We start from the raw sequence: 60,948 nt of genomic DNA on the forward strand, positions 1-60,948 counted from the left end.
GAGGTGGGAGTTCTGGTTTCTCACTGGGTTTCTAGTGATGCAGCAGTAGAGATGGCCTTGTTATCACTGAGAGATGGTGAAAATCTAGCTCTCTGCAATTTAAGTGCTTCCAACAAAGAAACTCCTGACCCTATGTCTTCACCTATGAAATCTTTTTTTAAATAAGAGATAATACCATTTTACTGAAACGTTTTCAGAGAACAGACTACTGGGGAACAATTATCAAACCATTATGTGTAGGCGGTGAAAACATAATACCCAAATCTGAGAAGGACTTTTCAAGACATAGAAACTAAAATAAAATCTCTCTCATGTATTTAGATGCAGAAATTTTAAGGAAATGATTAGTAAGTTAAATTCAGCAATATATCAGAATCATACATATTGCATCCAAGCTAATTTTGATAAAATTTGTTATAAATCTACAAGGGTTTTAAAAGATATTTAATCTGAAAAAAATATATGTACAAAAACATCAACAGCAAGCCTCATTTTTAATGGTTAGATATTGAAAGTTTTCTCTCAAGATCAGGAATGAAATAAGAATATTCACTATCACCACCTCTATTCAACATTAACTCCTAAGTACTAGTCAGTGCAATTAGATGAGTAAAATATATAATATGTGTAAAGATTGGGCAGGATAGGGACAAATAACCCTATCATTTATAGTCAACTTCTTACTGACTCAGCAGCAATCGATTCCAAGCCAGGCTGTCCATAACATACATTAGCAAATTTTTCTTCCTCCAGTCTTCCTAAGAGGGTTAGAGTTGCCTCATTGTCTTTGTGACCCAGTTTGACTAAAATCCAACTCAGCATTCTTCGTGAGGGACACAAGGAAGATTGAAACTCAGGGAACTAGTGCTATGAAATAGTATTTCTAGTTTCACAGTAAAAATGTCTTCTATGAGACTAGAGCTTAAAGCAACCAGTAATCTTAACAAAGTTCCTTAACAGTGCTTCTGCAGGCTTTCTTTCAGACTCAGACAACGTGTACACATTGCTCACTTTGAAAACATACACTTTTAAAGAAACAAAACTGTCTTCAAAAACAATATGTGCTAAACAAATTTTATATAAACATATTTAGAATATTACTTAAGAACACAATGTTCCGGTTTGAAGAATGATATGAAACAGTGTCAAAACCATTTCACTTTTTTGAAGAAGAGAGTTTAAGGAATTCTTTATAAGTTCTTAAACAAATTAACACCACAATTCTGTTTACAATAGCATCCATTAGCATCAAATATCTAGAAAAAAGTCTAATGAAAATGTGTAAAACCTTTTCAGGAAGATGTTAAAAATCTGTGGCCTCAAGAACATGCTTTTAATGCCTTCCTGAAGTTTCCAGGCTTAGGAATTCAGACTCAAGACTTCAGTATTACTTTTACCTGAATTTCCAGTCTACACCTGGTTCTACAAACTTTGAACTTGCCAGTCCCGTAATTGTATGTTAGCCAATTATATATATATATATATATATATATGCATATATAATATATACACATATATTATATATATATAATTAAGAGAAAAAATGTAGTTAACAGATAAGTATGTGTGTATTTATATATATCCTCCTGTTGGTTCTGTTTCTCTGAAGAACAATGCTACAAATTAAAGAAGACAAATGGGAAGGCTACTGCCTCTTCATGAGCTGGTAAAGTCAATGTGATAAATCTGTTAATTCTTCCAAAATTGATCAAGATATAAATGTAATCATACTCAAAGTCCTATAAGGACTTTTGATAAAAATTTTCAACCTAATATTAAACAAAAGTAGCCAAGAAAATATCGAGTAATATAGTTGGAGGAATTAATACCCAATATGAAGATGTATTATAAGACAACAATTATTAAATCAGAGTGTCATTGGTAGAAGAGTAGACAAATAAACCAACAGATCAAAGTAGAGAATTGAGAAATAAATCAACACATTTTTTATCATTTCTTTTATTAAAAAAAAATACTGCATTTCAGTGCTAGAGAGTAAGCACTTGTACTAAGTGGTGCCAAACAACATAATGGAATGCATATTTATGGGAACAAGAAACCTAAGAGAATAGTTATGGAAGTATTACTTGCAATCTCCCCAAACTGGAACCCACCAAAATGTTCACCAAGAGTGGGATGGATCAATCAATTGTGGAATAGTCTAATAATAAAGTAATCTGCAAAATGAATATGGGTGACTCTCATGACATAATACCAAAAAAAAAGAGTGATCATAAAGTATATCCTGTGTGGGTTTGAAAGTATTATGTAGCCATAAAAACCATATTTTAATCCTAATTCAATCTTGCAGAGGCAGACACTTCTCCTAATCATAATTCAATATTGCAGGGTGGAGATTTGATTAGATTTTCTCCACAGAGATGTGACGTGCTCAGTTGTGGGTGTGATCTTTTGAGTACATGGAGATGTGACTCTACACAATCCAGATGGGTCTTGATTAGATTACTAGAGTCTTTCAAAGGGGAAGCATTTTGGAGAAATGACAGAAGCCTCAGAGTTGGCAGAGAGATGTAGACACCTGGAGCACAGTTACTTCAGAGAACAGAGACATGTATATTTGGAGATGCTTGGAGCCCAGCAGACATTACCATGAGATGTTAAACAAGCCAGAACCTGGAGAGAGCCAAAGGAAGCCAAGAGATGAAAGTCAGCCCTGGAGAAGCAAAGTAAGGAACCCCCATTGGAACAGAAGTTGAAAGCAACATAGCCCAGAAGCAAGGGACCAGCAGATTCCAGCCATGTGCCTTCCCAGCTGACAGAGGTGTTCCTGACCCATTAGCCTTTCTTGAGTGAAGGTAACCTCTCTTATTAGTCCCTTAATTTGGACACTTCCACTTCCTTAGAACTGTAAACTTGTAACTTATTAAATTCCCTGTTTTAAAAATTGTTCCATTACTGATATATAGCCTTCCAGCAACTTGCAAACTAACACAACATTCTATATAATCCCATTTATATGTAAAGTTCAAAAACAGATAAAATGAATCCGTGGTTATCAAAGTCCTATAGAAGTTGTTTACATTGGAGGAGCAGTAATGTCTGACGGAGGACAAGAAGAAAGTTTCTGGGGTTCTGATGACATTCTACTTTCTGGGCAAGAACAGTGGCCACAAGGATTTCACTTTAGGAACATATTCTGCTGCATACTTACGATTTGTTCACTAATCTGCAGTTTGCAATCTTTTCAGTTGATTATACTTCAATTAAGAAAACATTTATTTAAAAGAACAACATCAAAAAGTAAAAGGGAAGTCAAAGTGTGGTCTACCTAAGCTGAATCATGATGCAAATATGGTGCGTAGATTACAATAACACTTCAACATATTGTCATCTGTGGACATTATTTGCATCATGATTTAGCTGTAAAATGTATTTAGGAAACTAAGGAGAAAATTTGATCAATGACAGTTTATTGAAGCAATTAAAAATAATTATTATGGTAATGTTTAAAATAAATGAATCTTTACCTTTAGAGACATACTTAGATTTACTTCAAAAATTGACTTGGAAGGACAGACCAATGTTTGATCATTGTTGAAACTGGGTCATGATACATGAGGGTTCTCTATATTATTCTGACTACATTATATATGCTTGAAATTTTCCATACTAAAATTTAAAGCTATAAATAAAGAGGAACAGCTACATTAAAAATATATTTTGTTGATCAGAGCCTGACATGCTCTCTGGATACTCAGTGAATAATGACTTTTTATATTTATAATAAAATGTTTAGCCCCAAACCTAGGACTGAAAAATATAAAATCCTAGCCAAGAGAACCAAACTCTTGATTTCCCCATAAAATTTATCTTGTTCTTTGTTTAATTTACTTCATCATCATTTCTTATGAGTGGTCAATGTCAGCATGACAACACAGCTAAGATGCATTTAATGCCGAATGGATTGTATACTTTTGATTATCTTCTCTTTATTAATGGTCTGTCACCTTAAAATACATGCTTTAAAATGTAACATTGCAGTCTTGAACTTTGGATAAACTCATATAGCAGGGCATTATATTATTTATGTATAGTTACTACTGCCCTTCCAAAGTAACAAACTTCCTATGGGCATTTATAGGTGCTTTAAAAGAATAATGTGTTAGTAACTAGAAGGCATTTTAACAATTATATAATTCCAAGGCTTCATTTTACAGATAAAATCATTTAGTCCCCTGGGAAGTGCATTTCAGCCATTTCATACACATAATTTCTACTTCCATATTCTTAAATTACTTCATTTCGCCCCTGGCTAAGTGACTAATAAAAAAGATATTCAGGGGACTGGCTAATTACAAATGAACTAAAGAGGAAATACCTACAAGACATTGGCAACCTGTCCATGTACTAGAATTATCAAATTGTACACCAAATCCAAAACTAAACGTGAGCTATTTATATACGGCAAGCAGGTTCAGTCAGGGTCTGAGAATTTGCTTACCCTAAAAACTGTTGTGCTATTCTTTCTAAAATTGTGTTTGTGAAATAATCCTATATCTGGTGGTAACTTCAGGCAAGAAGATTGTTTTTAATAGTTTCGTTTTTTCTTTACACTTGTGAAGGTGACTCTGCCTTTAGCAAACTTTTACTCTTACTTTAAAAAAAGGCACTCTCACCTGGTGGCTTCTGTAGATTAGATACTTGTTACGAAATTACTGTTTTCATGCAAAAATGAAATACTATAATTATAACTATAGCTATAGAACTGTATCTATACATAGAGTAAAAATAAGCTGAAATGTTTTTCATGGGAAAATACAGTGTGTGATACTACGTTACTCAGTTTTGATTTTAACTTTGATCATAAAAAATGAATTTTTTAGTAAAGTTCTATGGCTCTGCCTTCTTTCCAAAATACCAACTCAGAACTTTCCATCTCTTTCCACAAGTAACAGTAATTACTAGCCTGATAACTAATGCACAAAAATTGATTGCCACACCCTAATAAGGATATCTAGTTAAATGGAATCAATTGTTTTTATTAACTAAGGAAATAAAAAGTCAAAAGTAGAAGTCTTATGGCCCCAAATATATCTGTCTGATTATTTTTTCCGACGAGTTTTAGATTGGATTAGGATATCTAAATTCAATCAAAGGTGGATATTTGGAGACAGGTAGAGGTCAGACCTTGATGGAGAAAAGAAAAAAGAACTACAAAAATTAATAGCCAACAGTCAACTCTAATTACGAATCCTTCTCTTTAAAAGTTTTTCTTTTGAGATCCAAATTCTTTAATGTAGCACAAAGTATTCTCAAAACATTTTAAGACTCTTAAAAGTTCACAGCAAAAGAGAACGACACATTAAGAGTTTCATATTTAAAGCAGCAGTGCCACCTTGTGGCTAAGACATTTCAATATAATTCTCCATACTTCTTTGTTTTAACCAAAGACTCAGAAGATAGTCTAAGACTCAGTCTTTAGACTGAGAAGATAGTGTGAGAAAAATATATACTTTGATTTCTTCAGAACATTTTTAATGACTTATTTTTTTTAATGTCAGATTTTGTTATTTATTAAATTTTAACCAACAATCATCAACATTTTTAAGCAGACACATTTTCCTAGGCTTTATAGAAATTTATGAAAAAAATAATTATAGGTGCTGGCCACTGCCCTTGGGAAGCACATAATCAAACAGAAGCAGGTTCAAGAAAAAAAATTTGATAAATACAGCACAGAGTGGCATTTTTCAGGATAATTCAATTAAGAAGAGATGTTGAAAAAGAGAAAAGTTCTATTTTCTCACAATTTCTTTGCTCCAGTCACGTTCCATTCATTTTAGCAAGGGCTAGTTGAAGAGGACATTTTCTTTATCTTATTTAATGCTTTTGTTTTTTGCTTGATATCCCACTTCTTTTCTCCAGAAATTAAAGATGCATATTTTTTGAAAGATGTAAATTTAGAATAAAGGACAGATACAGTGGGATCCTTTTTTTTGTGCTGGGGCCTATACCTATAGGTACTTTTTAAATGTTTTAATGTTTTCAAAGTGTCCCGCCTCCTCCACATCTCCAGCATATAGTGCTATGTTTAGGAGGAAATTTTTTAATCTACTGAATAACTGAATTGGTGTATTATATACCCTATAATGATTTGAAAACTATAATGAAGTTTAGTGCACATGATTTATTCCAAATCAACAACTATACTGAGTGCCTACCTGACAATGCATGGAATAGTGAGTATATTTATCTTCCTGATGTTTGAGTTACTTCGACAAACTCTGGTTATTGGCAAGAGAAATTACCCATTCCCCCTTCCTAAAACACAACTGAAACATTCCTGTCTGCGGGGCCAGGCTAGATTAGTGGCTGGACTACAAAACCCTAATTTTGTAACCCTAAAGAGCGAGGAAAAAGAAAGAATAGCAATAAAAACTATAGCTTTTTCTTTTTTTCTTCTTCCTCAGTCCTTGTAACTTTGTCCTTTCCTTCATATCTAATTTGGCAATCAAGTCATTGTCATAAAGCAACTGACGAGAGTAAAAGGGTAGGAAATGTAGCAAAGAGCTATTTCTTTTATTTCTTTCTTCAAATTTGAAGCTCCTGGAAAACTGAGTGTCTTCTTGTTGTCGGTGCCCTGTCTAGGTCTAACAAAGTACGTATAGAAATATTTATTGAATTTAAAAATTTAATTACTTCATCAATGTTCTTAAGTCCAGTATATTTTGAAATCTTTTAGTCCTTTTATAACACTGAATATAGGACGTACAGTTATCATCAACCCTCAATTCAGTTGATTCTCACTCTCTAAATGATTCTTTTAAAGCAAATAGGTAAATCTCAAAAGACATCACATGGAGATATCTTGTAGTCCATCCTTGCAGAAATTTTTTAAATGATAGAATAGGACATTTCCCCCTAAATACTGCTAAATATGGACCAATGCACTAAATCCACTGGCATTTTCACCCAGAAAATTAAAGTCTGTTTTTCCTCTAGGCTAGATTAAGTGGAAATGGGAAAGATTTATGAAGAAATTCCTCATCTCAGAGATTTATTACATAGGTTGACAGTAAGCTTGAACTTGGAGTGGGAAGAATGGACTTGAATTTTTCCATAATTTGCATTGTTTTGGGGGGGTTATTTGCAAATATTCATCGTAAAACAAACACAGCTATTACTAGATGAACACAGTCTTATCAAAGAAATGATATGAACAATAATAAACCCTCAAAAACATAAGAAAGTTAAATAATGGCCATTTCAAATATAGTTAAAAACAGAATTTCAATACAATGCGGAAGTACCAGACAGCTGAAATAAAGTCTAAGCACTAAACTGTGTTCACTTTTGTAAAACCAAAGAAACATGTAGTTCCTTGTTTCTTCTTTCTCTGATTAGAAAATGTTTTCAAACTTTTCAGAGAAAAAAAGCCTTAAAGGAGATTAAATTCAGAAAGTTAATTTTCCTGAATACAATCCAACAACATAAAAGCGTGCTAAAAGAACATTTCATAATATTGCAAAAAAATCAAACTTCAAGGCCATTTATAATCTATAGCAGATAAACTGTACCTTGTAGAAACTTGTAAATGATGGACATTTTTCTTCATGCCAAAAAAAAAGTTAGAAATAATTGTTTTTCTCTTGCATGTAGCTTATCATCCTGCACACAGGCTTCAAATGTCAATGAGGAAATAATGACAATCCCAGGCCAATCTCAAAATGTCTTAATTATATCATCTGCCTTTGTCTCATTTAGTGTTATATATTCACAATTCAGAATCTGTTCTTTAGACTCCTCAGGTTTTGATTTTTTTTAAGCATGAACTCTGCTGTGAGAGAGATGAGCAATATTTGAGAGGCTGCAATGCCATCAATTGTCCATTTGTCTTCAGGAAAGGCAAGCTGTTCTAGTGTCAGTGGCTCTTGTTTGGTTTGGGTCAGCGCCAATACATTGGCACAGGAATATATTTCTTTACCAATATCACTGACCAAGCTTCTGATATAACAGTGTCCTCCACATCCAATATCTAATGTGAAAAATGGCAGCTGGGATTTTTGAAGGGAGAGTCTGTATGTAGTAACTGGTCTGGCAGGTTTTACTTCTACTACTTCACCTCTCTTCATCAAAGCGGAAAATCTCTATCTTTTTAAAATGTGGAGGAGAGACTGGGAATATACATTATATTCCAAGTAAATTTCTGTAGAAAGCTTTCAATATCTTCTTGTGTTATTTTATCAGTCAAAAATGAATGAAAAAAGTGACATCCACACAACTGAAACATAATATGCTATTTCCACTGAACCAATAGCTCTGAAAATTCATTTTTTAAAAAAATTTATTAAAGTCTGTACTATTATTATAAAGATAAAATTTCCTTTGCTTCAAATTTTCCCCAATAAAAATGAACCTGCCATCGGGGGCACAAGTGGTTCAGTGGTAGAATGCTCGCCTTCCATGAGGGAGACCCGGGTTCGATTCCTGGACCATGCACCCGTCCCCCCCACCCAAAAAAAACCAAGAACTAGCCATCTTATATGCATCTAGTTGGTTCCTACAAGACCTTTAAAATACCCGAGAAGAAATGTCACATTAACTATTGCAAGTCACCAGTAGGTCTGACAGTTACCAATAATGAGTGATCAGAAAGGAAGAAGAAAAGTAACACTCATAAGGTCTTTTCGAAATTTCTCCAGACATCACATATTGTAAATAACCTAATATTAATGTAGCATTGAAGGTTGTCAAGTGTTATCTATGCTTTAATTTATATCTGAAAACAAAATCATAAAACTATACTCTGATATTTCAAAGTTATTCTATGTTGTGGTATAAATCTCATACACTCACATTCAACTTTATGTCCAAATGAAATTGTATTTACCTGTTCCACCTGCACCCAAACTTCCCTGCTTTTAGAATTTCTGTGCTATTAAATGGATACTTTCAATCAGGAATCGGACTTTTGCCTCAAAAATGAGTCAGTGCAAAACAAAAAAAGAATTTATCTATATAGCAAGGGTTTTAGCATGATTGCAAAGCACTTTGTTTCAGAGCACAGTTCTATAATTTTAAAGAATCAGAATTATAACACTAAAATTCAATTATTTGGGATTTCCATACCTAGTTCATATGAGTCCTTACACATATTCCATATTCAATAGTAAAATCATAGAAAGTTTCTATAACTTGTTCAGATCACAGACAAGGAAAGAAATGACTGCTTCTTTTTCACTCTGTGGGAAATTTATTTAAACTGTTTTTGTTTGGGGATGTACATGTTACATCTGTATAGTCAATATTAAACAAGAACTAAATAATGTCTTTTGAAGTACTGTACTAATACCAGAATAAAAATTTAAATGCCAGCAAGGAATACTGTGCCCTGATTTGAACAGTATTACACTAAGACAGGCTTAACCTTAACGTGACCTTGAGCCTTACAAGCTAAATCTGAACAAAACACCAGACTAGACTCAAACAGACAGAGACAGGCTATAGCATGTAAAAGAATTTCTCCAACACTTAGCAGATTCATTAAGGCAGCTCTCACTTAGATGGCTATTATATTCAAATTGTTTCTCACTTACAGCAGAATATACCACATTTTTAATACCTTGCTTTATTTCAGTCAAATTAAAAATCCAATAGAAAAAGGCAATAGATAAAATTCAGAAATTTACACTTAAAGCAGAAATACAGCTTTATTTTTAGTGTTTTAAGAAGAAACAAGGAGAAATAATTATTTAGCAATTTCAAAATTAACGAAGATTTGAGGTTTCTATTGCAAAATTTAGCCATGAGCAGTCAAATGTGCCATTTGTAACCCCTACATTTTAGGGTGAAAATCATACCAATTGCAGCAACTGATGTGAAAGACAGAAATAAAAAATTGAACAGAAACAATACAAAATAGTTATTTAGTTTGCCATCTTTTACTTTTCTATGGCTACTTACAAACATAAAATAATATTTGTTAAATATTATTACATATGATTGAATTATACAAAAATGTCAGGTAAAATATAACTTAAAATAAATTAAAATAGGGTGGACCACGGTGGCTCAGCAGGCAGAGTTCTTGCCTGCCATGCTGGAGACCTGGGTTTCATTCCCGGTGCCCGCCATGTAAAAATAATTAATCATTTGTTTAATTAATTTAATTAATTGATTGATTGATCAATCAATTAATTAAAATAATGCCAGCTTATTTATACTACCAAAATAAGAGTAACATAAAAAAAGCAATATGTAAGTATGGCCATAGCATAAAATCAATTTTGAGGTGTAAATTAGTTATTTTTCCATGAAAAATTTATTATGCAACATGTTATGGTATGCATCAGAATCGGCAGAGCTAAATGATGAAATTGAGGTTTACATATGTCTGAGCTATAGACACATGCTGGAATCTATCTGATTATTTCAGTGCTTTGTTGATATTGCTGATCATCCACTCTTAGACTTAAAAAGATACTATTTTTAAAATGTTATCAAAAGACAGTTCCTCATTTATTCATTTATTCCTTCAATTTGATGAACAGTTACAAAGCACTTATTTACAAGACAAAGTGTCTAGGTTTGAACGGTGCTTCCAGTTTACTAGGAAGCCAGAACGAAACAATTAGTTATACAGGTGTGACCGTTTGAAGCGGTGTGTACTACGGGAAAGACATGTTCTTCTAATCCGAAGTCTTCAAGGCAAAAGTGGGGCATGGGGCTCACCTAAGTTCCGAATTTCTTCCTCGCTTAATTCTCCCTTCTGCAATTGCCGTGTTACACCTTAGAGTTCTCTTTTACCCCTTTCAGTAGTTAACCATCTTTTAACTGGTTAACAATTCTTTATATTAAATGTACCCTCTTGAAATTACTTGAGCGGTTACTGTCTCCTGATGGGGGTCTGACTGATAAAGCACAAAGCGTGATAAAAGAAATAACAGTCTTTGTTTAAAGGAGTTTGAGAAATCAGAAAATACAAAGGAAAAAAAAAGTCAATATTAATATGTGGAATCATTACATGTTAAAATTAACTTTTAATTTTTTTCTGTAACACCTTATACACCCCCCCACATATGTGTGTAAGCATGTGTGCATTTATAAAAACATATATGCATGCATATGCATATATATGTGTATGAGTGTGAATAACATATGCAAATACAAGGTATATAAATAAAGCAGGAAGCAGATTATATATAGAGAGAGAGATATATAAAGTTACAAAATTATCTTTTTGCAGAGTCATCATACATTCTTTGAATCATGCATTTTCATGACTGCATAATGGGCCACCATAAAGATAGGTCGCAATTCATTTAACCCCTTTTCTTTTGTTCTTTGATAGTTTGTTTCCACTTCCCTTAACCTTTAACGGATACTTCAAAAAAATAACCTTGTAAATTTTTATACTAATTTGTTCTTGTATAATCATTCCCATTATCTCTCTCTCTTGTTTTTAAATTTGGCGACAAGTGTTTCAGTGATAAAAGTGCACTTTTATATGGGGTAAATGAATGCCATGAGCTCTGATAGCTATTTTTAATTAGACGATGGCTTCCTGGGATAGCATCAAAAATATTTTTCTTAATTTCACAACCTGAAATATTTCAGCTATTCTAAAATCTGATGACACTAGAATAGGAACTGGCACGGTCAACAAAGTGCCTAAAATGTTACCGTAGCTAATGAAGTTGCTTCTCTTACAGCTTTGCAAATTTTTAATGGTATTTAACCTTTGCGTTTGCCTTTAGTTTATATTCCATCTCTCCCTATGACTCATCACCCACATCCCATGGTCATGTTGTGTTGAGAAGCTAACATCTATTTGTTCCAAGTCCTCTTTTGTGGCACTCCACTTAGATGCACCTTCTTAGGCTCTTTTGTTTCCTTTCAACTTTTTCAAGCTATAATTTCTTTACCTGAAAAGGAGGGGTTTGAACTACTAAAATGCTATACAACATAACTTCTTGCACTAATGTTTTTTGAGTCTAGATTTTGCCCTCTCACTATAAATAATTTCTTACCAATTTTCAACCTAAAATTCAATAGATAATATTGAGTACTCTAAGTGACCTCTCTTTCACATAATAAAAATATCTGGCTTTGAAATTTTTTTTAAATAATCAGCCCTGAAAACATGACTCTACTTTCTTTTTAATTAAGTTTTATCTGTAATAAATAGCTACTGCAATTTTCCCTTTTCTCTGCAGAGGGTTATTTGAATATATCAATGTCCAGATCTATATTAGCATGCTATATCTAGGCAAACCACTTCCTGCTATACCAACTTGTCCAGGTAATAGCAAAAAGTAATTTTGAAAGTTATATTTAGTTTAATTGGAAGTATTCATAGCACAGCTGCAAATCTCTTAAAGTTGTTATAAACCATGCAAAACTACTTCCTTGTAACAGTTTGTTGAGCATTTAAATGGAAATCAGAGAGCCTAAGTTATCTATTTCAATTCAGCATGCAATTCCACAAAGCTTAAAAATCTAAAACGTCTTAGTACTGTGAAAACAAACTACCAAAAATGTATGCAATTGAAGTAAAATCTATAATAATCGTATTGTTTTCAAACATATATTTCTTTTATGAAATCATTTAAGCTCTATAAAACCCATACTAAGTGTACTGTCTTCAAATTACTCTTGTGTTTCAATTGTCTTTAAGATGATTTCTAAACATGGCTATTTGATATTATTTATCTTCCTTATATGAATCATAAGTAGGAGGTTCCCAGTCCTACCACTCCATTGAAATTGCAAGGTCACCAATGACCTGTTAGTTGACAAATTCCGAGGACCATTTCAGTTGTTCTATTTGAACTTTCTGCCTCCCATGACCCTTTTGTTTTATTCTATCTCCTTTATTTTTTTTTTACACTGATAATTTATGGATTTAACCTCCCTAGCTGTTCCTTATGTTCTCTACTCACTTTTTTCCCCCAAACATTCAGGTTTCCATTATCATCTTTTCTTTTTCCTTTTCTTCTCTTCCTTCCTTGTTTTGTTCTTTTACTACTCTACAAATATAAGCAAAGATTCATTTAAGTCTTTAACTATCACCTATATATTGAAAATTCACAAATCTATGCACACAGCAAAGATATTTCTTATGAAGCCTGAATCTGTAGATCTGTCTACTGAACACCACTACCTGGAAACTCATGTGTTCCATCTGAATTTATCATCATGACCTTTTTTGCTCCCATTTCTTCTCCTCTTGTATTCACCCTGTTCTCTAATTTAAGTGATGGCGGCAACTATCTTCTAATCTAAGTCAGAAACTTAGTCATTCTTAAATTCTTCTACTTCAATCTCTTTAGTCCATTAGTCATAAAAAATATCTCAGTTCCAATTCCGAGATACTTTTATGATTATTCTCTTAATTTCTATACTCCCAGCACTGTCTATGTTCAGAATCTCCCCATCTTTTATTAACAACATCCTCGCTAGTCTCCCAATATTGACATCATCCTCATCAACTTGTTTTCCTAATCAAAAACACAAATGAAATTGACAAATGTAATTGACAAATATTTGACAGTAAGCCTTCACTTTGCCCAATCAGATGTTCTCAGGCAATTCATGACAGAAAATAAAATACAGGCTTTTAGGGGGATTATGTCTGATTTCTAATGCTGGGCCCTGTGAATTTTCTATATTTATTCATCACTTTTATGACCATAAACCTTCCACTCCTAACACCATTTTAATGTCTGTTTAGGAAATATCCTTAATTACAGGATGAATTTAATCTCTCCTGGAGTTCCAACATTTGCCTATATTTTAACCACACAATATGGATGGAATATGATAAGGAATATAGCTTATCTAAGCAAATCTGGGCATGGGCCACCATTGAGCAAAAATCCAACTTTTAAAAAAGCATGTGTTAATCAGAACTAGGTTAAACACCAGCTTCTGAGTGATGCTCTCTTGCCTATAATGTTGCATACACCAAGACTAAACAGCTTCAATGATGATCACATGACTTTCGAATGTTGCTTAGGCATTAATTCAAGTCTACTGTATCCTACAGGTTCAACGGTTTGTTGATGGTAATATAATTCAAGACGCAGTGGGATCTAATGCCTTAGTTCACCAGGTCATGGCTAGGCCCCCAAAATGTAATCCAGATATCATCTAGGGCTTGCCTGCCTCTTGAGAGCTAGAAAAGACTTCTCCAATTCCACTTACTTTGGAAAAGCAAAGATGTCCTCAGCATTTCTGTTAATAAATCGTAGGGAAGAAATGGGCTCATCTCACAACATTTTGCTGGTCTTACTCTTTATCCTTCTTCCCATCTCAGTCCCTAATTTTATTTCCTTTCCTGGAAATAATCCTCTCTCTCGTACAGATCTAGATAAACCATTGTAACTCTTGGTATCTTGTCTCAGTCTCACTATCTCCCAGGTATCCCAGAAGACATCTTTTTAAGATATCTTCTCAAACAGGTGCATTTAATTTCTGAGACAATTCAGACACCAGCTGCTAAAATAATATATTTTCTTCTTCTCTTACTGTTTGTCTTATTACTCAACTTCAATGTTTAAAGATTTGTTTCTTAGCTGTAATGTAGGCCCTGCTGAAGGGAGGCTCTATATGGCACCTTAAAGAACATTTTGTCCAGCATCCCATGATCTGCAGAAAGAAATTAACCACACTGGTAGTTAATATCAGAACCAGAATTGCAATTTGGAATTGCCTCCAAATTCACGTTCTACTGTCCGCTCACATGTCTCAATGATATAACAAATAAATGCAATCAATATTTAGGCAACTTACTAAAAGAATTGTCTTCATTTAATTAAATGATGAAGTTTCCAAATATTCAATAATTTATTATTCATATTTTTTTTTAATATTTAAATTGATAGCTACCATTCATCGACCAGCTGCTTTTGTTAGTTTACCTTAAAAAGAAAAATATTACATGTAACTGCAATTATTTACTCTCAAATTATAGTTCTAAGTACCACATAATAATACAATTGCTAAATTAAATTTATCAATGCTGGTGAGGTCAGTTTTTATAAATTTATATATTTTAATGGTATATATATATTCAATTTTATAAAATAAAAACTTGGAGATATTTAAGTAAAAATAATTCTTTGAAGTAATGTAATTAAACTGGTTTATATCTCCATTGATTTATACAATTCCATTTTTTTAATTTCTATTCAAGATAAAATGTTTTTATTAGAATAACTAATCTTTTGCACACTCATTATGAAACACACTGTGTTCTATGTATTATCCCATTTATTTAACTTCTCCATAAGTTAGGTATTACTTGCCATTACTAGCTGAGAACACTAAGGTTTCAGCAATGTTGAGTAAATTGCTCATGGCTATACAACAAAGTAGCAAAGATTGCATTCAAGCCCAAGTCAAGCTCACCATAAAAAAGCACACTTTTACCACTGTGAAAAATTGATTCCCTCTATGCAATTTTCAATACTCTTGTATCATATATCTATACATAGCTATTTGCATGTAGGTTGTTTTTCAGAAGTTGCATATAAGTATCTAGAGAAGAACCACATTTTCTTTCATTTACTCATCCAATCATTCAGCAAATATTTATTAAGGTCTATTTTGTATCAGACAATGTGCCAGGTGCTAAGAATACAGAACTCGATAAAAATTAGGTATTCGAATAATCATTAAGATTTGTCTTTCCGAATAACTTTTTCTTTATAAGTGTCTCAAATTAATGATATTTATTAAAATACATCACTTAAAATTTTATTGATGCATTAAAACATTTCTAATTCTTTTTTCTAAACAACGGAAATATTTTCCTCCTTGAAAAGCTTTCCAGATCCTCACTTAAAGTTTTTCCTCCAAAATCTCTGGAAATATTAGGATGTGTCCTTGCCTGACCTGTACCTGGACTCACTGCTTCAATTATATTGAATATATTCTTAGCTTTTTTATTCTTTCTAGCAGATTGGAGGAGCCTATGCATTTGTTCATACTTGCACAGTCTTCATCTTTAAGCTATAAAATCTAGGACAGGGGTGACAGGAAAACTCACCCTAATTGGCAATATGTCAGCAATTTTCTGAGTAACGATGGACTTAGGAGGAATAAGAGTATGGGCATATCTGACCTAGCAGCATGTGGAGAATTCACATTACATAGATAATTTAACTCTATGAACAATCAATACTTGCAAAATATTTTTACTCAAAATAATCCTGCCACTTATTTTTTAAGTTCAAAACTTCTGTATTGAAATATAGAGATTTTAAAAAGGAAAAATAAAATATATAGATTTGATTTTAATAACCATCAAGGATGAGGTCAATAGTATAAGCATTATAAACCTAATCCCAAGTCTATTATGATTCAACCTAATTTGATAGGAGCCCAAAGATCAAGAGCAACAGATACCCTTTTGGGCATGCTCTGATTTGTGCCTAAATTTCTATGAGGGATCAGAGAAGATATTGGGTTCAGTAAATGTACTAAAGCCCTGTTCAGGCCCCTATATTGGCCTGTGGGCCCCCTTCTACATAAACAACAAAGTTATGTAAGGTATTGTAATAGTTAGGGTTCTCTAGAGAGACAGAATCAACAGGGAACACTCGCTAATATAAAATTTATGTAAGTGTCTCACGTGACCATGGGTACGCTTCCAAAATCCTCAGGGCAGGCTGTGAAGCCCCCGATTCCGATGGAGGGTCTGGATGAACTCCACAGGAGAGGCTCACCAGCCGAAGCAGAAAGAGAGCCTGTCTCTTCTGAATCCTCCCTTCTAGTGATTAGATTAAGCATCACTCATTGCAGAGGACACTCCCCTTTGGCTGATTACAAATGGAATCAGCTGTGGATGCAGCTGACGTGATCATGATCTAATTCTATGAAATGTCCTCTTCGCAACAGACAGGCCAGCACTTGCCCAACCAGACAAACAGACATCACCACTTGGCCAAGTTGACACATGAACCTGACCATGACAGGTACTACCTAAGGTATACGAGAGGAAAAAGGGGTGTCTAGTCTTCATAGGAAAAATTCTTATTCACCTTCAAAGATCAGAGTCACCATCTCCTGACATTTAAGGAAAGAGAACACTTGTCCAACATCTACCCCTGGATGTCCCACCATTTACATACTCAGTGTCACTGCTTTCAGTTCTGCATAAGGGCACTGCTCATTTTATTCCTTGTCCAAGCTTGCGGAATTCCTTAGAAGGATGATGCTCCTCCCATCATATGAAAGGAGATGGGGGTAGGTACACTTAACTTTTACTGTCTTGAACATTCATCCTCCCTATGGAGATTTTAACCATTATTGAAGGTTCTGGGAAATTGGAATGAAAACTAGGAGAGGGAAAATTCAAGATGGTAACTTTAATCTTCCTCATAGTCCAAGGAAAAAACACTGAACAAATAAATATTTAAGACATGGTTTCTTCCTGGACATATGCCATTCTTAGTAGTTAAACTCATCCTTTGTTCTGCCCTTCTCTAAGAGTGGCTGTTTCCTCAAAGTACCAAAGTGCAGGTCTCTAACCATCTAGTGAAATCTAACCCTCTGACCACAATGTTGATTTTGCACAAGTAAACATGTTTTTCTAAATCCCCCACGTGCACGTGGCACAGATCCTCAATATTTTCCAAAGGCTAGAATTTAATACTTGAGAAAACCACAGCAGGAGCGCCTAGGATTTGACCCGAGATGGATTACCCAATAGGCAAATTAATCACAGGCTGTGGCTACATTTTGGAAAAATATTATATTCATATTTCAAGAAAAACATTGAAATGGCATAACACGAAACTCAAAGCTCTTGTTGCAACTCCTTACAGTTGAATGAAATTTAATATTTTTGTTATTCTGTTTTTGTTTTTTAAATTAAAGAAGAAGGTGGGTTTCAAAATGGTTTCAATACTTCGTGACTGAAAGTTTGAATCTATTGCTAGGTTTGGTGCTACAATGCAGGTGGCCTTTGATATCTAGAAATATATGTATAGTACAGTATAAGGATTCTTTTGTTTTTTTTAGAAGATATCTATTATGCAAATTTCTCTTTCTCCTTTTCTCTGTTATAGATATTATGTAATGACTTCCAAATTTAGAAGATTATGATTTTTAGCTCTCTCATACCATTCCTCACATGTACATTTTCTGTTTCCCACCCTCCCAATATGGTTTCATTGGTTAAATCCATATGTATAGTTGTTTCAGCTGCTGGAATGCAATATATCAGAAATAGGTTGGCTTTTACTATGGGGATTTATTAGCTTACAATTTACAGTCTTAGGCTGTGACAATGTCCAACTCAAGGCACCAACAAGATAGTACCTGGACTCTGAAAACAGGCTTCTGGCATCTGGGACACCCGATACATGGCCGGTGTCTGCTGGTCCTTTGCTCCTGGATTTCATTGCTTTCAGCCTCCCATTTCAATGGCTTCCTCTCTTTGCTTCTGTGGGTTCCTCTCTTAGCTTCTCTGGTACTTTTCTCTAAGCATCTCTTAATTTCATATCTTAGCTTCTGGAGGTGTTTTATCCTCTTATAAGGGTGTCCAGCAAGAGAATTAAGATCCACCCTGCCTAAGACAGGTCACATCTCAGTTGAAATCACCTTAACCAAAAGGTCCCACCCTCAATAGGTCTGCACCAACAGGAATAAATTAAAAGAACATGGCCTTTTCTGGGGCACATAACAGCTTCAACCCACCACAATTACGCTCAATATTATGACTAAGCAAACATTTTTCATTCTTAGCCAAGTATTACAACAACTATGCTTTCTTGGACATTTTTTGCTTTCTCTAAAGTTAAATTGTATTTTTATTTGCTTGGCATTTTTCAAATACCTGCTTAAGTTCTCTCACAACTTCTAACAACTCTGTAAAATACTTTTTCATCAAATTTTTCAGATGGTCATACCTGTCATAAAATGTATCAATTATATTTCATTTTTCCCCTAAAGTCCTCTACCTTCCTGATTTAATATGTGCTAGTTTATCTCTAGCTTGCTGGAAACTTATTGTCCCAAGACTTTGCTTGCCATTACACTGAAAATTCCCTTAGCCTCTTTTGTATTGGATTCTCTCTATCCCAGCAACCTTATCTTCCTCTCTCTAGGTTTACTTTCTCATTTTGATTAAAATGGTATGTGGTATGTTTGGTGAAAAAAGAAAAAGAATATAAAAGTTATACTTTTTGTGTGTTTTTGAGCATGTAAAAATGCCTATTCTTCCCCACAATCATAACTGAGAGTGGCTACAGAATATTAAGTTGGAAATCTTTTTCCTCAGGATTTTGAAGACATTGTTCAACTCTGTGTGGGCTTCCAATGTTGGTCAGAGGCTTTATAATAATTTGGAACTGCTTATATACCAATTATCAATTAATCTGCTTACTCCTCATTACAAACTTATGAAAAAGTACCGTAATCTCTAATGACTGATGAGGAAATTGAGGTGCAAAGAAATTAAGTAGCTTGCCTCAATTTACTTAGCAAATAACAGGAATAGCTGAGATTCGATGCCAGATTCCATCCTATTATACTGGCACTCTGATTCTAATCTTATTTTGATCCACTATATATGAACTATGTATTTTTTCTCTTTGGTAGCTTTTAACGTTGTCTTGTTTTCTTCAGTTTGCTGAAACATCACGGTATATAATGCTCTGAACACTTAAATTTTCAATCTATAAACTCACATCCTTGAGTTCAAAATTTCATCTTACCTGTTTTCTCTATAACCTTTTCAAGAATCATTTTAATTAGATGTTAAAATTCCTGTAATAATCCTCTAATTTCCTCGCCTGTCCTACTTCCCATTTCTTGTCTTTTTGTTCTTTTCTCTGGGAGGTTTCTCTAATTTAAGATTCCAACTTTTCCACTGAATTTTTATTTTTCTTATGGTAATTTTAATTTCAAGAATTCTATTTATGCACGTAAATATATTTACATTTCTTTGGTTTTTGTAAGTCTTTCAAAAATCCTAACTTTTTCTCTATAGTATCATTCTACATCTTTTGTTGGGTCTATTGCTAGGAACTTTAGAGCTTTGTTGTTATTGTAAATTATATCTTTCTAAAAGTGCATTTATCGTTTGCTTTTACTGATTTATAGGAATGCCATTGATTTCTTACTGTTACAGATTTTTACCTATTTTTCATTATCTCCCTTTACTTCTTTTATATTACTTATCATGGACTGTATACAGTTTCCTTTTTTATTATAACTCATTTGAAATATGAACAGATCTCTTAATCCAGCCAAAGCTTGATGTATTTGGGTGGGGTGGGCCTGTGAGCTGTGACAGCTTCATTCTCTCTGTATTGTCTCAGAACACTTTTTCATCAAAGCTGATATGTCTGCAACAAGGTAATTTCTCTTCTATATAGTTCTTTTGACTATCTATCAACATCTTTGTAAAATGAGCAGAAAACCTTTATGGTTCATCATGAACTTTTGTATATAGCAGGTTTTCTTTGTGGTAATAGAAAGTGCTCAAGCTAACACACAGAATTGGATTGTCAAATCAGATTTACATGAGCAGAGATCTTAATCCAATCCCAAGCTTTGCTAATTTCAAAGATACAGTCAGGATGCCCAGAACTAATTTCAAGGATACAGTCAAGATGCCCAGACAAAGCGGAAAGAACTGTCAGGTTCCAGCCTCCTCTACTGGACATGCATCTCTGGTTCAGAATAATGGATGAGGTTTCTAACTTAGGTTCATAGGTTAACTCCCATGATAAGAGCATTTAAGTAATAAAATATCTCCATTTTATATCTCAGAGAGATGTATAATTTACAAACATTCCTCATGATTTATAGATTGTGGGTTCTATTCACTATAGATAATCCTTAGCCAGAGACATTTCACCCAGGCATTTCAGAGATAAAATCTTTTCCTCTTAGAAAATATTAGTAGTGCATTTCCCCAGAAATCCAATTGACAAGAGAATTAGATCAGGTCCCCTGCCTTCTATTTTTTCACCCAAGTCATTCTTCAGTGAAGGGGTGAACAGATTGCAGAATAACTGCTTAAATTACTTCTTCACAACTCCAAGTTTACCCAACACTATCAAAATGATCATTAAGTGTATTCCTTGCTATTATTACTTATAAGTCTTACTGACTTCTTCTGGAAAAAATGGGTTTTCTTTGTGAATTTTCCTGCTCTCAAGTATCGAACAGGGTTTGTGTATCATTTCAAGGCTGACCACATTCCAGCAACTCATTGTTCAAAGTAAGACATCTTTGCATAGGGCAGAGACCCACCCGATTTCAGAAGTTTGTGCCAAGCACAAAATCTGTTGGTGTTACTTCCTCTATAGATTAGACCAAATTTCATTGCTGGGTGTTTTTATGCCAGTCCTTTCAGTCTGGTAGTATAGGTTGGAAATGTCATTGTTTTATTAGAGAGGAAGAGTTGTTTTTTCCTCTACAGTTTTTGTTCTTCTTGTTATTTTCTATTGTCATTAAGGAAGGGGTTGGAGTGGAAACACCTTTACTCTACCATCTTCAAACATGAGAAAACAAATTGTTTTTAAAGTCTACGGCTGTAATTGAAATCTCTGTGAATTGAAGAAGCTTATGAAAGAGACTTGTTTCAAAGTCCTTTGACTTTCTGTGGTCAGTTAAAAAAACATTTTGAAATTAACTAAGACATTATATAAACTGTGAAATGAATTATTCAAGAAACTTTTGACAAGGAAATGATTAAGTGCCGTGGTATTGTTTTGGATTCTGACCAGAAGTATATGAATGATATGAATGATAGAGGCAAGTATCATGGTGAATATGAGAAAAGCAGAACTAATCTTAAGATCCACTTTCAATTATTTTGAATTACTATCTACAATGTCAAATTTTATCTGCAATAATAAGTAACTTAGTTCATTTAAAGAAGAAGGTAGAAGATAGTGTATTATATTATATGGGACTTTTTTTTTTATATATTTGGATTAGTTGACAAGAGAATAAAATGCAAAATGTTTTTGAGAGTATAGGGAACTATTGGCCGGCTGCCGCTATATGATGAGATCTCCAAAGCAAGGATCCCACTTCATTCACCTTTTTTTACCTCTCATCTCACGTGACATCTTGTTGATGGTAGGTAATCTTCAAGTGTGTGTGAATTGTACTGCAATCAATACTGTGATCAAATATTTTGAGTAACCTTTTCATTATAATTCTCCTAATTAATTAATATATCTCAATTAAAATACTGGCATCTATTTTATTTGTATCATGGCATTTATCTCTAAGGTCTCTAAATATGTTTTTTCAATCAGTTAAAAGAGACAAACTATTCTATATTGAAAAAGGAACAGCAAAACTTCAGCAAAATAACACTTGTCAAGCAAAAAAAGAGAAAAAAATCCTAAGCAGATTAAATCACAGAGAGGCCTGACATTGACACAAAATTTGTGCCTAAGATAGAATTGTTCATAATTCCTAAAGTAACACCCAGTTCCTATAAAGCATACCACTAGGAAACAGGTTTAATTTTACATCTCACTTCAGTTGAAAGAGCAGTCTTCCTTTGCAAAGTCCCAACATCCCTCTTCAATTCCAATATGACATTTTATTCTAAAGTTAATATATATATATATATATAAATAATATGCACAACCATAGAAAATCAGCTACAACATGACACTAAATATGGAGTAGGTAATTCTGTGGATTCTATTGCATTAAGAGACTATCTGAGGGCGGGCCGCGGTGGCTCAGCGGGCAAAGTGCTTGCCTGCTATGCCGGAGGACCTCGGTTCGATTCCCGGCCCCAGCCCATGTAACGAAAACGGAGAAACAAAATACAATAAAACAAGAAAATGTTTAAAAGATGTTTCCCTTTCTTCCTCTCTTCCTTCCTTCTATCCTTCCTTCCTTCTCTCTGTCTTTCCTTTAAAAAAAAAAAAAAAAAAAAAAGAGACTATCTGAGGGCTCAATCCTGCCAAGATGTAAGATCTTCATGCTTTAATTCACTCAGTCCACTGTTGTGAACATCTGAGAAGGCCCCTAAATGACTGTTTAACCTGAGCATCTTTTCTGACTTAGGTTCTACTTGCATCAGATCTGTTAGTGATGAAATTTTGGAAACAATTATCATAGATTTTGCCATCTAAAATTTATCAATCTGAAAGACTTTGGGTTACAGATAAGATGAGGCAAGACATGAAAAGCTAGTAATAATCACAGTACTGAGTTAAAATACATTTCAAAAAATAATCATTGACACATTTAAGCATTGCAACCAGTATCTGTACTTGTACCTTTTGCTAACCTAGTAATATACATGGGCAACTGAGTGAAAAAATTAATACACTGTAGAATTATTTATGTGTGTGTGCTGGAGGGTAGGGAATCTAGAGCAAGTTTCGGTGCTAAAGTGAATTCAAAGTGAAAATCCCAGTCAAAAATGGAAGCAAAAAATACTAAAATTATCATTGAAATAATTTTCATAGCTTTTTTACTCTTAGCAGTTAGTGATGGGTTCATTAAGAATTCTAACTGCTTCTCCTCACCTATACAATATACTCCATTCCACATTAGTGTTCAGCTTCTATGATATAAATCTGCAGTGGTAAATTTTTTATTCTGAAAATAAAATGAGTTAATGAAGTTGCATCTTAGAAGCCAGCATGTAAGTTTAATGGTGTAAAAATCCACGAAAGCCAATATATCTGACTGGAAATGTTTTTGCTTTTTTGTGTAATGGGATCTTCCACCTGAGTAGAAGCTGTATTGATGATAGAATTCAAACAATGAAGAAGAACTATTAGGGTCAAGACCTGTCTCCTTCCCAAGAGATCAGGAGAAAACTTTTTCCTGAAGCAAGAAAGGCCAGACTTGATCAAAACTGTTAAGAAAAAGGAGTGATTATGTGCTCTAAAATATTGTTTCTATCTCTCTCCCTTCTTTCTTTTTATCTTTTTTTTTTTTTTCTTACCAATTCCCATAGCTTGATGATTAAGTCCTGGAGAAGAAACCTGTCCATATAGTTAATATGTTAATATAGTTAATTTTCAGTTGAAAATTTTTGTGATACATTTGGATTAAAATGCAGCACTTTGACAGGCAAAGGGGACATTGCAGTGGCAGCGGGGAGGGGGTGGACGGAAGGAATGCCGATTTGAGACATGCAGCACCATTGTTGGAAGAAAAAGATTCTTTCTAAACAAAAAATGGCTTTAACTTATCAAACATATCCTTCCCATCAGAACATATATAAATTTGAGCTCTATTATTGGCTTTGGGAAGGAAGTGTGCTTTCAATACAGCACAACCTTTTATACAAGGAGGATTAGTATCAGCAGGAAAGAGCAGATGTTATATAAATCAAATGGCATTTTTACATGGTGACTTGACAAGCGTGGGGAAAGCCATAGTGACAGGTGGAAAGTGGCAGGTGCCACATGGTTCTGAGGAATAAGTTCCTGCATAAGACATGGGAACAAGTATTTCAGATACATTGGAGAATTATAAAACTTTGAGGGCAAGCTGCCACTGCTGTAGTGGTAGGTGTAGTCAGAGTCTGATTCATATAATGAAACATGTGACACGTAGAGCACAATGAATACCTAACTGAAGAAACTGAGATTTGCAGATGTCGATTGAAGACCCCATTTTATTCAGTAAGACTGTACTTTCAGTAAGAATGACGAATTAATTTTGAGTCCAGGCATAGGAGAGTAAATGACCATTGAAATATGTGGGGACCTGAGTGTATCTGATAAAAATGGACACAAGGAAGACATAAAAGGAAGGAGTCCAGAGAGTGAGGATTTTGGAGAAGAAAAAATTAAAAAAACTACACACAAAAAGAAGCAATATACATTAGTCTAATTGCTTTAGATTGCAAGTGACAAAGCAATCAGATTGGTCCAAGCACCACAGAAAATATGTTAGCTTTTATAACTGAGAAGTGCAGAAATGCAAATGGCTTCAGAATGGAGTCAGGAGCTCAGAGAAACCTCAAGACGCTTTCTCCATGTCTTGACTCTGCTTTCCAATGTCTTGGCTTCATTCTTAGGCAGGTTTTCCCCACGAAATAGCGAAGTGTTCACATGTAAGGTCAGGTTTACTTCCTACCAGACTGGCAAACTCCGAGTTAAAAGAAAACAGCTCATTCCCAGTAATTCCAGCCAAATTCCCACGGCTAACATTTAATAGGTGTCAGTTTATAAGTTCATCCCTGAATCAAACATTGTGACAGGCTAATGGAGTGCACTGATTATTCCAGCATAGATCACATGTCTATGTCTGGAGCTGAGAAATGGGGTCAACTGTGTCTTGACAGCACAGTTGAAGCATGGTCTATTGGTGGTTTCTTAACAGCAAAATAATTTGCTGTTACCAGTAAAGGGAGACAGGATGCTAGGTAGATATGGACAATAAGCACTTATTACCTGCACATGTTTAATACTTCTACTTCATGTTGATTTAGAAGAAATTATCACTAAAATCATTGCTAAAAGGAAACTATACAATCTTGGTGGTTAGAAATGCATAATGGATGTATTGTCTAATACACTAGCTGAATCTTTTTTTTTCATATTTATCCTGAAGTTTCCACGGCAAAAGTTGAATTTGCTTTTTGCTTTTGTCTTTGAAATTTTTTTATTTTGATTATTATTCTAAATTCTTAAGTTCACCAATGTTAAAGAATTGCACATCCACAGCCTTTGTTATATGACTATACAGTCCATCCTATCATGGCACGCTGAGTTTATTTTCCCAGCGAACTGATTTTCAGCTTGTCCATGTGTCTTACTTTGAACAATGGAATATTTGTACAAGCAAAGGCTTTAAATGTTCTTTCACTCTTTAGACATGGCCCCTTGTGCCCCTACCTTCTACCACACAAAAAACATGACTGGGGCAGTCACTAATTGGAAAAACAGACCTCACCCCAACCCACAATTTGGAGTCAAGCCCAGGTGAATTGCAGCATGAAACAAAAGTGTCCCGGATAATCTGTAGATTGGTGAGTTGTTAATTGTTTGATGCTACTGAGATTTTGAGAATGGTGGTCATGAAGCATTGCAGCAGAAACCTACATATTAAATTCTTTAAACTACTTGTGAGATACATTTTTCTTAATTTCAACGTAACGTATTATGCACATAATGTTGTTTTCAAAATATGAAGAGAATATCTACATGAGACTGATGGTTACCTTTTAAACAATCTAACTTTTAAAACCTTCACAATCATTTCTCATATAAGATATTGCAGTAAAAATTATTTTTAAATATCACATTCAAATTTTTTTCTTCCTGTACTTGAGTTTAAAAGCAATATACCCAAGCCCTATAAATACTTTCAAGTCTGCCTGGACCAACGGAGAAGGTAGAAGCCGGTGATCCAGGCTATTTCCTCCGACTTCAAACCTTCAAACGTTGTGAGGTTTTATACACTGGGATTCCACATCAACTTTCAGTCTTTAAAAAGGGGTTGGGAAGTTCTTCTGCTAAGATGAAAAACAAATTTGTAACCTAATACGCTATATAGCTAGTTATTTAACCTAAAAATTTACAAATCATTTCATGCCTAAAAGCAATTTGCTTATGTATGCCTTTGTTAAATCCATATATAAATAGCTCAAAATAATAAATATTATGTTTAACTATATACACATATAAAGGAAATATACCCCCTACCCCCACAACCTAAATTATCATGTTAGAAGAAAATAAATACCTTTGCTATAATACCTTTCTTCGTGCCCATGAAAAAATATGTTCCATGTTAAAAACTGTCAATCTAACAGATTTTCCTTTGGTGGAAAGGGTAATCTTGAGGGAGGAAATGAAACATTCCATCATCTGCACTAATCAGGGTCTACACCTCTCATATGCTTCTACTACATGGAAAATAAAAATAACCAACATGCAACTTTTCAGCTAATATGTAGGTGGAAATGACGATGACAGATTCTGATATTCAGAGCATTCTTGTAACCTTAAGTGGACAAATATACAAACAAAAGATATTTATGGACAGCATAGGCAGTGACTGACATTCAGTGGTTAGAAAACTATCCCCAACCTATCTACGTACCTTCTCTATCAGGATCCAGTAATCGTTATTACTGTAGTCACGCTTTTGGGTTAAGACATTTTCTCAGGAGGTTTTTAAAATTATTATTATGAAAATTTATGTCAGTTAATAGAGAAATTATATCAAGCCATTGCAATTTTATTTTACTAAAACTTCGAGATGGTGAGAAGACATAAATTCAATTTTTCTGAAGATTTATTTCCTCTTCTCTTTTGGTACCTGAGCTAGAAGCTGGCTTAGCAGGTTTGAGTTAGCTCAATGGGGCGTCCAGTGCTGGACTCCAGAAGCCCCCATTTTTTAATAACACCACTTCATGGCCACCCCCACCCCATATTTATATCACATTTGTGGGTGGGGGTCCCTGTCTCCTGGAGCACCTTCTTTGGTGCACCCAGTTCAGATATGCCCTGTGCAAGCATAACTCTCTGTAGGATAATAAAAGCTCTGTAGGATTATATGTATTATTGAGGAATTTGTAACATTCTTCTATAAACACTGTTTTCCCTTTACTTCATTGAAGCTAATATCTCCTTTGGAAGCTAGGCATGTGCTCTAGTGTGGTAGCTGCCGGAATGCAATATACCAGAGATGAATTGGCTTTTAATAAAAGGGGATTTATTTCGTGAGTCCTTCAGAGGAAAGGCAGCTAACTTTCAACTGAAATTTCTTTCTTATGTGGGAAGGCACAGGGTAATCTCACCCGGCCTTCTTTCCAGACCTCTGGGTTCCAACAACCTTCCCCATGGTAATTCCTTTCTGCATCTCCAAAGGCCTGGGCTGAGCTGCAAGTGCTGAGATGAGGTATGCTGAGCGGCCTGGGTTGTGCTACTATAAGTTCTCTCATTTAAGCACCAGACAATTAAGTCAAACATCATTCATTGCAGCAGGCACGCCTCCTAGCCTAGCCGACTGCAGAGGTAATCAGGAGCAGATGGGGTTCACGTACCATTGGCTCATGTCCACAGCAACAGAACAAGGTGCCTTCACCTGGCCAAGTTGACACCTAATGTAACTAACACAGCATGTTAACTTTTTCAGTTTAGTTAACAATAAAAACAAAACTTTTTGTGGGAATTCCATTAGTGATTAATGGAGGAAATAGGAAGAATAAGATGGTGAGATATTCTCTCTGGGGTTGTTGATGACCAAATGTTGCATAAGGGCAGGAGGGTCCAGAAAGGAGGAGGGACAGCATTGAAGGCAGTCGTGGGGCATGGTTAGGAATTTGAAAGCAAAGTATGAGGGAGGCCTCTGCATATCTACCAAAGCATCACTAGAAAGTAAAAGTGAAAAAAATAGAAAAACTATAGTTCAGAGGTTCCTTCTTCCTCTATTTTTGTATGTAGTATTTTCTTACTCTTCTCCCTCTTTTCCTCTTAAAATTGATTTTGATATAGTTATCGCCCTTCTAAAACACCAAAAGCTATGGAGGAAATTATTTTTTCCCTTTTCATTAAGTTACATTTCCTGAAGAATAGCGACATATGTATGGTACTGTGACTTCTCTCTATCTCTTCATTCACTAGATGAAATGGGGTAACTTTACTTTTTGATGAATTTGGAAGAAAATGTTGGGCATATGTAGCTGATCTTCTTTTTCTCTCGTGAGTGATTCATATGTAGATAATAATATTCTGTTTCTCTGCTTTAGGAGACAGGCAGAAAGGCTCTGTCTGTGTTCATGAGATACGTAGGTCAGGCTATTGGGTGGGAATACCCATCTAATCTGATGGTCACTGTGAAGTCCACATGCTCATAATACAGACTCTTTTCTTCTGTAAAAGTTTTTTAATAAAGGTGACATTTTCATTTCTAACTTTATAATACTGTGCTTTTTCAATTAGTTTGAAACCAGAATAGGAAAAAAGATACTCCATATAATTGGAAATCTCTAAGTCTGCCTACCCCATATTTTTCTAAAAACTACCTCTTAAAATTAAGCTTCTGCAAAATGAGACTATTTTGCAAGAAAAAAAATCTAATTCTTTCTCAAAAAAAGTTCTATGGAAGTGTTAGACTTTTTAATTTAATTTTTCTTCCTTTTTTGACTGCTTTTGTTAAATGAATATAAATTACTTATTGATTTAACACCTTTAGAAGTTGAGGCAGAAATATTTTATACCAAGTAATGCTTTTCCTTCTCAATTGAAAAATCTTAAAGTGTAACCTCACTGAAGGGATATTTTGTTGCATGCAATTCTATATTTTAATTTTTAAAATATATTATATCAATGCTCATTAGAGGATAGGAAATAATTTATATGTGAAATTTCTTCTACAAAGCCAGAGATATTACTGAAACCATCAGTTCCTGGCAGACTGAGGGGCTTTGTTTAATTTTATAGTATGCTTGAGTTGTTACTTGACTGACAGTTATATCAAGGGATAGTTCTATTATTTCCGTCCCGTGGTATAAAAATAGTAAGCAGGAAGCAGGTTGTCTTTCAAATCAATTATTTCCAAACATGACAATAGAAGCTTGGAGTGAGGACTGACAAATACTGGTTCATGCAAAACTGAAGAGATTCTAAGATTGGCAGATTTAAGTGTTAGTGGACTGCAATAGGACTCAGCTTCATTTAAACTATGGAACTGGAGGGTGGACTGGGGAGGATGCACACGATAAAGGTAATATGCATCAAAACTTAATAAACTCTTTGTCAATATCAATGCAAGGAAAGATTATTAGGTACTAGATTTTCCTAGTGATAACATCTGGTTATTATACGCAGAAATCTTCTTTCTATTCAGAGATGGCATTGCTGATGTGAGCATATCAAACCTTATAGGAAGGTCTTGACAGGAAATGGATTCTTCTGTTGTCAGTCTCAGTGTAGATTTCCAACTATTTTCCACTAGTATCTCATAAATCTACCTCTCCAGCTCCCTGAATAAACTGATCATTCACTACCATGTAGTCTCTTGCTTTCATTCTTCTATGTGTTTGTTGCATCTTTTCTGCTTTTTGGAATACCTCTGTACCCTTTCTCTTCCTCTCAAATCTTCCTTATACAAATCAAGACCTTCCTTCCTTTTCCACAAATCTTTCTCAGATGATTCCATCTCCCACCTCTGAAATCAAACCACCTACCAACCATACATTGTTATGTATAATTTAACTACTTTTTGCATTTTTGTTAACGTATCATATAGCTTTATTTTGCTTTTTTCAAATATCCTCTGTCCTTGAATGTGGGTACCATGTTTCAAAGTATCTAAAAAGTCTGTTGTGCGCTTAATACATATATGTTGGGTTGACTGATATAGGTGTTCATTGTCACATAAAAATTTACTTAGTCTTCCCTTGTGGTTCTGCAGCACCACAGGGCACTAGGTCATAATATACAAAGCTGGGGCTGAAAGTTTCTGATGGAGGTTCCCTATCTCTGATGGAGATCTAGGACCTAGAACTGAGTTAGAAGCAATACTAAACCCATTGTTTAGTATTGCTCAACAGTACTGCATTCAGCAGAAATTTTTCCTGTTAACTACCTTACAGTTAATGGTGCCCAGACTTAATTGGCAAGATTTCAAATGAGTGTACAAGCTCACCTTCTGCTCAATGCATTAGGATATATATATTTTTTCTTTTTGCTTTAAACTTAAGAAAAGATCAATCTGACAGCCCTCAGTATTAAATACATAAACACATCTCTATCAAGGAACTCAGAAAGTATGAGTTCTGTCAGAAACAGTGTTGACTCATTATACATTTTCTCATTTAATACACACACAAATGAAGAGTAGATAATGTTTTTGTTTACAGATGAGGAAACTTCGGTTCTGAAAGGGGTTCGATAGATGTCCACTGATTGAATTGATTACGAAAATATAATCATTTCGTATCTCAAAAAATATTTTAAACTATCAAAGGAAAAAAAAACAGTGTGTTGTATTGGCAGATTTGCAATTATGGGGAAATAATAAATATTGCTGTTTAATCTAGTCTAAACTTAGTGCTGTTTGCTTCTGAACTCTTTCCACACATCTATTTCACCTAAAAACAGATTATGAGTGACTCTGAGCCACACTTCTCTCTTCCCCCACCCCCCACCCACAGAGATTATGTTCAAGGGCAAAAAAGAGCAAACAGATTGTGTATTTGTCCATCTGTTCAATTTCTGGTGAAAGACCTTTAAAGTTCTTTTAATATAGCACTTTTCCCTTCTGCATTTTTAATTATATTGTTTTTATTGAAGTTCTTAAATGATTTCTTCTAAAACGTCATGATTTTCTGCAACAAACTGTAAGCTATATCTGTTACATCTAGATTTATTTCTTTCCTTCTTTCATTTCTTACTTTCTTGTGTTCTCTCCTTTCTTCCTCTCTTTCTTTCCTTCCTTCTTCTCCCCTTCCCCCTTTCTTTCTCTCTTTCCTTCTTTTTTTGGAAAGAGACTTGCAAGGGCAAACAAAAGGAGAAATGAGATTCATTTAAATTTGCCCAGAGTAAGAACCTGAACTTTTTCCAGTTACCTTCAATATAGAAGGAAGAATTTGCCTTGATATAGCCAAAGAAAAAAAAGGAAATATTCTAAGGACTTTGGTTTATACAATTATCGATTTCTCTGTCTTTTGCAAAAGGTGTTTTATTTTTCTTTTTATACCACAGAAAGTGATCTCTCTAAAGATTTGGTTTATTGAATATTAGTGCCTTTCAAAAGCTTTTATCATATGTTGGTTGCACTTCATTTGGAAGTTGAATGATAATAATATTAATAACCATAATAATATTAATGGCCATAATTCGATGAAGATCAATGGTCCAGAACTTCCCCTGGACCAAGCACTGAGCGAATGTCCCAACCGCCCTCTGTGATCAGTCATACTCTGAAATTCATTGGCTTGGGTATGACTTGCAAGTGGAGAAAAAATCATGAATATGGACTATTTTTCAACACAATAGTTATTTTCTGTTCCATAGGCAGAATTACTTTTAAAGATAAAATGAAATATTTAGAGGAAGAAACTGTTAACAAGTTATTGCACATGATAAAAGTATTACAAGACTCTCACATAATAAAAATAGATTTCAAATTTGTTTATTATATTCAGAATGTTGTGGCATCATTTGCCCAATATTATTTTAAGAATACTTAAGTTACTTGGGAGATAGCGTACCAAAAAATTGGTGGCTGTTATGGCTAAAAAATTCTGACATGATCGGGTATTATTGAAGTATTTGACTTCTCAATGACTTTTATGAGTTGATAAATCAGGGTTAAGCAAGAATTAATTAAACTTGAAAAGAACTGGAGAGAAAGTGAGAGGAGCACCTCTATTCTACAGCCACAAACTTCATTATCAGTCTTCTTTTCAAAAACAAATGCATTTTTTCTTTACTTCTTCCTCCTTAAATTATCTTAATTTGTTTTACAAATAATTATTGGGTTCCAGACACTGTCTTGATACCAGGGATTCAATAAAGAGCAAACTAGACATCATTCTAGTGTACTATGATGGGCACTGAGAAGAAAAGCAGAGAGCTGTGTCAACCCTAGAGGGACATGACCTAGTCCTGGGGTCAAGGTAAAAGTCCATGTAGGAGTGGCCTTTGAGCTAAGATTTGAAAAATGATAGGAGTTAATTAGGGAGAGAGGTGAGGAAAGAATATTTTAGAGGGAAGCTAGAGAATATTCCTTTAGCTGAGCTTGATTGCTAGAAGATTAGGATGGCTAGAAAATAGATGTTTAAAAAGGGGAGGTCTGTGAAGTGAGGCCTCATACATATGCAGGCAGTTCTTGCAGCCCGGTTAAGAAGGTTGGTCTTTTATCTTAAGGGTAATGGTGATCCATTCAATTGTATTTTGGAAAAGCCTTTGTCATTGTGGTGCTTGAGGTGCTTTGATTTGAAAAAATTCACTCTGGTGGCTGGGTGGGACAGGGGGAGGAAAGGCTAAAGGGATATGGATCCCACAGTCAGCCCCTTCAACAGAATTTTATGTCAGACATTCTAAATATTAAAATATCAATAAAGACATCCTTGATGTTTATTAATCTGCTGGACAAACTCTTTGACTCCTGTGCAAATTTATTTCTCTGTACAAAGACTGTTATCCCATTTTAAAACACAGTTCAACTATCTTTTTTGCAGCTTGTTAACATACATCCATAATGTCCATCTTCTTCGTCACTACTAAAGGTCAAGATGTATCTTCATCACTATCTGAATATCATGGACAGGACACCTTCTTTCCCTGCTGCCCATCAGGAAATTCTTCAAGTGTGGATATCTTACTATATAAAAGAAAATATGCATATTCTGATATATTGAAAAATTGGTATGAGGTGGCCCTATCTCCTGGTTTGTGATTACTCTCTCTGCTTCCATCCTGAAATGCATTTCAATAAAGTCTAGCTTTAAATTATGAGTCTGTGGGTCTTTCCCCACAATCATGGAGGTAAAATAAAAGATTTTGGTCATTTAAGAAAAGAGTGAGTAGATAGTGGCAGCTGAGAAAAAAAATAACATAGTCAAGAAATATTTAGAAATTAAAATCAAAAGTGTTTAGTGTCAATTGGATCTGGAACTTGTTTCAAAGTTGAGACCCAGATTTCTTGCTTCACAAATGAATAAATGGTGGTGCTAATCAATGAATTAGGAAACACTTACAAATAACAAGAGTTAGCCGTGCTAAGAATTGGGTTATGAGCATTCAAAAAAAGAAAAAGTTGGGGGAAACATCCAAAGGAATCCCCAAGATGAAAAATAGCATGGCATATTCAAGAAAATGAAGAAAGACCATTGTGGCTGAGGTAATGAGATTGGCAAGGGGAGAAAGAACTGAGATTAGAGAACTAGTTGCACAGTGTTTTGGGCCACCATGAAAACTTAGAAATTTATTTTAAGTGCAATAAAACCTTAAGAGTTTTAAGCATGAAGGTTCATAATTCAATTTAAATATTATGAATACAATGTTGTGATCTTTATAACATGAATTGGAGAAGTAAAAATGTAGAAATAGGAAACCAGTGAATGGTTGTTGTGGTATACAGACAAGAGAGATGATGACCTGGATGAAGGGTTGACAGCAGATATGAAAAAAATAAAAGGAATCAAGAGATATTTTGAATATACAATGAATTGATCATGCTAAGGTTGATATGAAGGGATGAGGAAAGTAGTTAAGAGAAAGGAAAATTATCAATACCTAGCTTTCAATTAAGTAGTAAGACAAGTGGGGGAAGGAAAAGATTAGTGAAAGAAAAAATGAAGATTCCATTTTGGATATGTTTTTGGTTACATTTTCAGATGTGGGAAACGCATGTAAAATATTGAAGTGGAGATGTCAAGCCACTGTTGGAAACATAAGGCCGAGGCCTAAGAAAAGGTCTGTATGGAGATATAAGTCTCCAACTAAAAGGACAGGTATTAAATCCATGGAAATGTTGCCATCAGCTAGGGGAGAGAAGACAGAGGAAAAAGAGAATTAGAACCAAATAATTCCTTAGGTCACCAGAGGATGAGTTAGTAAAATGATATGAAAAAAAGAGAAATCAGTGATTGGTTGAGAAGGAAAACAAGAGATTATTTTCACAGAGGCTAAAGGAAGAGGAGAAATGACCTACCATATTAAATACTGCTGTGAACTAGAGTAAGATCAAGCTAGAGAAGTATATATTGGTGTAATAATATAAATGTCATTGGCAATACTTGACACAGCAAATTCAGTGAAGTGATGATTATGGAAACTTCACAGTATAAAGTTGAAAAAATAACTGAAGTTGAGGATAAGAAGACTGTATGGTAAAAATACAGTAAAGAGAGTAAAGAAATGAGGCTGTGCATAGAATAAAATCTAGCGGTCAAGAATTTTTTAGTTAGGAGATATATAGGCAATCGAGGGGGAAAATCTGGCTGGAAGAAAAGGACTGCCAAGGCAAGAAAGAGTGAAAAATCTAAGGGAAAAAAAAAGCCTTTTAAAAGATAAAAATGGGATGAAAGTTACCATTAATAAAAGTAGAGGGAATGGCTTTTGAACAAATGAGGTGTGCTTTCTTCTTTATGATAGGAAGAAAGAAAAAAATGTGAGGAACAAGTATTGATAAGTTCGCAGGTGGGAAGAAGAGAGAGTTTCCAAGCTCTGGCTTCTATTTTATCATTTAAGTATAAGAAAAACAACTGAGTGATATTGGACATAGATAATAGCTTTAATAAATTTTACATTTAAATTCAAGGTAATGGAGAATGAATAGCTTGAGGGTTAGGGAGAAAACTGGGAGCATGGGGTGTCATGAAAGCCCTAAATAAACATCTATGTTTGAATTAAGAGATGGAGCGAAAAGCCATATGAAAGTATCAAATCAAAGCCATTACAAATGAAAAGAAAAAGACAAAAACAAAGAAGGTAGGAGAAGATTACTATGAGCTTAATATATTTAAGAAATGTAGATTGTATAATTTTTAGTTTCTTTTACTTTTTAACTATATTAACTGCAAAACAGATGTTTTCATATTGTGAAACTATCTAAATGTGAGCATTGTGTATCGGAATCATCCTTAAACCAGATATCCCTAACAGTAAGAAACAATCTATGGAGAAGTTACAGAAAGACATATATTAGAAATGCATGGCTGGGCAAATGGTGTTAATGACAATAAATATCTTCATCAAGATAGTTCTTAGAAATTCCTTTGACGAATTGGTTAAAGTGAGTCTTCTTTAATGTGACAAAATGTTAATTGTAATTTCCTGTAATTGTAGAATTATAGTTGATTTTTATGCTTTTCTGAATTTTTCAGGTTGATTATTATAGCTTTTACCTGAGAATTAATGAATTATATGAAATTATATATATATATGTATACAAGAAATAAATACACTTCATTATTTTTCTAAATATATGCATTTAATTGGTATTTTATAATTTGGATTCAGCATGAATTGCAATAAATGGATCCTCAGCAGAGTTACTGATAGAAAAATGAGCATTGCCATCACTGGAAACATAGATTTTAATTCCTGTGCAATTGCCACCAATTTTATCTCCAGAAATGATGTCACAATATGTGCCAGCAGGAAGACCAGTTTGCAAAGTTAAAGATAATGGCCTGTAAAATAAAATTCAAGATGTAATTTGAATTCAACACAAATAAAAGCATGAACACAGGCTATCTTTAAAATACTTTAATTTTGTGCCTTTGAACTCTAAGAAGTCAAAATCCCAGTGAGAAGAAAAGCCATACACAAAAATCCTTCCAGTATGCTGAATAGCTTTCTCAGGACCAAAAAGAGTCTTACAGAAGATCTGGTAATTCCCTAATCAGTAGTAAATATTGCCATACAATTAAGGTTGAAGAATATCAGTGATCATTTGAGAGAGTTTCAACCATTTATGAACACAAATATTTTATATTTATTCTCATCTGAATTTAAAATACTGATTGCTTTCAAGAACTTAGATTTATTTCTTCAAAAATATCATTTTTCAAGGGGCTAAAATGAATTACTACTGGAGGTAAAAATAACCCAATATTTCTAAGAAAAAATATATAGTTTGAAATATAAAGCTAATTGTATAAATTTGTTTTGGTTCTCCCATCCGCTGTGACTCTTTCGGCAAGATAGAGATAGAGTTGATTTTTTTTGTCAAAGCAAAACATAATTGAGGACAATGAGGTAAGCAGAAGTGGAAGCTGGTCTTGGACTGAGATATTTCAACAAATCACTGCAAAAAGATCTTCTGAGTACCAGTTCAATCAAGGAGGATATAACATACTAGAGACAGAGTATATAAGTATTACAAGGCCAGTAAGGAGAAGTCTCAGAACTAAACTCAAAAATCTCCTGAGGCAAATTGTGACACTAGGATACATATTCTCTATACAGATGCTTTAAAAATTATTATGTCACAAGGAGATAGAGAAGTGATGAAAGAAGATCAAAGAACAAGATAAAAGAGCAGTTGAGAAAAAAAGCTGGAAGAAAAGTATTTTAGTACTGAAGTGGTATTTTTTCATTATTAAAAAAAGAAGACCACAAAATACGTCCTTCTAGTGTTTTCACAACACCTATATTAACTATTTTGTGTATTTTGTGGGCTTTGGGTGTGAGTATGTGAACATATACAGGTGCATTATGTACCCACATGATATGCAAGGGTACACGAAAAAGAATTCTACTTATAACTGAAAGCCTTATTAATAGGAGACCAAAAGAATAAGGGGCCATATCATTTTTCTTTTGGCCCTTTTCTGATCTGAATTTTTTCTTATCCACTGGACTAAAGGATTTTGGGAAAATAAAAGAATAAACCTAGGAAATAGTAATATAAAACATTATTCTAAATTGATATCCACTTACCAGTCATCATTGTTAAAGACAATGAATCCTCTGTTTCCTCTACCAAATGCCACTTGGTTGTTACCGTTATCCCACCAGTTTGTGAAAGGCTGGCCATCAACTACATTACGGAAAATAACCATGTTCCTAAAAATAAAACATCACATAAAGTGTTGATGAATACTTCAATAGGTTAAAATAAAATATTAAGGAAAGTATATTATTAGGATGTATCACTAAATAAATATTCCCACCTTATTTGACGCCATCGATGTTCACAGACCCAGTCATTGCCACAAGTAGTGTCTGGATTAATTGTAACTTCTTTAATTACTCCATTAGTATTTGGTGGTCCAACCCAATCATTAATATCCTTATCAGCAGAAAAAAAAAGTTTCAGATTTTGAATATTTCTTTGGTGTTGCAAACCCCATCTATCTTGTTGGTGAGTCTCTGCAGTGTCTTTCTTTAGAATCCACTCCTTCATTGTTTTTACAGGCTCCTACTAAATCCTCTTCTCCCCAGCCTTTCATTCTCTAGTGCTATATGTCAAACAAGGGTAAGACTTATTTTATCCTACATTCTCTTTCCAAGGAGCTGCAATGGCTTCTTTATATTACTGTGAAATACTGAAAAGGCAAGGGCTATAATGCTAGAAGTATTGAGATTAAAACACAAGCTCTATTACTACTAGCCAAAGAAATTTCGCCAATATGCTTAACTTCCCTGGTCCTGTTTTCTCATGTGTAAAACGGGGCTATTGCTTGGTTGCTATAAAAAGTAAATAATGTAATATATGTGAAAGGGCCTTGAATATAGCATGAAGAGGTTATGGAAAGGTAAATTCATTCAAATATTTGAATGGACAAAGTCCATGAATACTGAGGTCAGAAATAAAACCAATTAATGAAAATTATAAAAGTTAGTTCAGTATAAAGGGACACCTTCTAAATATTGAAGCTATATAATAAAATGATGATTTGCTCATGAGACAGTGGGCTTCTAAAATTAAAAGGAATTCAGAAGACACTAGATAAATATCTGGTTTTTAGTGAAGAGGATTTTCTCCACAGACATGAGGTTGCTTTACAATGCTGCCTCTGAAACCTTCTGTTTAAAAAGAAACCCTTCTACCAACATTCTAAATTTCATCATAATCTTATTTCTAAAATCCTTTTAAAAATTGCTGGCCAGGCTAATGTCTTTACCACATCCTGAACATTTTTTTTCATTCTTATCTTTACTGGATTAGCGTGTGAGTTTCCTCTTTAATATAATTTCCTTCCTCATATAAGAAACTATCCTTTTTTAACCTCATCCTCAGATCACCTCGGTTATTTCTTGGTTTTGTAGTCCATAGAACTTTTTTTTAAAAAAAGGATTTAACAAATATTTACATTGCTCTTACTATGCCTGTACTATCGTTTTATATTCTCTAGAAGTATTAACTTGTGTAATCTTTATATCAACCCTATGAGTTAGGTACTTATAAGATGCACATATTTTCCTAGCTTTTACTTGCTCTTATTTCTAAGGTTTTTTTTGGGGCAGGGGGGATGAGAACTATACTTGCCATATTTCTGTAATAGCTTGATTAGTCTTTGATAAGAGGTCATGAATTTTAATTCTTTAATATTCTCTGCATTAGTAAAATCAGAATGATGCATCACTTAATAAGAATTGGATTTATAAATATTGAATGAAATAGCATCATGGGAAATTAAAAAAAAAATCTTTCCCTTTCTTGAGAAGATATTTTAACTCCAAAACTTACTCTTCCATTCTCAAAATATCTTGGCCATCGGAAGCTCGACATCACTCGTGTAAATCCATAAGGATGAGCAAGCATAAATCCAACTCCCATTTTATACAGTCTGAAAGTTACAAAATAATATTATCACAGAAGAAAGAATACTTTTACTATCACTGAAAGGTAAGTAAAAATGCAACTGTGTTTCCTACCTGGAGTCCCAGAATGTAAGAATAGATGCTCCCCCAGCTCCATGTCCTCGCTGATTGTCATGGTTATCCACAAATATAAGTGCTCGATCAGAAGGCATGAAGCCCCACCCTTCTCCCCAGTTCCTATTACAAAAAAGAAACACTTGCATAAACAAAGACACACATATATATTTCTTTTGCAAGACTTTAGAGTAAACTTAAGTGTGTCATTTTCTGAAAAGCCTCCTCAGATTAAATTTGAGGTTATTCTGTAAGATTGTGTTTTATATAAACTCTAAAAATATATATATGGTTACCTATAAATATATTTCTATTCTTGCATAGATGTATGGATTTCTTGTTTTCCATTCGTATTATTGGTATAAGATTTTGTTGTAAAAAAGGTCCTTTTAGAGGTTCTAATATATTGTAATTTAGATGGACTTCAGAGGAGTCAATATTTGAGCTACATTTTACAGCATGACAAGCTGGGTTAAAATAAGCCTTCAATATTGCATTGTAACAATATTAATATTTTAATATTTCAAATTAATTAATTGATATATTAAATTCTATAGTATGGCCACACTGTGGATAGTTTATAAATTGTTAGATCATTTTAGTAATGACATGACCTTAACAGATTATAAACAAACATTAAGTAAATTAAAATCTCTAGGTTATGTTTTGGGTCTCTAGATATAGTTCTTTGAGATTGGCATTATATATAATAAAGATGACCAACTGGGGTTCGGGAAACTGTAATACTTATTACTAGTAATCAAATAAATAGTGGTTGTATAAATAAAAAGAAGCTCTAAGAAGATAATTCATATTGGGATAATATGACTAATAGATCTGTGAGATAATTCAAAGGACAAATAAGATTTTATTTACTTTAAGTAAGCCATTTTCTCTCCATCCCACTTGCGCAGAACTGTGCCTAATTTTGCACCATACTTGAATTCTGTAACACGGCCATTTACAAAGTACTCACTGCTTGTAATTGGTTCACCACCTAGATCAATTACCTAGCAGAAATACAGGGAAAATATTATTTTACATAAGAACTCTAAAGTATTTTAACCAATAAATTAATATTGTATAGAAAATAGATTAAACTATTTATGCTATTTGAAATGCCCAAAGCGCCTTTCCTAATGCCAAAATTCTTTCTAGTTATTTTTTGCTAAAGTGTATGCTACAATAGTAAAAGAAATATGACAAGGTCTTTCACATTGTCTTGTGAAAATGCTGACCTAATGTAATCTTGCACACAGATGATAGTAACAACTGCTAGTACTCATAAAACCGACACCTTTCTAAGTGCTTCATAAATAGTAACCTATTTAATTCACCAAAGAAAATTAAGGCAGAACCATTGTCATTAGGCCCTTTCTTCACATAAAAATTTTGTTACGCAGAGTTTCATCATTTTGCTTCTACAGCTAGTAGTGGTATAGCTAAGATTTAAGCTCAGATAGACTGAATCCATACAACAAGTATAGTAGTCTGTCTTCCATAATGGTCTCCAAGGAGATGATAAATGGCCAAAGTCTGCAGTCTAAATAAATTCTCTGCACTTCCATAGAACCTATCATGATAAAGGGTTAGATGTGCTATCACTGAATAGAAAGAGGTAAAAAGAACTCTATATACATGATTCAGTGACTAACTCACAGACAAAGCATAGTTAATTAAGTCAGCCATTTATTTTTCCAATGACCTTGAAATAATATTATTTTATATGCACCTATATATAGATGTACCTCTTGGTAAATGAAGGGTTTACTTCCTTCAGGAAACCAGCTTGTGTTTAGATTATGCAGTTTATCCAAAATTGCCTTCATGTCTCCAGGCCACATGTGTTTGGACGCATCAATTCTGAACCCTGCCACACCAATGTCAATGAGATGGTTCAGATAGTCAGCAATCTTGGAACGCACATAATCTTTCTGCAGGGCAAGGTCAAGAAGACCAACCAGACGACAATCTCTGACCTATTGAGGCAGAAAATTTTGTGATTGATACATAAAATATCTTTCCTCTGAGAATTCATTTGATTATTCATTCATTCTTTAATTCATTCATCACTAAACAATTCTAGAGTGCCTTCTTTGCATAGGTCACTGAGGATATTGACATTCTATTATGGACATATATTTGAAATATCGCCTAATATAAAAATGGAGAATGTAGGAAATAAAATGGATCAGCTTTTTAATTTAGTGGGAATTTTTTTAAAAAACATTGATTTGAATTTCTTATTTTTAATCAGTCAAACCTGGAATCTTTCTGTGCTCCTAGGAAATTTAAACTAGTATTAAAATGGAGTTGAATAAACTATATGTCTAAATGTGGATAATTTTGGCATAGAATGTCTTGATTCATTTCACTATATTTTAATTACCTGATAGGGATCATTATAGTTTTCAATGTCTCCACTTCCAGTTTTACATTTGCCATCATTAAAATCCCAACCAGAGAATGGGACCGATGGAAAATCTCTCTTTCCAGGGTTGAAATAACTTCCACAGGTACTGCTTGTTCCTGCTGCCACACCATTTCCACACATGTGATTAATCACAGCATCCACATAAATACGGACCTGAAAAGCAGAGTTTCTATTTCATTTGATATGTCGAGAGGTGAAAATGTAAAGTTTACAGCATGTTAGTAAAATTTCTAAATATTTCTTTATAAATTATGTTTCTTGAGGATCAAAGATCAATTGTGAATGGAATCTAATGTGAACTGAAAACCTACATGCATTCTAGCCACGTTGGCAAATATATATATTTATGATCAATTGAGAGTAAAGCAACTACCATGACTATGAATAGACGGGGCCTTTTCCTGGTAGGTAAGAATCACTTGAGACAAGAGAGATTATTGTTTTTTTTGAATTTTCAATGGTGGAATTACTTTTCCAATGGAAAATTTGAGAAAGAATCTCTACTATCTATTTAGCATCTAAAAGAGGAAAGTTGATATTAATAGCTCATTATGCAACTCATCAAAGAGAAAATAACTACTTACCATCAAGAAATCTATGGGGAAGAAGAGACAGGAATTTGAGGTGAAGATGCAACTCAAATAAAAGTGACAGCAAATATTGTAACTGGGATGTTTAATTTCTAATCAGAAGTGTTCCAGGAAATACGTATAGTTATAAAGGTTAAAAATCAATATTTTGCTTTATAGGTAAACTAAGCTTTAAAATTTTAATTGCATCTTCTTTAGTAGACAAATGGCACAAATGAAAATGATTTAAAGAGTTGAAAAGCACTAACAGTTAATTTTGAGTTATTGTTAAAATATGAAGTGAAAGAAAAATTTTTTAAAAATATGCAATGTTCTCTGTTGAAAAGGAATAAGAGGCAAGAAAGAGAAATGATTATCTTATATAACATTTTAAAGGAAACTTTAACTCACTTACACCAACATTGTTACATCTCGTCACCATGTCTTTGAATTCTTCTTCATTTCCAGACCTTGTGCATAACTTGTAGCTAATTGGCTGGTATCTTTCCCACCAAGGTCTGGAGGGGTTATTAATTATAACATTTTCATTGGGTGGAGAGATCTACAAATAAAACAATTTTAATAAGTATTAAATTATGGATTACTTTGTATAACTGGAAGTTCTAGAAACTATTCAGTAATCTATAGTTGTTTTTGAAACTTTGCACATGCAGTTACATTTCTTTATAAACATTTGGAAATATTTATAGCACATTAGAAATGTTCTGCTGAAGAAATATTATATAAAAAACAAAATATGAAGTTGCCAACAACTTCCTTCCTATTTTTTTCTTCCTCAGGAAATTGTTTTATTTCAAATACCTATGTGTGGAGTATTTACCTTCTGATTCACAGGTAAAGATCAGAATACCATTTAGTTCATGGACAGCAAGCTCCCCCACAATCTATACTATGAACATTACCTACCTGAACCCCTCCAAATCCATTGGGAGCTAAATATCGCTCACATTCACGAGCAATGTCAACCCAGCGCCATTCAAACAAATGGACGATGGATGTCCGTCCAGGCTTGGTATTTGGGGCGTATTGAGCCCAGCAGAACCCAATGGCCAAAAGCAGTAGAAGGAATTTCATTTTGCTTTGAGGTCGTCAGTGTTCTTTCCAGACACTATTTATATTCCTGTAAGAATCACATTTGCAAAGTAAATGTCAACAGGAATAAATATGTAAAGCACAAATTTAATTCATAATCTGAAAAAGATTATCAATCATGTTAACACAACAGGTGAAAAAACATTCGTAAAATCTCCCAGGAAAACAATCTAAATGACCTTTTAGAACTTAATGTTTTCTTATTGAGGGAATATTAGCCATTGCAAACATCTGGCATTTTATATAAATAAACAGTCCCTATTCACGTGTTATTTAATTAGGATTAGATCTTGTTTTGAGGTCCTTCACTAATAGGAGGGAAGTAGCAATCAGAGCCAAGTGAATTCACAGTTAAAATATTGACTTAACAATCTATTTTAAAACATTTGCAGTGTTTTAATTTCAATTGTGGTAGATTGATTTGTGTATCCCAGTTGGACATGTTTTTGGTATTGGTCTCCATTCTGATGAACATGAACCCATTGAAAATAAGAATTCTTCAAGATGTTACTTCAATTAAGTTGTGTACCAAATGAATTAGGTTGGGCTTTAATCTGGATTATTCAGTCCATTATAAACAGAATGAAATTCAGTCAGAGAGAGAAGCTTCAGAAGATGGAAGTTAATGCTACCCAGAGGAGAAAGGAGAAGCTATTACTAAGTACACTGTCATGTGACAGAGAACCCAAGAACCAAGAATCTTGGCAGCCAGCCCCAGAATGTGGCAGTCTTTGTGGAGAAAGCATCGCCTTGCTGAGGCCTTAGTTTTGGACTTCTCTTAGCCTCAAAACCACAAGCTAATAAATTCCCATTACTTAAGTCAACCCACTGTATGGTATTTGTTTTAGTAGCCAGGAAACTAAAACACAGAAATGGGATATTCAACTCAGTTCTGTTTTCCAATCCTCAAAATGCTTAGCTATTTTAATTTGTGTTCATATTTAAGAAATTATTTGGAAGTTGGATGCCCATGAATTGAGGAAACAGACCTTTTCTCCACTCTATCAAATTAAATGCTTAAGCAATTACTATAGCAGTTATGTTGCCAGGTCCATAGCCAATTATCTTTTGTACCTTATATAAAAACACTGAATACATGAATTTGCATCCCTTTTCATTTTTATGTCAATGAAATCCTAGGACAGAGAAAAAGAATTCTAGGAGTATAAGCTGAGTGTCTGCTTTTTCCCAAGCACTGATGATGTTCAGGATACAACGATGAAGAAGACAGAAACTGTTCCTAATTCCTGAGAACTTAAATTCTAGTGTGGTAGAAAATACGCATGAGTGAATAATAACAGTAGGCATAATGATAATGTAGTAAAATAATTTCAGGCAGCAAAAAGAATTAGCATGAAATAACAGAATAATGAAATAGAGGCAGATTATTTGTCGGTATATTTTAGACTGGACAGTCGGAAAAGCATTTCTGAGGAAATTTTCAGGTGTGATTTGAGGGAACCAGTCATTAGGAGATCAAAGAATGAGTGATTCAGATAGAGAAAATAGCAAGAGTTTAAAAGCCCACAGGAAGAACAAGCTCAGACTATTCAAGGAACTTTTTTTTTTTTAAGTCACTATATCTAAAACACATGTGAGAAGGGGAGGGTGAAATGAGATGTGGTCAGAGAGATAGGCCAGATCATGTAAGACTTTTTAGAACATGATGAAAGAGAGAGTCACTGAGTATGTAAAGAAAAGGAGGTGAAATACTTTCCTATGTTTTAAAAGAAAGTCACTCGTGCTACTGTGAGGAAATTTGATTATAGGACACAAGCAGAAGGAGGAAGGCATTATTAGTGGCCTAGGAAAGAAGGGAGTTTCATAGACTAGACTGCAACAGGATGTATTTCAAAGGTAGACAGGCAATAGTTTGTGGATAGCTTGTAACTGAGAAATGGGGGGAAGAGAGAAATTAAAGACGGTGGTACCATTTATTAAGATGAGGAAAATGGGGAAGAACCAACGTTTTGGAAGGAGTATCACAAGTGTTCAGGCCCTTAATTATCCCTCCATTAATCCTAATATTCTCTTCTGGTACCTTCCACTAACCTACCTTGTGAATACCATGTGTCTTGTTCATTGAGAAACACTGTACTTTACAATCAATTTCATACCCCCATGATTTTCCAAGTTCTTTCCTTCTTTCTGTGATCCCCTTCCACCACCCTTGTGTACCTGGTAATTGTTCTTCCTTTCAGATGTAGTTGAAGCAACATCTTTATGAAGCAAACCATGATCTTCCCAAGCATAATTAATAATTCTTCCTCTGCATGACAGCTTTTTCATTTATATGATATTATAAAATTGTACTTGATTCATATTATAAATATTTTGTAAATACTTAAGTCTTTACATGTTCTTTCTTCTAGACCAAGCTCCTTGAAAGCAAACTTTATATCTAATATTTCCAGGAATGAGTAAAATGACTGGCATAATAACTTATGTCCTTAATAAATGGTTGTAATAAATGAACTCTGAGTACCAGATATAGTGCAAGATGTTGATATAACATGGGTTATGTTCTAATCAATTTTTTAAAATAAATAAACACTATGTCAGAAATTGCATAATGGACTCTACTCTAATCCTTACATAAACTTTGTACACATAAGGAACTTGAGTAATTTGCCCAGGTACATAAAGTAAGTGACAAAGCCAGATCTGATAATAGGTCAGACAAATTGGCATTATGTATACTATATACCAATGTTTCTCATAGAATTTTGGAGTCGTGATGTACGATTTGGTGACTAATTGAAATATGATTAGATTGAACTCTGATGTGCTATACATGTAAATTATACTCTGGATTTCAAAGACTTAATATGAAAAAAGAAGCTTAAAAACATTAATAATTGTTATATTGATTACATGTTGAAATGATGTTTGGGGATACATTGAGATAAATAAAATTTGTTATTAACATTAATTTCCTGTTTCTTTTTACTTCTTAAAATATGCCTACTATCATGCTTTATTTCTGTTGGATAGCATTGTCCTAAAAGTCATGTAAGTCAGAGAATGGACATATTCACATAAAAGTAGAAATAGCAATAATGAAAGGAAGGACATCATCACTATCTTAAGAGATCTGAATAAAGTGCTTCTGGATTTCATTGGGAAAAAAATCATTTCTGAAAGATGGGATGGGGAAATATAAAACTGATTTGAAGAACGGGCTATAATTTAGCTAACAGACGGAAGGCAAAATGACTTTAGTAAGAGAAACAGAGTGATCAAATATAGGAAAAGAGCATGGACGATGGCAAGAAATCAACATAGTTTTACAGAACAATAAAGTTAGATATAGGGTAGCTATTGGAGTTAAAGAAGGAAAGATACATTGGGGAATCTCAAAGTCATTGTGAGGCAAGTGGACATTCTTCTGAAAACTATAAGGAGCTATTGAAGGTCTTTTGTTTGTTTCTTTGTTATTAAACAGAAGTGACATGGTTGAAGCATTTGGAGTACATCAATTGGGTTGGAAGGCAGAGGAAACTAAGAGAACCAGTAGGAAGTGTGTGCAGTAGTCAGCAGAGCAGTGATGAAAATCTGAACTAGGACAAGAGCAGTGAGAATGAAAACAAGGGATGAGTGTGGTGGATTGTTAGAACAAGGACTACTCAATGAAGAGAAGTCCCAGTATCCATACCTTTTTGGAGTCTCTTCCTACATACATTCTGGATTAATTTGTGACTTATTTGCTAGTGAGATATCAGCAAATAAGACACAAGCAGAAGTTTGGTTAGCTTTGTTTAAATGGGGCTTGTTCTCCTCATGATACCATAGGACTGTGAGGAAACCTGGGATGAAAGACCACATGGAAAGGTTTAGTTGTCCCTAGCCATTCCAACTATATGAGCTGACCCACCAGCTAACTGTGGCTCAATGATTTTTTCAGGGTAAAACTAGCAGAGAAGTGCCTGGTCAATCCATAGAATTGTGAGACTTAATAAGTTACTAATTAACCAATAAATTACAAAATTAACTAATACAGAGAGGATAGATGGAATAGATTTGGTGGTACTGACCCTGAGGAAAGAGCATCCTGACTTGCAGCCTGCCCTGAGAAAATAGCTTTCCAGACTCCAAACTGCCCAGAGAAGTCTTTTTGCCATCCAACTTCCAGCTATAGAGATTAACTCTTCAGTGCCTACTAAGCCTGTAATCACCTTCCCTGGGGAAAGAGCCCTCACTTCTCTGTCTAGAACAATTAATTCTGTTCACCAGACGAAACTGCAATATAATGCCTGGGGTAATTGGCTTGAAAGACACTTCTATTTCTTTTCAAAACCCAGCCCCACTACCCTTCTTTTCTTCAAGATCTATAACTAGACTAAAGTCTCAACAGGCCCCTAAAGGTGAAGTACAAAGTGTGACCCCTGAAGAGGTACACTGTATTCCAAAAGAACTGCTTGAGTTTTCCAACCTATATAGGCAGAGTTCAGGGGAATCTGTGTGGCAATGAATATTAAGGGTGTGGGATAATGGCATAAGGAGTATGGAATTGGATTAAGCTGAATTTATTGATATGTGCCCACTAAACAGATTATGCATTCGATGTTGTAGCTCCATGGGTTAGAAAGTGCATTAACAGTTTGTTTGGATGGTTGGCTGAAACATGGATCAAAAGATCGCTGACATTACCTTAGGTGAAAATGCCAGAACTGCCCTGGTAATGTAGTTGAGGGGATCCTGAGACTTGGAGAGATTGGAATGTTAGAGTGGACTTATCGTGGCAGACCTACCACACATCCCAGGAATGTCCAGAGAACACATCTTTCACCAGAACTTTGAGAAATAAATTCCTGAGACTAGTGCCATCATTGCTGAAGAGCTCTGTAGTCACCCCTCTCTGTAGGACAGATGTTACTGTGTGAACTGCCATCACTGGATGATGGGATCCTGAGTTGGCAGAAGCCATGTGGTGACAGTTAATCACAGCAGACAAGATGGGCGTGGCCACCATAACGGACAGCAAACTCAAAGCAGCACTCAAAATAATCTGATGCGCAGACTCGTAGTGTTGGCTTGCAGCTCATGGGGTTCCTAGAAGTAAAATGGATGGGCAGTCTACTAAATTCTTGTTTGAGCTGTACAAGCAGAATTCTACGTCAAGTAAAGAAAAGTCTAACTTTAATTACAAAAACAGAAAGTCATGCCTCTTAATCAATTTCCAGACTTGATAGTTTAGAGACCCAGAGCCCTTTGAATGAGGAGAGGGCTGGATACTCTTGGGAAGGACCCTTTTACACTGCCCAAAATTCGAATGGTTAACCCATCCTCCTAGCTTTCCCCAAGGAGACCTATGGCCTTTTACTAGGGTGACTATGCATTGGGGAAAAGAAAATGACCAGATGTTTCAGAGAGTATTAGACACTGGCTCAGAAGTAACACTAATTCCAGGAGACCCAAAACACCACTCTGGTACACCAGTCAGAGTAGAGACTTATGGAAGTCATGTGATCGATGGAGTTTTGCCATCTGCTGAGATGGGAGCCTTTTGAGAAACAGCTTTTAGCCTACTACTGGGTCTTAGTAGAGACCAAATACTTAATCATTGGCCACCTAGTTACCATGAGACCTGAGTTGCCTATCATGAGTTAGGTGTTGTCTGACCCACCAAGCCATAGAGTTGGGCATGCACAGCAGCACTCCATCATAAAATGGAAATGGCGTAGAAGAGATAGGGTTCGAACAGGTCCTGAAGGCACAAGTAAGTTACATGAGAAAGTGGCCCAAATGCCCATGACTCCCACTGTCACATTACCTTCTCTTTCCCAGAGTTATGGCCTCTTGGGATGTTCTTTACAGTCCTTTGGCTGAGAAAGAGAAAACTTGGGCATGGTTTACAGATGGTTCTGCATGAAATGCAGGAACCACCCAGAAGTGGAAAGCTGCATCACAACCGTCCCATTCTGGGATGTCCTTAAAGGACAGTGGTAAGGGGAAATCCTCCCAGTGGGCAGAACTTCAAGCAATGTACCTGGTTGTTCATTTTTCTTGGAAGGAGAACTGGCCAGAGGTGAATTCATGTACTGACTCACGGATAGTTACTAATGGTTTGGCTGGATGGTCAGGGACTATGAAGGACTACGGTTGGAAAATTAGTGACAAAGAGGTCTGGGAGAGAGGTAAGTGGATAGACCTTTCTGAGTGGGCAAAGAATATGAAGATATTTGTGGCCCATGTGAATGCTCACCAGAGGGTGACTTCAGCAGAGGAAGGTTTTAATAATTAAGTAGATAAGATGACTTGTTCTGTGGATACAAGTCATCCTCTTTCCTCAGCCACTCCTGCCATTGTCCAATGGGCTCATGAACAAAGTGGGCATCATGGTAGGGATGGAGGTTATACCTGAGCTTAGCAATATTGACTTCCACCCACCAAGGCCGACCTGGTTATGGCCACTACTGAGTACCCAATCTGCCAATAGAAGAGACCCATACTCAGTCCCCAATACGGCACCATTCCCCAAGGTGATCCACTTGCTACCTGGTGGCAGGTTGATTACATTGGATCACTTCCATTATGGAAGGGGCAGCGATTTGTTCCAAGTAGAATAGACACACTCCAGAGATAGGTTTGCTTTCCCTGCATGCAATGCTTCTGAAAAAACTGCCATCCATGGAGTTATGGATTGCCTTATCCACCATCATGGTATTTCACACAGGATTGCTTCTCATCAAGGAACCCACTTCACAGCAAAAGAAGTACAGGAATGGGTATATGTTCATAGAATTCTTCAGTCTTAGCATGTTCCCCATCATCCAGAGGCAACTGGGTTGATAGGACAGTGGAGTGGCTTTCAAAAGACCCAATTATGGTGTCAACTAGGTGACGATACTTGCAGGGCTGCAGCCATGTTTCCCAGGAGGCTACGTATGCTCTGAATCAGCATCCACTGTATGGTGCTGTTCCTCCCATAGTTGGGATTCTTGGGGCCAGGAATCAAGGAATGGGAATGGGAATGGCCCAACTCACTATCATCCCTAGTGATCCACTAGGATGATTTTTTTCTTCTTGTCCCTGAAAGCCTAAACTCTGCTGGTCTACAGGTCTTAGTTCCAAAAGGAGGAGTGCTACTACCAGGAGCTACAACAATGATTCCGTTGAACTGGAAGTTAAGAGGGCCACCTGGCCACTTTAAGCTTCTCATCCACTGAAGAAACAGGTATGAAAGAGATTATTGTTCTGTCTGGGGCAAATGATTCTGACTATCAAGGAGAAATATAGCTACAACCACACAATGAAGGAAAATAGTTTTTCTGGAATACAGAGCATCCCCTGGGGTGGCTCTTAGAACGACCATGCCTTGGGCAGTGTGACGGTGGCTCAGTGGCAGAGTTCTCACCTGCCATGCCAGAGACCCGGGTTCGATTCCAGAAACTTCAGGAATGTAACTTTGGGTCACCCCACCTGGCAAAGTACTATGGTCAGCTGAAGTGCTTGCTGAGGATAAAGGGAACCTGGAATGGGTGGTAGAAGAAGGCAGTGATGAAAACATGAATGACAGCCACGTGACTAGTTACAGAAATGAGAACTGTGTTGCATATTTCCTCCGTGTTATGAATATGTTTGCATTTGCACATAAGCAAATATCTTGGTTTCCTCTTATCATGTGACATAAGTTGTATTGTTCATGTTATAGTATCTACATCATAGGACATGAAGTTTAAGAGCGAATGTTACCTAAGGACTTGCACCCTGTTCTAGAGAGATGTAGTGCATTTCCAACTGCATGCAGCACAGGTGAGTACTGTTAGGCAAAACATATTTGTTATTGTATCTTTTTTGGAAATTTAGCATGTTTCAAAGTGTTGTGCATAGTTGCCAATTTGCAAGGGATGGAATGTGATGGTTAGGTTCTCGTGTCAACTTGGCCAAGTGATTATGCCTAATTATCTGGTCAAATAGCACTGGTCTGATGGTTGCTGCAAGGATACTTTGTGGCTGGTTGATAAACTGGAAGGCTGGTGTATTAAATCATCAGTCATCTAATCTAATTGTCACTGTGGTCGATTACATCTGCAATCAACTAAGGCATGTCTACCACAATGAGATAATCCAATCAGTTGGAGACTTGAAGAGAAGAACATAATCTTTTGCAATGCTTCTACAGCCGGAGAGCCCGTCTTATTGAGTTCATCCAGACCCTTCATTGGAGCTGCCAGCTTCACAGCCTACCTTACAGATTTTGGACTCTACCATGCCTACAGTTGTATGAGACACCTTGTAAATCTCATATTTACAGATATTTCCTGTTCTATTTCTCTAAAGGACCCTGACTAATAGACAGGCTGGGGTGGTAGAGTTGAGAATTAGAGGGGAGGGATATTTTGATTCTTGACTTAAGGTTCCAAATATTAAAATGCAGTGGTTAAGAACATCATTGAAGGAGTTAGACAAAACATAGTTTAAATCCTGACCTTGCCATTTACCAAATGTATGATCCTGGAAAATAAAGTTACCTTTCTAAATTTATTTATCCATGAACTAGAAAAAGTAATATTAACCTCACAGAGTTATGCTGATTAAACGAATCATAAGATAAAGTTCTTATCCTAGTGTCTGGACACAGTAAAAACTCAATATATTTAGTTGCCATAACGTTGTCGTTATTAGTATATTATTATTTTTATTGGTACTATCACAACTGTTATAACACATGCTCAATTCCATCTTTACTCTATTATCTCTTGGACATTTTGTATTTCCATTTCAGTCTTCACAACTTTTAATACTATTTTCCACTTCTTATAAGTATTTTCATAACCCTGAGAAGAGCAGAGATGGAAATGAGTAGGAATTAGCAATATTTCACCTTTATATTTGTAAAACCTCTTCAGGATCTCTGACAGACCACAGAGCGGGGTTTAAAATATACTAATCAACATTACCTCAACACTTAACTCCTGAACTGTCTTTTAATTTAAAAAAATCAATATTTTTCTCAATGCATTTTAAGGGGTTATTGAAATAAAGGAAAACTTGAGTGTGTAATTTGAAAAATTTTACTTAAAGAATTCTAGCATAGGGGATTTCCGGAGAAGATGGAGGCTTAGTAAGACGCGCGGATCTTAGTTTCTCCTCCAGAACAGCTACTAGGGGAGTAGAAACGATACAGAACAGCCCCCAAAGCCACGACAGAGATAAAAAAAGACAGCATACCCCATCCTGGAACGGCTGGCTGGCTGAGAGAACCCGCTTTGGTGAGATCGCCGAGGGGCGCGGGCTTCACCGGGTGGGGTGGCAAGCGGCCGGAGTCACTCCCTTCCCCCTTCCCGGGCCGGCTGGGAGAATTGGACAGGTGGTCCCCTCAAACCACGGCAGCTGGCGCTTACACCACGCGCGGCCCCCCAGACCAACTGAGAGAATTGGATCGGAAATCCCCAGGCTGCGGAGATCGGTGACGGGGGGGGGGCCCCTTCCAAACCCGTGACTCCCCGGGAACGGTGCACACTCCCGGGCGGGCCGCTGCGGCTGGCGCCATCCCGCCACGCTTGGCACCCCGGGCCAACTAGAAAATTCGGAAGGGTGCTTTCCCGGGCTGTGGCGGCCAGCGACCCTCCCCGCGTTCGGACCCAGCGCCGGCTGGCACGCTTCCAAGCTGCTTCGGCTAGTGAACCTCCCGGACGGTGAGAGTTTTCCAAAGTTAAAGGACCCACAGCACCTTTTACTGGTGGGACCCGCAGACAAACGTGTGCCACGAGCGCCACCTACTGGGCAGGATAAAAAAAAAAAACAGAACCCAGAGATTTCACAGAAAAATCTTCCAAACTTTTGGATCCAACACCCAGGGAAATCTGTCTAAATGCACAGACACCAGCAGAAGATAATGGATCATGCTCAAAAATTGAAAATATGGCCCAGTCAAAGGAACAAACCAATAGTTCAAATGAGATACAGGAGCTGAGACAACTAATGCTGAATATACGAACAGAAATGGAAAACCTCTTCAACAATGAAATCGATAAATTGAGGGAGGACATGAAGAAGACATGGGCTGAACATAAAGAAGAAATAGAAAAACTGAAAAAACAAATCACAGAACTTATGGAAGTGAAGGACAAAGTAGAAAAGATGGAAAAAACAATGGATACCTACAATGATAGATTCAAAGAGACAGAAGATAGAATTAGTGATTTGGAGGATGAAACATCTGAATTCCAAAAACAAACAGAAACTATCGGGAAAAGAATGGAAAAAATTTGAACAGGGTATCAGGGAACTCAAGGACAATATGAAGCGCACAAATATATGTGTTGTGGGTGTCCCAGAAGGAGAAGAGAAGGGAAAAGGAGGAGAAAAACTAATGGAAGAAATTATCACTGAAAATTTCCTAACTCTTATGAAAGGCCTAAAATTACAGATCCAAGAAGTGCAGCGCACCCCAAAGAGATTAGACCCAAATAGGCGTTCTCCAAGACACTTACTAGTTAGAATGTCAGAGGTCAAAGAGAAAGAGAGGATCTTGAAAGCAGCAAGAGAAAAACAATCCATCACATACAAGTGAAACCCAATAAGACTATGTGTAGATTTCTCAGCAGAAACCATGGAAGCTAGAAGACAGTGGGATGATATATTTAAATTACTACAAGAGAAAAACTGCCAACCAAGACTCCTATATCCAGCAAAATTGTCCTTCAAAAATGAGGGAGAAATTAAAACATTCTCAGACAAAAAGTCACTGAGAGAATTTGTGATCAAGAGACCAGCTCTGCAAGAAATACTAAAGGGAGCATTAGAGTCAGAAACGAAAAGACAGAAGAGAGAGGTATGGAGAAGAGTGTAGAAAGAAGGAAAGTCAGATATGATATATATAATACAAACGGCAGAATGGTAGAGGAAAATATTATCCAAACAGTAATAACACTAAATGTTAATGGACTGAATTCCCCAATCAAAAGACATAGACTGGCAGAATGGATTAAAAAACAGGATCCTTCTATATGCTGTCTACAGGAAACACATCTTAGACCCAAAGATAAACATAGGTTGAAAGTGAAAGGTTGGGAAAAGATATTTCATGCAAATAACAACCAGAAAATAGCAGGAGTGGCTATATTAATATTCAACAAATTAGACTTCAAATGTAAAACAGTTAAAAGAGACAAAGAAGGACACTATATACTAATAAAAGGAACAATTAAACAAGAAGAAATGACAATCATAAATATTTACGCACCGAACCAGAATGCCCCAAAAATACGTGAGGAATACACTGCAAACATTGAAAAGGGAAATGGATACAAATACCATAATAGTTGGAGACTTCAATTCCCCACTCTCATCAATGGACAGAACATCTAGACAGAGGATCAATAAAGAAATAGAGAATCTGAATATTACTATAAATGAGCTAGACTTAACAGACATTTATAGGACATTACATCCCACAACAGCAGGATACACCTTTTCTCAAGTGCTCATGGATCATTCTCAAAGATAGACCATATGCTGGGTCACAAAGCAAGTCTTAACAAATTTAAAACGATTGAAATCATACACAACACTTTCTCAGATCATAAAGGAATGAAATTGGAAATCAATAATAGGCGGAGGGCCAGTAAATTCACAAATACGTGGAGGCTCAACAACACACTCTTAAACAACGAGTGGGTCAAAGAAGAAATTGCAAGAGAAATTAGTAAATACCTCGAGGTGAATGAAAATGAAAACACAACATATCAAAACTTATGGGATGCAGCAATGGCAGTGCTAAGAGGGAAATTTATGCCCTAAATGCCTATATCAGAAAAGAAGAAAAGGCAAAAATGCAGGAATTAACTGTTCACTTGGAAGAACTGGAGAAAGAACAGCAAACTAATCCCAAAGCAAGCAAAAGGAAAGAAATAACAAAGATCAGAGCAGAAATAAATGAAATAGAAAACATGAAAACAATAGAGAAAATCAATAAGGCCAGAAGTTGGTTCTATGAGAAAATCAATAAGATTGATGGGCCCTTAGCAAGATTGACAAAAAGAAGAAGAGAGAGGATGCAAATAAATAAGATCAGAAATGGAAGAGGAGACATAACTACTGACCTCACAGAAATAAAGGAGGTAATAACAGGATACTATGAACAACTTTACGCTAATAAATACAACAATTTAGATGAAATGGATGGGTTCCTGGAAAGACATGAACAACCAATTTTGACTCAAGAAGAAATAGATGACCTCAACAAACCAATCACAAGTAAAGAAATTGAATTAGTCATTCAAAAGCTTCCTAAAAAGAAAAGTCCAGGACCAGATGGCTTCACATGTGAATTCTATCAAACATTCCAGAAAGAATTAGTACCAACTCTCCTCAAACTCTTCAAAAAAATTGAAGTGGAGTGAAAACTACCTAATTCATTCTATGAAGCCAACATCACCCTCATACCAAAACCAGGCAAAGATATTACAAAAAAAGAAAACTACAGACCAATCTCTCTAATGAATATAGATGCAAAAATCCTCAATAAAATTCTAGCAAATCATATCCAACAACACATTAAAAGAATTATACATCATGACCGAGTAGGATTCATCCCAGGTATGCAAGGATGGTTCAACATAAGAAAATCAATTAATGTAATACACCATATCAACAAATCAAAGCAGAAAAATCACATGATCATCTCAATTGATGCAGAGAAGGCATTTGACAAGATTCAACATCCTTTCCTGTTGAAAACACTTCAAAGGATAGGAATACAAGGGAACTTCCTTAAAATGATAGAGGGAATATATGAAAAATCCACAGCTAATATCATCCTCAATGGGGAAAAATTGAAAACTTTCCCCCTAAGATCAGGAACAAGACAAGGATGTCCACTATCACCACTATTATTCAACATTGTGTTGGAGGTTCTAGCCAGAGCAATTAGACAAGAAAAAGAAATACAAGGCATCAAAATTGGAAAGGAAGAAGTAAAACTATCACTGTTTGCAGACGATATGATACTATACGTTGAAAACCCGGAAAAATCCACAACAAAACTACTAGAGCTAATAAATGAATACAGCAAAGTAGCAGGTTACAAGATCAACATTCAAAAATCTGTAGCATTTCTATACACTAGTAATGAACAAGCTGAGGGGGAAATCAAGAAACGAATCCCATTTACAATTGCAACTAAAAGAATAAAATACCTAGGAATAAATTTGACTAAAGAGACAAAAAACCTATATAAAGAAAACTACAAAAAACTGTTAAAAGAAATCACAGAAGACCTAAATAGATGGAAGGGCATACCGTGTTCATGGATTGGAAGACTAAATATAGTTAAGATGTCAATCCTACCTAAATTGATTTACAGATTCAATGCAATACCAATCAAAATCCCAACAACTTATTTTTCAGAAATAGAAAAACCAATAAGCAAATTTATCTGGAAGGGCAGGGTGCCCCGAATTGCTAAAAACATCTTGAGGAAAAAAAACGAAGCTGGAGGTCTCGCGCTTCCTGACTTTAAGGCATATTATGAAGCCACAGTGGTCAAAACAGCATGGTATTGGCATAAAGATAGATATATCGACCAATGGAATCGAATAGTGTGCTCAGATATAGACCCTCTCATATATGGACATTTGATCTTTGATAAGGCAGTCAAGCCAACTCACCTGGGACAGAACAGTCTCTTCAATAAATGGTGCCTAGAGAACTGGATATCCATATGCAAAAGAATGAAAGAAGACCCATGTCTCACATCCTATACAAAAATTAACTCAAAATGGATCAAAGATCTAAACATTAGGTCTAAGACCATAAAACAGTTAGAGGAAAATGTTGGGAGATATCTTATGAATCTTACAACTGGAGGCGGTTTTATGGACCTTAAACCTAAAGCAAGAACACTGAAGAAGGAAATAAATAAATGGGAGCTCCTCAAAATTAAACACTTTTGTGCATCAAAGAACTTCATCAAGAAAGTAGAAAGACAGCCTACACAATGGGAGACAATATTTGGAAATGACATATGAGATAAAGGTCTAGTATCCAGAATTTATAAAGAGATTGTTCAACTCAGCAACAAAAAGACAGCCAACCCAATTACAAAATGGGAAAAAGACTTGAACAGACACCTCTCAGAAGAGGAAATACAAATGGCCAAAAGGCACATGAAGAGATGCTCAATGTCCCTGGCCATTAGAGAAATGCAAATCAAAACCACAATGAGATATCATCTCACACCCACCAGAATGGCCATTATCAACAAAACAGAAAATGACAAGTGCTGGAGAGGATGCGGAGAAAGAGGCACACTTATCCACTTTTGGTGGGAATGTCAAATGGTGCAACCACTGTGGAAGGCAGTTTGGCGGTTCCTCAAAAAGCTGAATATAGAATTGCCATATGACCCAGCAATACCATTGCTGGGAATCTACCCAAAGGACTTAAGGGCAAAGACACAAACGGACATTTGCACACCAATGTTTATAGCAGCATTATTTACAATTGCAAAGAGATGGAAACAGCCAAAATCTCCATCAACAGAAGAGTGGCTAAACAAACTGTGGTATATACGTACGATGGAATATTATGCAGCTTTAAGACAGGATAAACTTATGAACCATGTAATAACATGGATGGACCTAGAGAACATTATGCTGAGTGAGTCTAGCCAAAAACTAAAGGACAAATACTGTTTGATCTCACTGATGTGAACGGACATTTGAGAATAAATTTGGAATATGTCATTGGTAACAGAGTCCAGCAGGAGGTAGAAACAGGGTAAGACAATGGGCAATTGGAGCTGAAGGGATACAGACCATGCAACAGGACTGGATATAAAAACTCAGAAATGGACAGCACAATACTACCTAATTTTAATGCAATTTTGTTAAAACATTGAATGAAGCTGCATGTGAGGTATAGGTTTTTTTTTTTCTATCTATTATCGTTTTAATTCTTATTCTGTTGTCTTTTTATTTATTTTTCTAAATCGATGCAAATGTACTAAGAAATGATGAATATGCAACTATGTGATGATATTAAGAATTACTGACTGTACATGTAGAATGGAATGATTTCTAAATGTTTTGTTAATTTTTTTTAATTAATAAAAAATGGAAAAAAAAAAGAATTCTAGCATAACTAGAGATATAAAAACACATAATAAGCATCTATCAAAGGTCAGCATTGTCATATATTTTCTCATTTAATCTTAATTTTCATCTGAAACAACCAATCTAAAGAGCTATAAACCCTATAGGGGTGGCAGTAAAAACAATTAAAGCATATTTATATCTTATGAAATCAAATCTGGAAACAAATCCTTGATGTCTTGGCATCAAAAATAGAACAACAAAAACAAAGAAGAATTGAAATAGTTGTTATATGTCTACTTCCCTGAATAGATATCCTAAAATACTCCTCCTCAGAGAAGCTATTCAGTTTTCAATATTGACATCGATGTTCTGCTCCCATCATCTCATATTTCTTGCTATGAGGAAATTTCTTTTTATTCTAAAGCCATAGTGGTTATTATAATGCACCCAATGAGATGTCTTAAGAGTGTCTTAAAAATATGAAATAGGGGCGGGCCGCGGTGGCTCAGCGGGCAAGAGTGCTTGCCTGCCATGCCGGAGGACCCCGGTTCGATTCCCGGCCCCAGCCCATGTAAAACAAACGAACAAACAAACAAAATATAATAAAAATACGAAAATGTTTAAAGATGTTTCCCTTTCTTCCTCCCTTCCTTCCATCCTTCCTTCCTTCTCTGTCTTTCTCTCTTTCCTTCCCTTCCTCCCTCTCTCTTAAAAAAAAAAAAAAAAAAAAAAAAAAAAATATGAAATAGGACATCTGATAATATTCTAACAATGAAGCAATGTTCCTTAAAGATGTGTGTGTATATATATATATATATATATACATATATTTTTTGATATGTCGATAAAACACGTTAAGAAGAAAAAAATTTCTGAACTCAGATTTATCTGCAAAGTGGCTCAGTTTCTGATAGTCTCAAAAGTGTTAAGAATACTGATAGAATGTTTGTTATATAATTGAAATTTGCTATTTTAGTTAACGTTCACAATGTGAATGGCATTATAAGGGAAAGCCTCTAGTATAGCTTCAGGGTTTCTCTTAACTCATCAAGTACCATGAATTTTGTCACATTAGTCCTTCAGCTTAAAGTCGATGTAAATCACATCAAAGGCATGAGTTAAAGAAAATGAGAAGCTCTTTTAAATCATTAAGCAAAATGCGGTACTCTCTGAGAAACTTGTAATTCTTACTACAGCTTCCTTTCAACCTACATACGAATCAGTTGTTTACAAAGAATGCCGATTTTCTTCCATAAGAACCTAAGTAGCCTTAAATCTGCGCCAGATACTAGTTTTTTTTAACACCCAAATAAGGCAGCATTGATCAAGAGACAAGTTGCCTATTCTTGTTATTTGTAGCTCTTTGCCTAGATACCTCATATTTAAGTATCTTTAGAGCAAATAACATAATACAATATCATTAAAAATTTTAATGGCATGCATTTAATGTCACATCTATACTTGTTTTTTTATGCAAGTTATTTTATAATTTATATTTACCTCCAAGTGTCTTGACTTCTTATTTTTAATTTTTTAATATTTTAAATATTTTCCCAGATTTCAATTTTCTGGAGCCTCATATAATATTAATAACATATGACTTGGTCAAGTTAGTAGTTTTTCTTACTAAAATTATAATTCCTCTGAATTTTACATTGAATTACATAAGCTTTTCTCAAAACAAAATCCCCTCACCCCCTATTCTCACAACAAAAAGCTTATCCTGAGTGCAGGATAAGTTACTTATGAAGGTCAGAGATGACTATTAAAAGATAATCAAGCTTCCATACTAGACTTTTCAACTCAGACAAATATTCTGAGCTAAGAGTCAGACATGGTTCAAACATAAACAGTACATTTTGTACTGCTGGATACTGAAACATCAGTTGTCAGCAAACCAAAAATAGATCATGAAACTTGAACCATAACAAATTGTATGACAGAAACCACTTATTTCAAGAATAAAAGGTGGGAGGTATATGATAATACAAAAACAAAAATGTATTAAAATTACTTACCACATCAAGGTCTTTATTTAAACCAGCAATCTTTCAAACTCATTTTCAGTGTTTTTCAGTTATGAAATAACAAGAATATTACAGTTTTGTTTTTGCTTTCTCTTCAGTTGGAGAAAAGGATACCGGTTTTAGAACTTGATAGATTTTTTACAGGCCTACTCCAATTCTCCGAATCTGATTTGTACAGTGTAATATGAGCTCCACATTGGCCGCGAACACTACTGCTTTCCGAGTGAGCCACTGTCTCCCCTCTATTGCTTAATTTGCTGCCCAGCCACCACTTCTAATTACACTGCATGTCTTCAGTTTGCTTTCTTTGTGCTCCTTTCACTTCTACAAATTCCTTCCTCTCCCAGTCTCTACTAATCTTTCTTTTCCTAAATCATTTATATTAATATATAGGAAAACACTTTTCCTAAAATAACCTTTAAGACACAGATTAGCATATGATCATGTTAAATTAATTAAATAAAATATGTGTGACCAGAAAGGAAAACAAAATTTACA

At 35.1% G+C, this 60,948-nt stretch overlaps 1 protein-coding gene and 1 long non-coding RNA gene across 2 annotated transcripts; both read right to left on the bottom strand.

Moving 5' to 3' along the window:
- Nucleotides 1-35,846: 35,846 nt before the first annotated feature.
- Nucleotides 35,847-43,382, bottom strand: LOC143649942 (pancreatic alpha-amylase). The gene is made up of 10 exons (XM_077120079.1): nucleotides 43,194-43,382; nucleotides 42,682-42,828; nucleotides 41,653-41,850; nucleotides 41,012-41,242; nucleotides 40,140-40,273; nucleotides 39,264-39,386; nucleotides 39,076-39,175; nucleotides 37,556-37,674; nucleotides 37,323-37,448; nucleotides 35,847-36,070 (listed from the first exon to the last, which is right to left on the bottom strand). Exons 1-10 carry the CDS (start codon nucleotides 43,359-43,361, stop codon nucleotides 35,881-35,883), a joined length of 1,536 nt encoding a protein of 511 aa, XP_076976194.1. The 5' UTR covers nucleotides 43,362-43,382; the 3' UTR covers nucleotides 35,847-35,880.
- A 4,451-nt stretch (nucleotides 43,383-47,833) lies between these two features.
- On the bottom strand, nucleotides 47,834-60,722 carry LOC143649944 (uncharacterized). The gene is made up of 3 exons (XR_013159243.1): nucleotides 60,442-60,722; nucleotides 50,737-50,851; nucleotides 47,834-48,431 (listed from the first exon to the last, which is right to left on the bottom strand). It is a non-coding gene; the product is annotated as an uncharacterized LOC143649944 (long non-coding RNA).
- Between the last annotated feature and the right edge of the window lie 226 nt (nucleotides 60,723-60,948).

Source organism: Tamandua tetradactyla, chromosome 11 (assembly GCF_023851605.1).
Source record: "Tamandua tetradactyla isolate mTamTet1 chromosome 11, mTamTet1.pri, whole genome shotgun sequence".
NCBI classification, from domain to species: Eukaryota; Metazoa; Chordata; class Mammalia; order Pilosa; family Myrmecophagidae; genus Tamandua; species Tamandua tetradactyla.

Coding starts and splice junctions, on each gene's coding strand:
- LOC143649942 (XM_077120079.1), bottom strand. CDS start 43,361: ATGAAATTCCTTCTACTGCTTTTGGCCATTGGGTTCTGCTGGGCTCAA. Junction 42,829..43,193: donor ATGGATTTGGAGGGGTTCAG/GTAGGTAATGTT, acceptor TTTTATTTGTAG/ATCTCTCCACCCAATGAAAA. Junction 41,851..42,681: donor CGAGATGTAACAATGTTGGT/GTAAGTGAGTTA, acceptor TCTGCTTTTCAG/GTCCGTATTTATGTGGATGC.